Source organism: Varanus komodoensis, unplaced genomic scaffold, assembly GCF_004798865.1.
Source record: "Varanus komodoensis strain SLA01 unplaced genomic scaffold, ASM479886v1 scaffold20_1, whole genome shotgun sequence".
NCBI lineage: Eukaryota > Metazoa > Chordata > Lepidosauria > Squamata > Varanidae > Varanus > Varanus komodoensis.
The window spans coordinates 16,802,799-16,874,388 of record NW_025335587.1 but is presented as its reverse complement, the minus strand read 5'-3'; the positions used below and the strand labels follow the sequence as shown (position 1 = coordinate 16,874,388).

General features: G+C 44.0%; 2 protein-coding genes across 6 annotated transcripts in view; one reads left to right on the top strand and one right to left on the bottom strand.

Annotated features, from left to right (window-relative positions):
• The window catches only part of DYNLL2 (dynein light chain LC8-type 2), a 12,535-nt gene extending 9,465 nt beyond the window's left edge, over positions 1-3,070 (bottom strand). Inside the window, exon 1 of the mRNA XM_044430303.1 lies at positions 2,812-3,070. The gene's annotated coding sequence lies outside the window, so the exon portion shown is untranslated. The remainder of the gene's footprint in view (positions 1-2,811) is intronic.
• A 33,772-nt stretch (positions 3,071-36,842) lies between these two features.
• SRSF1 (serine and arginine rich splicing factor 1) lies at positions 36,843-67,794 on the top strand. Of its 5 annotated transcripts, XM_044429996.1 has the most exons (10): positions 36,844-37,271; positions 41,767-41,951; positions 42,527-42,699; positions 42,973-43,159; positions 43,567-43,686; positions 44,516-44,853; positions 51,237-51,632; positions 52,583-58,848; positions 60,668-61,358; positions 67,108-67,794. In XM_044429996.1, the coding sequence occupies exons 1-5, from the start codon at positions 37,078-37,080 to the stop codon at positions 43,587-43,589; spliced, it is 762 nt and encodes a 253-aa protein (XP_044285931.1). In that variant the 5' UTR covers positions 36,844-37,077; the 3' UTR covers positions 43,590-43,686; positions 44,516-44,853; positions 51,237-51,632; positions 52,583-58,848; positions 60,668-61,358; positions 67,108-67,794. The 5 variants fall into 5 exon arrangements, with proteins under 5 accessions (XP_044285934.1, XP_044285931.1, XP_044285929.1 ...); XM_044429994.1 differs by having other exon boundaries at positions 43,567-44,853; XM_044429998.1 differs by having other exon boundaries at positions 36,845-37,271; positions 42,973-43,180; positions 43,567-44,853.
• Positions 67,795-71,590: the final 3,796 nt, after the last annotated feature.

Sequence of the window (71,590 nt, the reverse complement as noted above, 5' to 3'; positions counted from 1 at the left end):
ACAATTCGGACCATCATTTGCATCAAAGGCTGCTACAGTTACGGGGAACCTGGGGGAGAGGAAAACCCTAGTCAGTTTGCAGCAAAACCCTTGGAAGCTACTCTGTCATTACTATTCTGAGACAAAACAAGTAAATTATTTGCCCTTCAATTCCACAGCTAGAAGGGGTACCTGCTGGAGAACCACGGTGGTTCGTGAGGGACAAGAGGCCTAGCTTCACAGCTTCAAGGCCTGGCTCCAAGACTTTTTGCCCGCGATTCAAAGATGGGCTCTGACCAGCAGTCACCCCTTGGTCTCTAACTGGTCCCATTTTGCAGGTGGTGCCAACAGAGGCGTTTCCCATGGGTGAAACACAACAACAGCTGCTGCAATATCCTACCACATTCTAGCACACAGAACAAACAAAATCCTGGACAGAGAAGGGCAGACCATTAGAAGACACCCTAATGGGGTATCTGGAGACATCTTTTTTCCCTTCCGTCAAAGTAGTGATGGCTTCTACTGCCTTACACAGACACATTAGTAGATTAGTAGTCAGGCTGTCTCTCTCTAGAGTTGCAGCAGGGGGCCAGCCCTACCAGATGAACCTAGGAAACAGGTATGCGAAGCACCGCGCCACGGACCTTGCCCTGAAAATTATTCTTGCCAAAAAGCAAGGGCTTCCAGAATGCAAACCAAGCCAGCAGAAGTCCCGGGGCCACACCCATCACTTTCCATCAGGGTTCGCCACTTTCGCTTGAAATTGACACCCTTGAGCTTAATCCTACCGCAACTATAAATGGAAGTCGGTGGGATTTATATGCTTTCTCGAGTGAGTTGTCAGTCCTTTATTTGGCCTTTGGGATACCAAAACAAAAAGCTCGTAACAGACACACGGCCATGACGTTTCAGCGGGGCACTCCACAGCCGCCCCACAGAGCCTTCCCTATGAGGGGCTTCAGCGTTAGCGCTTCCAACATGGGTCCCTTGTGCCAGTGAACATAAAGGGGGCTACCACAGGCCTAGTTCTGCAAGCCAGTGGGTTGGATGCACCATGTATTTGGCCAGGTAGTCTGACAGAGGCCTGGCCTCCAGGACAGGGCAGCCGCAAGCATGTGGTGGGGAAACTTCCAGCCATGCCCCTACCCTTCCTGACCTTGTAAGACACAACAGCCTCATCACACACAGCGCACTAAGAGACTGTGCTGGCATAAGCCAACAGCCGAGCTGCAAAGCAAGTGCTAATGGGGAAAAATCACTACCTGGAACAGGTATTTCTAAAAGGGGGGTTAACAATCCACAACCTTGTGCCCTCCCAGCATCCCCCAGCTGGCTGCAGCTGTGGTTCCTGAGCAAAGGGCGAGCTACCGCCTGCTGAACCAGCAACTAGGAAACCTGAACCGGTTTGTTTACAATCACTTTACCCCAGCCCATTTTACACTCCCAGGAAAAGGAGGTTCCCTTCCTCATTTAGACAAGATGCAACCCCCAGGCGGGCGAGGGCCGCCCCAGCACAAGGTTCCCTTCCCTTTCTTCTTCTTTTTAAGGGAGCCAGAAGTGCTCTGGGAGCTTCCCACTTGCACCTCTCCCCCAACACCACACTTGCTCTCTGATTCTTGGATCCTGCCCAAGAGCAGCTCCACCTGCAGGTCTAGGAGAGGCAACAACCTCTCACTTGCTCAAAAAGGCCTGGCGATGGCCAACCCAAGCCACCCTCCCCTCCCGCTCTCCTCTAGAAGGATCCACGCTGGATCCCATGTTACACTGGCTGGCAGGGACACGGCTGCCAGCGGATCACAAAGGATAGCGAAGGTGAAAGCGAGTCTGATCTGCCCTGCTGCAACCCCACGCTGCAACACAGAAAAGCTCAAGTCCCGCTCCACCCTTCGCCACACAATGAGGCAACCTCTGGGGGAGCTGTCCCCCCCCCCAAAATGTACACTGCTCTTTCAAAGAGGTCTGCAAGCAGAGGAGGAGGCAGGAAAGATGCTCCCTTTCTCCCAACTGTTTGAAATCAAAGGTGAGACAGGGCACCCTGGGAAGCACCCCAAAGGATCTCTAGCCTGGAGATTTCAGGATTGACCTTGTATCCAAGTGGTGATTGAGGGAGAGGAATAAAAGAAGCAAAGATTTCTCTGCATTTCTGCCAGGGCAAATAGAAGCAGGGGAAAGTTAACACCTACAATCCAGAAGGGAAAATTTAAGGATCTGCTGCATCTCGCCCCCTCCCATCCCAAAGCTACGATTGGTGCAGAGGTGAACAGGGAAGCCAAGGCAAGAAACGGGGCGGGGGGGGGGGGGGGCTAGACACTGTCCTCCTCTCCACCCCACCACGCAAGGGTGGTGGTGGGGAAAATAATAGTTGAGGTTCAGTGCAACCAAACTGGATTCAACACCCACTGGAAGGGCCCTTGGGGGCGTGGAGGGGGGGAGCGAACGTACTTCTACGCTACCATCCGATACACACTTGCCTGCGAGTAAACCCCATGAAACGCAATGGAGCTTACTTCCGAGTAGACGTGCATACGATCGCGGAGTGGGTGTGCGCGTTTTTTAAAAGTGCAAAAGGCAAGGGGCGTGGGCTAAGCCCGAACAAAAAACGGGGGGGAAAGGAGAGAAAGCGGGGCTGACCCACCTCCCCTTGGGACCCACTCCCCCACCGATCGTACCCGGTTCTCCCCCACCCCTGTGCAAGCCCACCTGCACACCAACCCCGTCTCGCCCAAAGGCGTTTTGCACGGCATGCAAACGCCACGCAACTGCAACGCAATTGCAACGCGATCGCCATCCATCGGCACCCGCCCCGCCCCGCCCCATCCACCCCGCACTTACCTTCAACACTTTTTTTAAAAAAATAAGAATTAAGGGTTCTCCCCCCTTCCTCCAACCAAAGCAAGGTTGCAAGGGCACCCCCAGCCCCAAAGCCCGGGCCTCTCGCCTACTGCCCGGTGCCAAAGGAAAAAGGAACGGCGAAAAATGGTGCTCGGTGCTGGCGATCAGCAAAGGGCGGCGGGAGCGTCGCACGCTTACTCAGCGTAGTCGCAGCGGCAGCAGCAGCGGCAGCCCCTCCGCTCTTTCCCCCCAGCGAGCCTTCTCTGGCGGGCTGCCCCGTCCCCCCCTGGGCTGAAATAGGCGCCCCTCCCCTTGCAGCAGCTCAGCCGCGCCGCGCCCCCATTGGCTGCCGCAGAGCCTCGGCCCACAGCGACGTAGCGTTCTCCTTTCGCTGTTCTCTACCTACATCTTGTTTCATCCCATAATGCCACGAGGAAATTGCAGAACCGATTTTTTTCTTGGCTCTTTTTTGGGGGGGTTTTTTGGAGGGGTGGGGGAAACTAGGGGTGGGGCAGGAGCGGAGCAAGAGTGACTTAGGTTGCTTGCCAAATTTATATATATATATTTCTATATATATATAGAAAAGAGATGAATATTTATTTTTTGCTACAAACATTCACTGGAAAGAGTATGTCACTCCTTCGCTCCCTCCTCCCTCGCTTTTTGGCAAGGATCTACTTAGTTCAGGAACAGCTGCATCACCAGGCAGAATTGCAACAGGTGTAGCTTTATTCTCCCCATCACTCCATTGTCTGCAAGCCTGGAAAAGGCTCACCTGTTGCATTGCAAAATGTAAAAATCTTTTTTAAATAGCAGTGAAAATAATAATAATAATAGCAGCAGCAGCAACAACCTTGTGTAAGCAGATCCTCAAAGGTGAGGTTACATTGGCTGCAATATTATATCCACATGTCTCTGAGTAAGGTCCTTGGAACTCAGTGGGGCTTACTTCTGAGTAAATTTCTATAGGCTTGCACGGACAGTCACTCTACAACTGGATGCATTTGGTAGCAAATAATGTCATGTGAGGCAGGGCCTGCCTGAAACGAAGAATAAATATAAAAAAACCAAGATACAATTTTAATGGCTCCCCCGGCCTATCTCTTGTATTTGCATGGCCCTTGATCCTGAAGAAAAAGGGCCCTTGTCCTTCTAAGATGAAAACATCAGCATAGGACATAGTAATAAACATGTATTTTTAAATTTAAGATGGGTTCATCAGAGTGGTTTTGTAGGGGTTTAATTTTTGTGAATGGCCCAGAGAGTGCTGGCTATTGGGCAGCACAGATAATAACAGAATTCTTTCCTTGGATATCTAACAGAGAGAAAGCCAGAAACAGAAAAGCAATATACCTTGTATACTTATTTAAAACGTTAGACATCTGATTCAGGTGGCCACTAACAACAGAATACAATAAACAACCATTTCAAACCCATCTTAATGGTATAACCCCTAAAACATTCAAACAGCTGTTCAAAATGGGAGAATAAAAAGAGGGATCCAATTTCAGAAGACAGATAAAACCCCACATTTAGTAGAGTGAATGTTCAGGGCCCAAATGCCTTTCTTAAAAGTAAGGGGTTTTTTTTAATGCCAACTTATAGAATAAAATTAGAAACAGATTTCCCTTGTGGGGGGGGGGGGACTCCAAAGACTGAAGAATCTAGAACTGTTAAAAGCCACATTGATCAGAATTAATTTTAAGCATTAGGCAGAATTTCTTATGTGGGTGTTACCAAAATCAGAGCCTGCACGCTCAGCTATTATTATACCAAAAAGTACAAGGGGGAATTTTATATGGTGCAGCTTCTCCCTCTAAACAGTTGAACTGTATGGGCAAGAAAAAGGGAGTTTAAAGTCTAGCAATGGAAGAATAAAGGGACTCAGCTTCCAGAGGTCCAAGGGGCTGAAGCAGTCCCCGATCCTTTTCAGCAGATTTAAGATCTGAGAAACTACTGTGGGCCCCACTGCAAAATATCTGAACAATGGATTACCACTTTGGCATCTATCTGCCACACTTATGGATCTTAGGCTGATCTGTGTCTCTCAGACAATCACAAGGTTTCTTTGATAAGTGTTTGAGTAGTCTGGGTAATTGTTGGCAGTCCAACTTAGCTAAGGTTTGTTTAAACATTTCAGCAATGTCCACCAGCTGCCCGCTAAAGGAGGTTATTACATGGATGATTTTTGTACTGGAACCGTCTTTAATAATCAGTGATGTGCATGGTCTTTTAAATTATTGACCTGCTTCATGGAAATTAACCAATGGAAGGGGAAGTAGATTTTCTGAGTCTTTCGACAGCTAAAAGAATGATAATACAACACTGGAAAGATAAACACTTTCAAGTTTTTGAAAAGGTGACCTATAACAACCAATTCAAACAGGGCTTTCTCAGTGGTTACACCTCAACGACGGAAGGGCCTGCTGTGAGAGACACATCACATATCCCAGAATGTAACTTTCAAGAGGAAGTAAAAGATGTATCTCTTCCGACAAGCCATCCCAAATTAGTTTTATTCAATAGGATTCTTTTTAGTTTAAATTCAAATTGTTGGTTTTAATTTCTTGTAAACCACCCAGAACCTACGAGAATGGGACGATATCTAAAAATCAAGATAAATAACTAGAAAATACTTATTTGGAACACTTTTGTCAAGGCATATATTTACCAGAAAGACGTATGCACTTCATATAAGTCCATGTGTGGATATTTTCAAAGGGGAGATTGTACAAACATTTTTTTTTTAATTTGGGGGACCTTCCTTGTGGACAGCATTGGAGGAGTACCACGATGGGGACCCCTGGGCTGGACCACGCAATTTCCTGTGCTAGTTCCAATGTTGTTATTCAAAGATACTCAAGAGAGCTAAACACAATATGGAAGGACAGATGCTAAATTGACAACACATTTCCACAAACATATATAAACAACACCTGAGTTTCACTAAATGAGGGTGCCAAAGGTACTTCCCCAACACAAAGGAAGCTAAAATTTGGTATACACAGAATTTAATTAATCTTAATTGCAAGAAAAAGTCTGAAGATAGAACAAATGTCAAGATGTGGAGCCTGATCTCCCTAACAGTACCTCCCTCCAGCACACAACAAGCTGCGACAAAGTTGGTCTGCAGAATCACATTCTTCATACACTTGAAAAAGTCTCGGATTTGGAGGTAGCTTAAGGGTTAGGGTTAGAACAGCAATTAACACTTCCTTAGTTTGGGACAAATCAAGCATGTGTGAGCCATATCCTGACACCTACTGAATGCGATCAGAGTGCAAATGCTCCTCTAAGATGGTGCTGGTCATCCACAACTTCAAAAATAACACATCCTTTTAAAAATTGGTACTGCCCAGCTTTTATGATGCAGTGCTAGGCAAGGTTAGGCAGAACGTGTCTGGAACTTGCTGGGAATTGTAGGCCTTTTTCCGTCTGATCTTGCATAGGATTGCAGCCCAAATTTCCTCTTTCCCTCTATTTCCAAGGCTGTCAGAACACAAAAACTCTAACCTGTCTTCCTTGGAGACAGGTGAGGTAGGAAGGTGCTTTAGTAAAGCAAACACTTTCATTTCTCAAAGCCAAAAGCAGTTCTTATCTAAGAAATATGCTTGGAGAAAGCAGCTACAAGGCACAGTAGTTTTCTTAATAAGCGGAATGCAATAAGGCCTTATCCAAGAAACTATCTTGGCTTTTGGACCTGGGAAAATTACAGTACCTTTTGAACCTTAATAACCTTCTCGCCATTTGTCCTGTAGCGTCCCTCTAATATAGTGTGTGAGTTGTCAGGGGACCATCCTCATGTCAGTAGCATTATAGAAAATTAAAATGGCAGTTCTTTGACTGGAGGATTTGTTGTTGCATAAAAGATTTCTTTTATGTTACAATTTCAAGGAGTGTTGGAAGACAGGCAACAGGACACATTTTGGGGCTGATTGTATAGGTTGGATCTGTATTGAATTCCCTTGGCAACTTTGTCTATTTCAGCTTGCTCTGTTTATTTTAGTTGTTTTGCTTTCAATAAAAAGCAATAAAATACATATATTTTTTAAACGGCAGTTCTTGGGCGGCAATGTCTCCTGTTTTACAAAGCGGAGTCCTCTGCTTCAAGGGCCTTCCTCTCCAGTTCCAGTTAATAGACAGCTATCAGTACTGTTGCCTTTATGAAGTTGCCTTGTTTCAGTAACCCACAGACAAGATTAACCACAGCCTAAGATTCAGATGCAATGCTAAATTGTAGCTTATTGGAAAGAAACACTTCTGACTTCCCCCTTACAGGCAGGCCCGACAAAAAGAAGAGGGTGGCTGTTTACCTTATACATGTACTATTTCTTATGTCCAAGCTGGGCAACTGAGTTTTGATCTTAAAACAAGAGACGGTTGTTGGAGAGAAGGCTGTGAGAATAATGTATCTTTTGTGTTAGTGATGAAATGTGACTTTAAAAGCTGGGGTGTGTGCGAGTGTTTGACATTGTGTGTGCTAGCTCTAGAGAGTGGAAGGAAGGCCAGTCATTTCTTGAAGCTCCCAGATTAGCAAAGCACTAGAACAGGCCTTCCCAGATGGGTGCCTTCCAGGTGTTGGACTGCAACTCCCATCTGCCCCAGCCAACATGGCTACTTGACGATAAAGATGCTTCTATTGATCTGGTGACAGAGTTAAAAATCAGCATGACACAACTTATTTCTAAAACAGGTTCTCCTAAAAACTAGCAAGCCATCTTCTCATTATGAAGAGGGCTCATAGCAACTCAGGCTGTAGGTCCACCTGTGTCAACAGAGCCTACTCCGATCTTTCCCAGATTTTCAGTAGGTACTAGGGGAAGTCTTGGGTTTGTATGGAAGGACAATAAAACAACACAACAACAGGGTCATAGCCAGTGCTGCAGTGAAGTTGGGGCACATGGGAATGCAGCACTGGCACCTTTTGGGGAACATGGATACTGACATCATCTTTAGACTTCCATGTTTCCTTTGAACGGAGCTGTGAGACTCACAGGGTTTAGGCAGCGTGATGACACGCGTTTAAAAATTGAATCATGGTTATCATGTTCTCTGAATCCAACTGAGAGAACAACCCACAGTTCATAACCCAACAACAAACCATGGGTTCTCTTCATGTGTTGTTCAAGGTTAACAAGCCAAACCTTCATTAACACAGTTGGGTTCAATTAACATGATAACCCATGCTCAATCCTGGGCCAAGCCAGTAGCTGGGGGAAAGTTTTCCAACAATCAGATGTTTTCATTATTGTAATGCAAAGACCTTATGGGGGCCTCTTGGTATTGAACAGACAATTCAAATGGATTTGGCTTATCAAAGGGCTGCTGCTGGGGGAGAAGCAAAATGCTAGTACTGGTGTGTTTATATGAATTAATGCAGTTGCCTGGGTTTTTGAACTCTCCTTGAGGGCACAACTAGAAGGACTGACAAGATGAGTGTCTGCACTCCAAAAATGGCCATTTCACCACTGGTCACAACTAGTTTTCTGTGCCAGAGAAATATCTGAACCTGAATCTTTTCTTTGGAGTATGACTTCTCTGGGAGGTCATCTAACCCTGCTCTCCATGAGCACTTGCTGAAAGGAAGGTACAGGGACTCTGAGCACTTCTCTTGTGCCTAATCCCCCTGGATGAGCTGGCTTTTTGCTTCCCCTCCTGCCGCTTCTGACACTTGAATCTTTTCTGAAGTCAAATTCCCTGCTCTCCTGTTTCCGTACATCCATTTTAACAAATAGAACAAATAGGGGCGTCCTAAGGAGACAGAATCCCTTAAAGACACATGAACTCTCTCTCATTCTCCCTTCCCTCTCTCTCTCTCACTCACACACACACACTTTAGATAATGTGTAAATTAGTATGTGCATAATTATGCATTTTTTCTATATTTTGCCTGAGCTCTGAATCTTCTGAGCACTGACCCTAAGAAAGCCCCTGAGCAAGCAGGGTGTTTGGCATCTACTGTTCCACCGCTATGTAACTGTTTCTTGGGCCGGAGCGAGAGACAGATGAATAAGGTTGTAAAAAAAGAGCAGTAATTCCAAAAGTCTCTCATCCATGACCTCCTGTTGGGGTTTGACCCCTACCAGGCACCCATTCATGCTGAGAGTGGGGAGGAGAGAAGTTCACCAGGGCTGGCCTGAGACAATTTGCTGCCTGAGCTGATGCAGAAAATGGTATTTCCACCCAGATCAAGCTGCAGAGCACCCAAGAGCAGCTAGGTCATTTTGGCACCTGAGCCACCAAATCCCTCCAATACTTTTTCTTTTGTCTGGCAGCAATAAATATGTGTAAGAAAAATAAATGGAATCACGCAGTTGTGCTCTTCACATGCCTCCCCCATCAGCTCTCTGAGGTGGCCACCTTAAACTGCCTGTTGGTAGGACCAGTCCTAGTAGATTCCTGCTTTATCCCAGGCACCAAAATTAATGTCAATGCTCAGGGATTTTACCTTAATGTTATAGAAATATGTATTAAAGGAAATGAATGAATGAACGAACGAACAAATGGTCTTGGGGTGGTCTTTGGTAGATCTTGCTGCTCAAACAATGCCCCAAATCCTTTAATACTCTTTCCCATCCTGCAGGATCAAATGGGCAGCCTAGAGAGTAAAGTCTGTCCCAGGCCCTCAGGTTGCCACTGATTTCTCTGCCATCCCTTTGAAGCATGCTAAGAACTGCGAAAACTCCTTGTCCTAGAGGCCAGAGTGGAATGATGAATCTACGCTATGGATGGGTGACAGATTGTAATGAGTTCACTGACTCTATATCCCGCCTTTCTTCCTCTTACAAGGAAGCTAAGGCAGTTCACAAAGTTATTGCTCTCTCCATTTTATCCTCATAGCAACAACCCTGTAAGGTTGTTGGGTTAGGTTGAGGTTGGTTAGACTGAGAGTCTGTGACTGCCCAAAGTCATCCCGTGAGCTCCATGGCTGAGTGGGGACTAGAACCTGCATCTTACAAGTTCCAAGCCAGCCATTCTAACCACTACTTAGCGAAATTGATTGGATTCACATTTCAGTTTACTTACTAATTTTGCACTGACCAAACTGGAACAGAGTATAGGGTTAAGTTTAGGGTGCACAGTTCCAAAGTTTATAACGCAGCTTGAAAGAACTGTTGCATGCAAAAACGCATGAGATTAAAAAATGCACACCAAATATGATGTGAGAAAGTGTATAAAATGTGTCATTCTTTGGGAAATCATTTTTAAGTGTATATGTCTGCAACAGTGAGCTGGACCGTGCGCACTAAAAAGAATACACAAAAATATGTAAACATTTTATACAGATGTGAAAAAATGAGAACAAGGGTGGGCTGTCCAATCTGGCTTTGAAGGCAATTTTCAAAGGAGCTGAATCCAAGTTCATAGGATTCAGCACCACTGAAAGCTCCTTCAAAGTTCAGATTCCAAACCCAGAGTGCATACCCTGTCCCACTTACATTGGAGCCTCCAAATCTCGACAGATTTTGCCCTGCCTAGCATGCATGCCACAACAGAAGATGCCTTTGCCAAATCACCACCACAGGCTTGCATCCACCACCACCAAACTCCTTTCAAAAGTGCATAATAACACCCATATCTTTTGTTTGCAACTCACTGTAATTAAATCACCACACTCATGAAGCTTTGTGCATCTGTATAGGAGCTGATGTTCAAGGACCCTACTGTGTAAAGCAGAAGAATGGAACTGTCTGTCAGTCTGTAGCCCTCCCAGGCACTGAAAAGGACACATCTGAATCCCAACTTCTGCTGCAGTCTTCGGTTTGCTATTTTCCCTTACAAAGGGAGAAACTCTTCCCTCAAGCATATCTGACTGAAGAACTCTCCATTCACGGCATTATTAAAGCAGCCATTTTCTACCTTTGCCAACCACCCTGTGGAGAAGGGTGGCTTTCTTGGCCCTTGCATTTCAAAAACTATCACAGATTAACAGTTCAGCAGGGAAGTCTTGTTTAGATGGCGTCCTGAGTTTCAGGAGTGAGTTGGCGCCAGTGAAGTCCCTGTATACAGATTGCCCATCAGTTAATTGGTCCTCTGGAAAGCATTTTGTGCAGAAGTGCTGAGAAACAGGCCATCCTTCACCTTCCTTTTATTTAATGCATTGCCAATATTATTCTTTGAATGTTGCATTTACCAGAGTGCCAGATCAACCAATATGCAGAGTATTCCATACAGCCGCATAACAAGTAGTTTGAAGCACCTACTATGGTTTAATTATCCAGGATTTTCAAATAGTGTCCTTATGAATCTTTTTAGGCAGGAATGAAGAACCAGTGGCCCTCACTCCCATCAGCCTAAGCCAATGGTTTGGGAATTATGGGCATTGTAGTTAAACAACATCTAAAAGGCTACTGCCTTCCCACTGTCTCTCAGGGTTTCTTGATGCGAGTAAAAATAACTATTTGGACATGCAAACAAAGAGTTTTCATGAAAAATACTGGCCTTTCCCTGAAATGTACACCTGCAGGTGGCCATGGCTTAGGGAGCAGGACAAGGGAGAAATTGCCCTGCAGAAATGTTTGGCTCTTGTGCTGCTTAAATAGAGGATATGAGCCAATATTTATTGGTTTATGTTAGCTTTACCTTGCCTTTATAAGGGAGCATACTGGCTATGAACATGTGGGTTGTACATTGACATCTTTCCCTCTATTTCCAAAGTTCCTTGGTGAGTGGTAATTACTGTGTAGGTAAAATTGAATTCCTACCTGCTAAGCACTAGCATGGGAAGGGTGATATACCTGTCAATTTACCATTCAGGCTCAAGAAACTGGTTGAATTCAGCAGTGGCAGAAACAACGGCCCCAAACAGTAAAACTCAAGGAGCTGTGGAGAGGGTAATAGCTTTCAGTCTCTACCTCACTTCATATCATGAGTTGCTTCATGTCTTATCCAAAGCTGGTTGCAAATCCCTAATGGTTAGAGTGCAAATGGAATGAGTTCACTTTGCTTCTTTCCTGACTTAAAAAATAAAGTCCCAAGCCACTCAGGGATAATCTTAACATTGTTTAAAGAAGATTTATCATGGCAGCAGGGGGGTGGGATCAGTTTTCCTTCTGAACTCTTTAGCTGTTTACATGGTAAAACTCAGATAATCCATTCTGGAGCAACTACTAACTACCTAGGGCTGGAGCTCAGGGTTTTGGAAATTAAATCAATGCTATGATGAAGGCATAGCTAAACAGTAGCTTTGCTGCCACAACAGTACTGAAGAATCTTTACACCCGTAGCAGCTTGCATTCCAACCCTCTACATAGAATTGCACCTTTGTTTCTCTATTTGTCAGGCCTTTTCTTTCTGTTATAAACACTGGACCAGCGATTCTCTACCTGCATCGATTCTGTGCCATCAAAAATCATACAAAAAATAAAAATCAGAGAGCATGGCCCTTATGGAAAATTAAACATTTCTTCCACAGACACGGATGGGAATGTTTGATGAAATGTAGCATTTATATAAGCAGTGATATCTGGGGCAGCGCTAGCTCTGTTTACAGTCACATTGGCATCTGGGAATTCAACGCCACAGCCTTCTAAACATGATCAAGAAAGAAACACTTCCCCTGGATTGTGGGTGTCCATAAAGGCAAGATCGTTAGCTGTAGAGAGCTTTTCCCCCTTAATAAAGGCATTTGAATGAAATACATGTGTTGGAAGGAAAGCCACAGTGAGAATGGAAACCCCACAGCAATCAGGTCTAGAAACTTTATGTGGTATCCAGCTGAAACCAAGTGCCTAAACCATGAACAAATCCAACAATCCTGTTGTAAGGTTGGCGAGCTTAAAGTCTGAAGGACCTGTGCCATTATTTTGATTTGCCTTTATTTCATTTAACTCATTATGGCCCACCAACAAGTCCCAGGTGCAAGCTTGCATATCAGGATGGTGGACATCAAGGTCAACATCCAACATCCATGTTGTTCTGAACTCTTAAGAATTGTGGTCATCTAATGGAGGGCAAGGACTGCAGGTGGCGCAGTGGTTGAAACTGCTGTGCTGCTGGGCTGGTTGATCGAAAGGTCGTCTGTTCAAATCTGCACAATGGGGTGAGTTCCAGTTGCTCTGTCCCAGCTCCTGCCAACCTTGCAGTTCGAAAGCATGCAAATGCAAGTAGATAAAAAGGTACCACTTTGGTGGGCAGGTTACAGCATTTCGTGCACTTCGGTGTTTAGTCATGCCGGCCACATGACCGCGGAAACTGTCTGTAGACAAATGCTGGTTCCCTCGGCTAGGAAACGGAGATGAGCACCGCCCCCTAGAGTCAGGCATGACTGGACTTAATGTCAAGGGGAAACCTTTACCTTTACCTTTTAATGGAGGGCGAGAGGAATGTGGAGGCAACGATCGCCTTTGTACTTCCCTTGCCCTCCAAAACGCTTTCATTGACAATTTTGTCCATCTAAATGTTTCCCCCCTGCTCACGAAGAAGAAGGGCTGAGGCATTGCTGGACTCCTTGCATCTTGATGGAGCCTTGCTCCTTCTCACCCCACATCTTCAACAGCAGCCCCCCTTGCATACTTGCAGCTTTGGGGTCACAAGCAGCAAAGAAAGAACCACACTAGCTGTGAAGCTGGAGAGAAGGCACTCTGAATTTGGAGCCCCACCTGTGACCTTAGGGTACTTTTCCAAGGTTGGAGCTGGGACTCCAGGTTTCCCTATGGTCATCTAGGCAAAATCAACTGGCCCACAGGACTGTGCTCCAAATAAAGAAATAGGGTACATCTAAGCATATATTCAGCCATGCAGTTTGTGGTCATTACCCAGATCAAACTCACTAGTCCACAAAAATACATTCCTGGTTTCTCCCCAAGTGTTCCCCATCAGCATTTTATTTTTGGAAGGTGGGGGGATAATGTTTTAGATGAAGTATTCTTGGATCACTGAGAATCTGAAACCATCGCTAATCTACTATAAATGGTGGGCCTGTTGGTGGTGACATGACAAAATGAACAAAAACTTGGCCATAATATGCTAAAAACCTGCTAAAACCCTTAGACTTAAGATGGGGTTCCTGATCAGTTCAGGATCAGTTCCATGTTACAGGTCCTGCTTCCCATGTCCCTGTCCTGAAAGGCCTGTCCTATGGGGCACACCTTAGACATGCTAAGGTTTACCTGTCCTGAAGGTTCTTCTCTTTTGTAGTCTGTTCAGCCCTATTGTTTTACCCTCCAGTGCCTCTAGCAAACTGCCTAAGTGATCCCCCTCCCTCTCCAAACTGTGTACGTAACTGATAGGTTATGAAAACATCTTGTACAGACTCCATCTTTGTTGTCCCTTTGGAAATACAATTGCTCTATGTATTTCCTATATGTCAGAATATACTATAAATGTTCTTTTGAACGTACACCTCCAGCTGACCCTCAAAGGGTGTTTTTTCAAAGGGTCAACATGAGAGTTCAATACCTGTTTAACTTTGGCTGCATTATGCACTCTTTAAAAACAAACAAACAAACCTGTTTCTGACAATATTCCAACTGGCCCCAATATTGCAAGGTTTTAAGAAGGCCCCGAATACTCTCTGGTCTTATCTTGCTTTCCCCTGGTTATGTTTAACTGGGCTGCAGATTTTATTAGTAGTATTTGGGCCAGATGTTTTATAGCTGATGTTTCTTGAGTGTTGATTATTTTTCCTGCTGCTTTCTCACTTCATGATTTTTGTAATATATGTGATTTCATTCTTCTAAGCTACTTTGGGAGAGCTTCTGTCCTAAATAAATGAAATTGATTTTAAATTGTATAGGAGACAAAGTAGCAATTTACCTAAATAACAACAAACCAAGAAAACTAAAGTCTGAGCATCTCTGCCTGCTGCATGTTGCCTTCCATTTTCACTACTGCTGTATGAGCCCAGTGTAGTTGAACACTGGTGACCAATCCAGCAACTTGCTTATTGAACAAGAAACCAGTAGACCTCTGAAATGACATGCTTTTTTTCTCATGAATTAAACAACAGTACCAATAGCCAACATGGGGAAACCTAGATTCTAGTCTGCACTCAGCCCTGATCTTTCTGGAAGACTTGGGGCCAGTCCTGGAATCTCAGCCTAACCTATGTCACAAGGTAACTTATGTGAGGGTAAATGAGGACAGTCCATACCACCTTGGGTGGTGTGTTGCACCGAGGTGCTACTCTCAGGTGTAGAAATGTTTTGGAACTGTGAGTGGTTGCAGTGGGTGCCTGGATCATTTCTCATCAAAATTCTGCACAGCTACAACCAAAACTTTCATTCAAAGTGAGATGGAGGCTTTGAACAGAGAACAGCAGATGACTTAGAAACTGTATCACAACCACCCAGAGGGGAAAGGGAGGCTGACAAAGCTAAAATCATATACACTTTCATTTTGGGCAACCATTCTTTTTACTGTGCTGGGTTGAAATTGCCATTTGTCTCCTTGCCTCCCAGCCATTCCAGCCTCACTCCTAGAATTATATGAAAAAGTAAAGGCGGGGAGATATGTGTGTACATTTGTGGGGGGAGGGGAATATCCTAAATGAAAGACTGCATTGAATATTGTTGTGTAGTATGATGTCCATATATCTTGTTCCAGATTCATAAGAGCTAGAACCATGTGGTTGTACAATGACAACCTATGCAACAACTTGCTTATGGAACAAGAAACCAGTATACTTCTAAGATGCCATGTGTTTTTTTCATGAATTAAACAATATTGAGAGCCAACATGCATTCTGACAGGCAGTAGCTACCCATGAATGTCTTTCCCATCACCTGCAAACAGATTCTTTTATCTGTAAATGTTAGAGTCAGACCAGGACTTTCTGCACACAAAGTAGAACTCTAGTGTGCCTGTTATGCCCGCAAACAAAGAGGATAAGTATACCTATCAAGGTTCAAAGCCCTGCAATGTACTTAAGAAACTACTCTGTTCAGAAAAATTGATGTTTTCACCCCTCCTGTGTCTGTATCAGTCTGGGGTGTCATTAAACATGTTTCCCTCCTTCCTCCTACAAGCATGTTGCATTTTTTGATATGTAGTGAAAAGCTGCTCCATTTTATCCTTGCAACAAGAGCCCTGTGAGGGAGGTTAGGCTGAAAGTGAGTGACTGGCCTAAAGTCACCCAGTGAGCTTAATGGCTGAATGGGGACTACAGCCTGGATCCACCAAGTCCCAAGTCCAACACTCTTTCACCACACCACAGTTCTTCCTAAACCCATTTCAACCACCCAGCTCTATGCTCAGATGAGGAAAGGGAATGAATGGCATCTTAAAGCTGTGCTTTATGGATGGAGTAGGAAGTTTTGAATGTGGGGACAAATCAGCCCACCGAAGGGCCAAATCTTCCACATTTCCCCTGATGGCCCCTTTCCCTTTCGTTGGCCCTGCTTCTTCCGCTGGTCCCCCCTGCTTCCCCCTAACGTCAACTGTTTAGTGGTTCCAGGCTTTGGTGCAGACTTTACTCCATTCTAAACAGGCTTAGGAGACATTCTCCTAAGGCTTAGTTACTATTAGTAGGAACTAAACTATTCCAGTATTTTTGGGACTACCCCTTCTGACTGTCAACCACCGGCGTGTGCCCCCCCAAGAGCTTCTCCAACATGGAATTTGGCCACCTGGCTGAAAGAGGTTTGACACCCTTGCTCTAATTTGTTGGTGACTGCCAGTTTAATTATGCAAAATACAAAAGGTGTCAGAGAGAACATCTCTATTTGCATTTCAACGCCATCAATTAGCTCCTTCTTAATTATCAGGCAAGATCTCAGTTGCAAAATTCCAAAGTGCTCAGAAATTCACTACAAGCTAACAAAAGCCCAGCAGTTTGCAATAGCCAAAACAGGAGCAGAGAACTCTGACACTCCAAGTGTAACAGCTCAGTCTCTTTCTAGTTTATGTCACTTTTGCATGTGTTCACAGCTCCTGCATCAATTTGAATTTTAGTCAAAATATGCATCAAATGATTTTTTTTGATAGAAAATGGTTTGAAATGTAATTAACTGAAAACTATTGTGGGGGTGGTAAAGAGCTGTTAAACAACTTTCTCCAAAAAATAAGACAAAGCGACTTACCATGAAATTGAATCATACAAACATTTAATACAATTTAAAACACCAAAAATGATCAACAGACTATCAGGACCTCAGAAAACAACTAAAGTTTCACTGACAATCATAACAATCTAGCTGGTGCATTAAACCACTCATTATAGCCACCAAATGCCCGCGAATAGAGGGAAATCGTAACATGAAGCCTAAAAGATGACAATATTGGTGCCACACAGAGCTCTCAGGGAAGATCATTCCACAATTGCGGGGCTACCACTAAAAAGGCCCTGTCCCATGTTTCCATCCTCTAGTTTTCCCACTGAAGCACTCTGAGGAAGGTAGTGAATGAGCAGGTAGGTATCAGAAAAGGTGCTCTGTCAAATACTGCCCCTTGAATTAGGCTTAGAAATGGAGAGCCCAGCAACAGATACTGGCCTGAGTCAGTGCTTTAGGCTAGGTCTGAGCACTCCATTTTCCACTCGAATTTCAATGGTATATTACTGATTGAAGTTATATATTATATATGGTACAATCCTAGGGTCTCCCAATATTGTTAGGGTTGGAAGAATATTTGCAGTCCCATGTCTGAGCTCCTGTGGCCTTAGAACCAAGGTTTTGAGGGCTGAGCCCTGCTGTGCTGCGCAAAAGCTGTATTGGCATCTCTCTGAAGGCACAACTGGGCCTTGGAGAGGCAGAAAAAGAGTGTGCTGGTATGATAGTATGCTAAATGTTGCCGTGTGGGTGTTCCTTCCTTTCTTGGCCCCAGGAAGAATCTGACAATGCAAGCTACTGTGTTGCTGGAGGAACAAAGTCGCTTGAAGGGGGTCGCGAATTATGTAATTGTTGCTGCATAGCCGCAAGCCCTGAGGTACTACTACATCCTTGCAACTCAGCCAACAAACTAGTGTGGGGCAGAGGTCCAACAGACAGTTCCTGCAGCATTTCCTAATGTCGTTTTCTATTTGTTCCTTGTTTCAAGGACCCTGGTTACTGCCCAGGCTGGCAGTGGGCTCCTAGTTGTCCAGTGGTGGCTGAGGGCTCCAACGCCGTATGGTGGAGTGACGTATCCACTCTGAATCTTAGTCTGAACCTTTGAGGTGTTATCCAAGGCATAGAACCCCTATCCTTAACATAGGTTCAGAAAGAAACTCGGAATGGCTATGTTGCTCAGCAGGCCAAAGCTCTACCAGCCTCAGGTGATCTTGCCAACTGATGTAATTCCAACTTGGTGGAAGGGCATATTAACACTTCCGGCTTTTGTTATTCAGTGGATAGTCACATGTCCGGTTCAAAGCAAAAGCGTCTGCTTTGTTCTTGTGCATATGTGTTCAAATGCCCCCCAGTGATCCAGAGAAAGCCTCTGCATTGGACTCATCTGAGAGAGTACATCCTGTACATACGAGTAAATGGGGAGCAGGAAATAATAGCAGGGTTGAGAGCAAAATGAAAGGCACTTAGCTCTGAAGAAGCGGCACCCCTTAAGGCTGCATCTGCACCAGTTTGCTGTGGGAAGTGAAAGATGGCAAGCGGCATGCAAGGGATAGACTACCGCGGCTAAATTGGGGAGACGGCACATAAGCCTCCAGTTGGACTATGAAGTTCCCTGTGTGATGCTGGACCAGTCGCTTTCTTCCAGGCTGATGTACCTGGCAGGGCAATTGTGGAGGTCAGAATGGAAGAACCCTCCATGTATGTCATGGATGTGGAACTGCAGCCCTGGGAGCCAAATCTTGCTTGCCTACAGGCCATCCTTCTGGACTTCTCCAACTGGTCCCACCCCCATTTCTCCAACCACTGTGCATCTTTTGGCTTTCAGGCTTTTGTGTAGTTCCCCACTTGAAATGCGGATTAGTTACTGGGAGTAAGAGCTTTAAGCCAAAGTTTGTTGGCATTCTGGTGCCACCCCATTGGGCTCCAGGCCCACCCACCACTTGAATGCAGCTCTTGAGTTTCACTTAAAAGGAATGTGGCCCTCAGGCTAAAAGGCTTTTTTTACCCCATTTTGTATGCCAAGCTAAGCTTCTTGCCAGAGAGTCTCATGAGACAGAAATGCAGGGCTGACCTTCCCAGAATGTGGGCTGAACCTTCCACCTTGGGCAGCAGAGTCTGGGGTGGGGCAAATTGTGCCAGGTGTGGCCACGGCCCCCTCCTCCTCTAGGCTGTTCTGGAGACTTTGCCAGACACTCCATCATAGCACTTGCCTTAACATGAAGCGGCTGTGGCCCGTAGAGCCACGTGGGCTCAGGAAGTGGCTGGCAGGATGTTTCGGAAAGCTAACTAGGCCCAAATATGAAGGGGGGCCACCAAATGAGGAGGGGCATTTTGGGAGGGGGGTCAAAGGAGATCGTCTGTAACCTGCTGCTATTTTGGTTGGGAAAGCAGCAGGTGGGGGTAAGGATTAACCCCAGCTCCCCAAACCATATGGTCTTCATCCTGCCCTTCTTCTGTCCCCAGCTCTCATTTTTAAAAGTTGACAGGCATATTATGGAAACACATATTATGGAAAACACAGGGATGTACTTCTGCATAAATAAGCATAGGATCACATGGAATTCTAGGTTGGGAAGATCAGCTCTCTTTGGTTCTGCCAACAAGGCTGTTATTATATAAGTATTCAGTAGAGCAGGCATTGTAGAACATTGTAGGAGGATCTGTTTTCAAAGGCTACCTTTCCTAGATTTTTTGTAGTCCCTCTGCAGTTTTTTTTTCCTCTTCTGCATACCAAATAAAAAATAAATAAAAATCCTCCAATATTAAATGACTCTTGGGCCTTATTAATATGTATCCAGGTCATATGCTTTGTATATATTTTTTATTTTATTTTTGCAATGACTTGTGTTATGCTCCCTTATGCAAGAGCCATAAATAAAAAGCATCCATCTCTGATCTGTCTGGAATGCAGGCATGCTCAGATCTGGTTGCAGAGGAGGAGGAGCTGGCACACTGCCACATCAGCAGGAAGGGCACTTGGGTTCTGACAAGATGTGGTGAATCGAGGGAAAATCAGGACCAACCTTCATATTGGGTAATCCATGCTAAGGGCGCCATCGAATTTTGCAGGGGGTTCAAGTGACTGGCTTTTCTGAATCATGTGTATCTGCAGGCTGGTTTCTTACCGTGGCGGCGGCAACAGGAGGACTAATACGCTAGTACTGCATTAGCCCATGTGTGCAAGTGCAAATTAGCACAAAAACAAAAATCTGGTTTTAAAAAATCTAATCCAGGCAACAAGCAGACAATGGAAGAAAAGACTCCTGACGATCTGTGAGGCACAGATGGAACACCACCTGTCCATCCCTAAGGATAACTACCTTTCTGCTAATTGCTTCCTCTTCCGCTTTGTGTATGTGAATGGGAGAGAGGAAGGGGACAAGGAAAGTTTAATTTGAGCCAAGGACTGCCAGTCGCTAACCCTCCTCTGCACACTGCTTGAAAGACTTTTCTGGAAATCCTGGGGCAGACAAGAAGTAAGAAAACAGATTAAGTAGAAGTCAGGTTCTGGAAAAGTGGGGAATGGGAGAGATGCAGCCCAAGGGAAACCTCTGAGAGGTACTAAGCTATTTGAGATCAACCTAGCTTCTGTACAGCGTAAAAACCTTGGTACTTGGCGACTGGTAAACAAATTGGAAGGTGTCAGAAGAGGTATCCAGGTGGTTTCTAAGCCAGCTGACCTGTCTTGTGGGTGGAAATGTATCAGGATCAGATTATATTTCAATCCACTGACTAGATAGGCCAATTAAATAGTTTCCTCCTGGCTTCCCTGGTTGGGTGAAGCCTTGGCACTTATGCACGTATTCGAGGGTTACCAAAGGAGGGCTGTGAGCTGGTGCTGAGGAAGAAGGGGAGAATTTTGGGGTGTGGGTATAGAATTCCCCTGAGCTGCATGCAGTGGCCCTGAGTTGGACTGGGGTCCTCTGCGCTTACATGGTTGGTAACCAAATGGTGAGGATCCACTGCACACCAAGTATGTGAAGTAGCATGACGATTACCCCCTCAGTGGGACTTCCTTCTGAGTAGATACATACTGGATTGTCCTGTCAATTCTTCTTCCTCCAGAGCTTGCACTAGAACTGAATTTCAGTTGTGGCGGTGTGGCAGGGTGGGGGTGTGGACATGCAGGCATGTCAGAAGAACGAATTAAGGGATGGAACAATTCCAGCAGAACAATTACAGCAACCCTTATTAACTCTGCAGGAGTTGTCCCTCAGAACCTTGGTGGTAATTTATGACAATGAAACCCTTTTGCAAGTATTTGAAGAAAACGGTGTGAGAAAAACATTATACTGGCTGTATTTTTGCGGGAACAGCCTCCAAAATTTTCACAACCATTCTTTTCCTTTGGAAAAAAAAAACACAGAAGCTGTGCATGCATTTGCACAAGAATTGGCTTCCCACTAACGCAAGAGGTTTGGGACAACTGGAAGGCAATATACTGGCAAATTCAGATGCTTCCTCACTTAAAATCCATTCAACAAAATAGTGCAGAACCTCAGCCCTGAAGCTAGTCCCTTGGTTCTCCTTTCTCCTGACCTCCTGGCTTTTGTTCAGTCTCTACCCCGTTCTGAAAGGTTGAAATGACTCTACAGAGGTATAGTTACTAGTGGCAAGAACTTTTGGCCAAAATTGTCGATACTTTGGCCACATCCCCTTTGCTGCTAGTCACAATCCCTTTGCCTTCGGTCAACTAACCCCTGGAATGCAACCTCCCAAAAGTTTACCCAAAATGGAATTTGGCCCTTGGGCTTATTTTAGAGATGGGTGTCCCCCAGATGAGCTGGACTGCAACTCCCAACAAGTCCAGCCAACAAAATGCGCATAGGATGCTGGTTACTTTGGCCCAACATGGCTGCAGGGCTACAGGCTGGAGAAACTACCATCGGTCTTTTTCCCAAGACCGTGGGAGGTGCCAGCTCCAGGTTCCTGAGGGCCCTTGAGCAAGACAAACTCAGTGAGCTCCTTCCTCAATGTGCGAGTCATCATGACTACTATTTGCTTATTTGACAGGCAGAAAGCCACGCAGCATGTAAGTCCATGGCATCTCCTGCTCCTCCTCCTCACCACCTCCATTGTCTGGGCCACAATGAAAGGGAGGTGAATAGGCAAGCTGCCAAGGTGAAGAGGTGGAGCAACGCCAGGTGCTCTTGTCTGTGGGCCCCTGCTGGGATGAGGGTCTTCAGCAGGGGCCTAACCTTGATGTTAACCCTTCCATATGATAGGAATACATGAAGTACTTTCAAATGTACCTTCAAGGACTAGAAAAGCTTCTCCCCACCCCCGTGTTATAAATGTGGCAAGTGAAAAAAAGGCAGAATGAAAACTTCCCCATTCTTCCTTTGCAGAGAAACTGTGAACTGGGGAAAGGTCTGTTTTACTTCTGCTCCACCTCCAGAAAATTTCATATCAGAGTGAGGTAGAGACACAGCTTGGGAACAGCCAGGTTAGGCAAGTACAGGCATTCCCAGCTGGGAAAACAGGCAGGGCCAGTAGGTGAGTGATAGGGAAGCACCGTCAAAACTGTCCGTTGATACCATTGAGCAACCGGGTTTCTGTGCCATGCTAGGCTACTCCCTGCAAATGCTGTGGGCAAAGAGCTGCATTATGATCAATGCACAGTCTCATGAATAGATAAAGAGAATTCTCGTTCGTCTCTGAGCAAACATTTCTTAAGGAAGGGGTAACAGCACCAGAGACCTCTTGCCACACCTCACAAAGTAGATGGATCTCATCTGAGTCTGCTCAGCAGAAAGGGAGTCTAGGCGGTGGTCCAGATAGGCGTTTCCGTTGTTGCTGTTACCTTACATTCGTTATCCATCTTTTTCCCCTCTTGCAAGGCATTCAAAGTTGCTTTCACAGATCGCCTCCTCTCCGTTTTACTCACACAAAAAACAGCATAAGACTAGCCAGCATGTGAGTGGGCCAGGAAGCTTCATGGCTGAGTAGGGGCTAGAACCTGGATCTCCCAACAGACACATGGCGCCGTGGCCACTGATAATGGGCATAAATGATCATCGCAGTGGTAGAACACATGCTTTTCATGCAGAGGTGGCCCCTTCCGATGTCCCAGGGGCAGGTCTTTGAGTCATACTTGCAAAATGGTGAGCATGAGACACACAAAATATGTACAATTAAATACAATAGTGCCCCGATTATGGAACCCGTTCCTCAGAGAGCTGTGTCCGGTACCAATGCTTTATTTATTCCACTGCCAGACCAAAACCTTTATTTCTAATCAATAATGTATTTTAATTAGTTGTAGCTGGTCTTGGCACTAAGGCGTTTTTTTAACTATTTTACGGTCAGAATATGGTTTTAATATATATTTATATTTTGGGGTTTTTATGTAAACCATCTTGAGATTTTATAATAATCAGATGGCATATAAGAAATTTAAAAGAAATAAATAATACGATTGGAACCTTGAGGACAATTTTGCCCCACAAAGTTATTTGGCTGTACAATTAACTTCTTCTTCAAGTTCCACCAGGTTGCTGACGGGGACGGGGCGTTATGTTCACATGACTCCAGTCCTCCGACAGCTTCACTGGCTTCCCATTGAAGTCCGGGCCCAATTCAAGGTGTCGGTGATGACCTATAAAGCCCTAAACGGCTTGGGTCCTGGTTACCTGAAGGAGCGCTTACATCCATATATGCCCAGCCGCCCCCTGAGATCGACGGGAGAGGCCCTTCTCCGGGAACCCTCCGTGAAAGAAATTAGGAGGGTAGGTACTCGGAGGAGGGCTTTCTCTGCGGTGGCGCCCAATCTATGGAATGCGCTCCCCAGAGAGGTCCGCCTGGCGCCGACGTTATTTGTTTTTCGGTGCCAGGTGAAGACCTTTTTATTTAAACGTCATTTTAATTGTTAACAATATTTACTTATTTATCTGGCCAGGGCGACTTCTTTTCTTTTCTTTTATAACTTTTCTAACTCCTTTTATATCGTTTATATTTTTTATTTATTTTATATTATTAATTTTAATTTTATATTGTCATTTTTGTATTGTATTGTATTGTATTATGTTGTGTTGTAAGCCGCCCCGAGGCTTCGGCAAGGGGCGGCATAGAAATGTTCTAATAATAATAATAATAATAATAAGTATGCAACGATGGACAAGCTGCAGGTTTTCCTGTGCCCACTAGATTACAAGTCATAGAAAATGTTCAGGACATCATGCACATTCTGAGGATGCACTTGGGGAAGTGGTATTACTGTTTCCTCATCTGACAACTACCAAACACACTGTAGTATTGCCGGCCTGCTTTGCTCCCTGCTCCAGGCCGTGAAGGGAATTGCCATTGGACACCAGGGGAGAGAGAGAGAGAGATCTCCATCGCTGAAATGTGCATGGAACATAATGTCAAGCTCTTCAAAGAACTGCATTGAGTTTCTTGGTATAAGGGCACTCCAGGAGGACTCAGCATAAACATTACAAACAAGAGCCTCCACATTGTACTTGATCTTTAAACTGGCATGCCCGGCAGCATTGCAATGCACATGAAAATAACAATTGGCCTTGACGAGAAAGTGCGTGTGTGTTTTCAGAAGCTGGAATACAAACTTCTTTGCCCCATAATTTATAGTGGCATTATTTGCTGTACAAGGGATGATGTTTTCAAGAGCTCACTGTTCTAACCATATAGGCCTGGTCCAGCCAAGGAACTTTACTTCAGGTGTGAGGACACTTAGGAAAATATGGACCAAGCTGTGTCAAGGATGATATACAATTTATTGAATACAATAACTGGATGGGGGTGCAGAATACAAACAATTTCAGGAAAAAACCTCGGGCAGAAAGATTTGGGGGTTGGGGCAACAGGAGATGAAGCACGTGTGGGCCAAAAAACAGCTAATCCAGGGACGTTAGATGCAACAGCGATCTTCAGGCCCCCGTGATTTGGACAAGTGGCCACAAAGAGCAGGGTGGTGGGGCAGATGGACTCCCAGAGATTCAGGGTGCAAAATGGGAGCCCTAGTGGGCTCCCCCTAACAGCACCTATGACACCAGCGCTGTATGTATACAGGCTGCTCTTCTCCTGCATTTCTATGTTCTCCATCTTCAGCACTTGACTTTGATGTACCTCATACATATACCTGAGTGAACAGCCTATCCCTGCCAATCCCCACTGATGACAGACTTATCTTTTTCCAGCCTCTGCAGAGAAGGGTGAGCCTCCTTCTTTTGCAAGCAAGACGGCCCAACCTGTTTAGCACAATTTCTCTCCCTTCTTTGATTTGCAGGTTTGAACAGCTGGGAATAACTTGATGGGAATGTTTCTGGTTGATTTGCTGATAGGTTTTCGCCTTGGTTACTGAGTTTGTGGAAGATTCAGGGAGAATCTTGCTCGAATCCTACCCCGAATACATAACCTGGTCAGAGTTACTGTTTTTTCTGGATTGATTTTAAATACACCTTTATTGATATCTGGAATAATTTTATTATAATTTTTAAAGACTAATGCTGAAAACTCTAACTGGCAGTAATGCTACATGGTCTCAGGCTGATTATTTAAAGGCAAGGGGACAAAAACTATGATCCAGAGGAAATATTTAGGGTGGTCCACCAGTCCTCTTCCCCCCTTCTGCTGAGAGACTGAAGATAAAGGAGTGGTTTCCTTGCCAGTGCTAATAAGACATGTATGTATGTCCCTGCATTTTTGTGAGTATGTACATGTACAGCCCCTGGTACTGCCCAAGGTGGCCCTCAGAGCCAAAACAGCTGAACAGTCCTGTCTGAAAGGGAAATGTTGGAAGCTGAATGGGGGACTTCTGCTTGCAAAGTGGGCGCTCAGTTCCTTTTTCCTAGAATCACAGCAGCAGCACTTACGAATGAACATGAGATCGCATTGTTTGATTCTTGTTTCCAGCAGAGTGCGAATAGCTACAAGGCCTGTCTGGTTATGCCAAGCTCAGAATGACTTTGCCACCAAACGGCACTGGGTGTTCGCAGCACAGAGGGGAAGTTCTGTGGATTTGTTCTGTGAATACAAGACAAACCCCAAACCTTTGCTAAATGATAGAAGATGATTTATGGTCTCAGCAAGATAAACAGTTGGTTTACATGACTCTGTACGGTGAAGAGGGGTAAACCTACTAGCATCTTGGCATAGCAGTAGCCAGTGATGTGAAAACCTCACTGTGACTAAAGCAGCTCAGGCCATCAACAGGAATAAAGGCCCAATATGCTACATGGCTCTACCCAAGCTGGCCTTTGGGCCCTCGATGACAAGAAAACGTATAAAAAGGCTTCCTGCTGGAATTAGGCTGTACCCGAGCAACAAGGTTTTTCTAGCACTAGTGCTGAGACTTTTCCAGCATGTCCATCGCCCTATTTCTTCTCCCAAGCTTTTTGTACAAGGACCCTTCCAACACTCCTGACTAGCTGTGCCACACAATAGCTATTTTTGTGGCTGACTATTCCTTCATGGTAGTGATTTTACAATGCCGCACAAAACTCTTCCTCAGAATTAAAAGCTGGCAATCCCTGCAGACACCAACCCCTGAAAAACTCCCCATAGCTCAGAAAAGCAGAGGTGATGACAATAATAGGGCAGGTCACTGGCCTATAGGGAAACAGAGAGCCAGTGTGGTGTAGTTGTTAAGATCATGGGACTGGGACTCAGGAGATTCGGGTTCTAGTTCCCACTCGGCCATGGAGCCAACTGGGTGACTTTGGGCCAGCCGCAGCCTGTCAGTCCAACCTACCTCACAGGGTTGTTGTTGTGGGGATAAGATCGAGAGCAGGAGGAGGATGTAGGCCACTTTACATTCTTTAGAAAATCAAAAGGCAGGATATAAAGCCAACAAAATAAATAAGTAAAAATATACTGCATGGTTTTGGAAATGTCCCTCAGGTACATCTTCAGGATCTTAGAATCCTTCCCATGCTTTGCTTGATATGACAGGCACAGGAGAGGAATGGAATTTGTCTGCATTTGTACTCTCCTGAGTCTGCAGTACTGGGTTGACGATGGATGTGTATACTGATGTTCAAATGCACGTCCCTTCTCCCGCTAAATGTGCACCTGCAGCTGGTTAATCCTCCTCTTCCTGCTCTGTCATTCATAGATCCGCTTTGTTGCCATTCCTAATTTCTTTACATGTCTTTACTGCAGCTACTAACAACACCTCGCAGGGGAGGAAATCTGCAGTTAGATATCCATTTTACAGGTTGGTTTGCACCAGCAATGGAGAAGCCTGAAATTGGAGTTTGTTGCAGCAAGGGAACAAAAAAGGGGAAGGTCTGAAGCAAGATGGATTGCCTGTGATTTCATGGACAAAGTGGGTGGCTGAACTTTTGGCTCAAGATGGTACTGTTTGAGGCTTTTCATGGCAGCTCTTGGCAGGAAAAAAAAATAGGTCTTGGGAGCAACAGCAACTTGGAATTACTGCTTCGATAGCTGAGTGACTTTAACTTGCATATTAACAACTTTGCTTCCCCTTACAGAACCTTTTTAATAGTCTGGAAAAAACTAAAATGCCACCTCAGCTCCTCCACAAGGAGGGTTGGTGTGGTCCCACTGGAAGATCAAGCACTGGCTTTGGACGGAGGAATCCTGACTGCTACACTAATTTTCCGAGCATGGCAACAATGCAGTGTAGCTTTCCAGGCCATGAATTTTGCTGATGCCCTGTGCTGTAGCCTGGGTTGCAAGGATATGCTATGGATCAAGTTTTTCAGGTAAGCAAGAAAGAGCAAGATAAGCCCCACAGAAAGGGTTGTCTTTCCAGCTATTTAAGCCAGGGTATTGTGAATAACCTAAGTTTGCACTAGTTAACACCAGAGTTAATTGTCTTGATGTTCCGTCCCCTAATTGCATTCCTTACACAAGAGCTGTTTTTACTGTGAGAAACCAAATGCTTGCTTTGGAGTTTTGCTTCCCCACTAGCCATGGTTGGAAGTTGTAGATTTTTCTTCTGTCTATACTGGCATACGATTGTGTATTTAGTGCAGAATTTTGGATAGTCCGTTGTTAGAAGGGCTTTTAAAAATGTTTTGAGCATGCTTGTGCATGAACTTACAACATGTGTGCCTAAGGGTTTGCTTAATTAGCGATATAAAACATGGGAAGATACAAGAAAGTTAAGGTACCACCCAAAACACAAGTTTTACCCAATACTCATTCGGCTGCAGTTCCCATGTGGACTATTGCTGTTAAGTCTACTGAATCAGCTTCCCAGGCACTCAAAAATCCCTACCCTTCCAATCTGGAGGCATCTCTACTCAGCAATATAGAATTGTCTTGTGAGCTTAAAGGGAATCTAGGGTGTGTTGTACTGGAGCGTCACCTGGAAGAGGCTGTAGGACCATATTGCTGCAGCTGCCAAGCTTGGTGAACAGACCGAGAAGGCTTAAGAGGCCTTCTTTATACTGAATGAAAAAAGGCAGACAGGGAGGGAAGGCCACAATAATACACACACACACCCCAACCTGAAGTGGGATAATTAGCAGAACGGCCCTAGGTACTGCACATGTCTATGCAGGCATTCAGTCTGAACATGAAAGCAAAAAGAATGAACGTGACTGGGAAAGGCACGTAAAGAAGTTCCAGGCACAGAGACAAGAAATGCCACACCTCCCAAGTTAATTCCTTCCTTCCTACTTAAATTGGCCGTAGGATCTAGGCAGAAAAAAGCTGGGTGCTGTGGTGAGAATGCTGGACTTGGGAGATCCAGGTTCTACTCCCAACTTGGCCATAAAATTCACTAAGTGATCTTGGCCCAATCCCTGACTGTGAGCTTAACCTATATTAGCAGGTTAATGTAATATAATAAAGTGAAGGCTAGTGTAGAAAACTTTAGGTTCCTTGCAAGTAGAGAAAGGTGAGGTATAAATGTAAACATAATAATTAAAAGAGTTCATACTAGTGGTAGCTGTACGTGGTGGGACAGAGCCAAACATCACATGTTGATCAACTTCATGTGTGGCTGCATATGTAAGACAAAGATTTGATGGAACACTGCCTGGCTTTATTTAAATGTGTGGAGTGAGATTGCTGGATACTGCTCCCAGACTGACAAACTTGTCCACCCTTAAAGTAAATCCCTTCCAATTATTCCAAGAACATACAGTTTTTGTTATCTTTGTATTCCATTATATGTGTCTGATGGACAATCTGCATGCGAGGCGTATATCCCCGCACGAACACACAAAATTCATAGGTATGATCTGATTACATTCATTCACACACATACTAGATGCCGGAAACGAGCACTCATCAACAAAACGCTGGTTAGAATGCCATTTCAGTGGTGACACAACCCAATCAGCCCCACGGCACCTAAGACTTCAAACTCGGATGCTCATGAACCTCCAGTCCGAAGAGTAATTTCTGCCACTAACATGCCTCATGTCTTGCATAATGGCTGCGTAGACAAAAGGACAGCGAGGCGGAGGAGGGGAGGAGACCGGACAGGAACCAGTGCATGCCTCCTGCCCTCCCTGCAGTACACCTCCCCCCACCCCCCAGGTCCAGTTGTGACTTTGGGTGGGCAGACAGCCAGCAGTTCCTTCGATGCCAGCTGAAAGGGGGTGGGGCAGAGCAGAGCCTTGGCCTCAGAGATGATGTTTGACAACCATCAGCTTGCCAAACATCACGCTGTCGTTGGGTTTGGCCTGATCTCCTGCTGCAGAATTGCAGTATCTGGCTTTTTTTAAAATAGCACATGAACTAATCTGAGCAAAACTGATTTATTAAAAGTTGGCTGGAATTTTTCAGCCTCTTCCCACATAAACACAGAGGCTCTATTCAGCTGATGCTGTAATTGAATGCCATATGCTGCTGCTATTGTCAGCAGGCTGTCTATTTATGTTATCTAGAGTTTTCACTGAAAATACTGTGATAGTAGTTAGGCAAAAAGACTGGGCTGGCTTTAACGAAACGCAGTAGCTCAATTTTTCGGACACCAACCTCCATCTCTCTTTCTTATATGCTCTGTGTGGGAGGGGGGATGAGTATGTCTTGGAAAGTGAGGTGGTGTTACTGTACTACAAAAAGACATGCATTTCTAACCGAGGCTATTCTGTGGCAGTGGTCATAGAGTCCATTCCTAGAGCGTGTGGGGAGTGTGAGGAGAGGTTTTAACAGTTTGAAGCTCTTGCTGCAAGAACAAGATGTCTTGCTGCGACGGTAAGTGCAGCTCCTGCTGCTGCTGGTGGTTTAAACCCAGATCTAGTGGTGAGGGCTATGTGTATAAATTGACTCCTGGAAGCGGGGCGGGGCAGGGGGGGGGGGCAACTGCCTGGCACGCAGGTGTTTGTGTGAGAGAGAACTGTATGTGTACATGGGGGCCTGCCGGCCTAGCAGGCATCATACGTGGCATTTGGGAACAACGAGACAGGGCACTGGGCTAGCTGGGACCTTTGGACTAGGTTCTTCTGAAGGGGAATGACATACAGGAATAGCTTGCAAACTTTCTGCTTTCAGCGACTCCACTTCCCATTAATTCAAATCACATGACACATCTACCCTGGGACTCTGGCATGTCACAAAGGGTTCTGGGGCATACTACAGAGTTCCAGTTTGAGGGGGCTCAGATGAACTGCCCTCTGGTGGGCTCCTCCCCAGCAGAGGGTGCTTCTTGCAGGTCCACCTAGTGGTTGCAGCAGCAGGCAGCTGTGGGCTTGAGCTCTGGATCATTTTGCTACTTGCCATTTATGAAAACCGAATAACAGACCCTTGTCCTAGATGGCAGCCAGTGTCAGAAGACTGACCCTCAGGAACGAGAGCATTTCGTTGATGCTGTGTATTTTCATTTCTGAAATGTATAAACCCCTTTTCATCTACAAGGGATTCCAAGGCAGCAGACACAACATAAAAACAACACATTTCTTAGGGGCATTTGCCTGATATTCTGATATAATCCGGGTGAGAGTTACCATTTCCTCTTGCTGACAATCAAGCCACCTGCATTTTCTGAGAATACATTGCAGTCCTGTTAGACTTGCTATTTCAGATTGCAGAATTATAATTCACCGATGGAAAGCTCTTCCCTAGATGGAGGCTGCATAGCCAACCTGTGGGTGAGTCTTAAATTCTGCTGCCCTCTAGATGGAATTTATGTGCAACTCAGCTCTAAGAACAAGGAGCATGGTGCAAACAAAGATCAGATTACATGTGATCCAAAATCGAAAGGCTTGGAAGGGCTCCAAGCGTATGTGAGCCTCTGGGCAAGAGATGTGCTCCCAAAGAGAAGTGATTTAAATAAAGGAGCTGTAGCTCAGTTGATGGTCCCTTGTTTTGCACAAATATGATCTCATGTCTTGATCAGATAATGTCAAATACAGATTGCTGCTTCAGGTCAGCAGTCAGCTGCTGTTCATTACTAATAGTTCCAAAGATGGACAATGCAATCATCCTCAATCTAATAATAAATATAAAATATCTGCCAATTATTTGCAATTCTTAAGGGTATTCAGAGAATTTGCACCATCCAAACTCTAAACAGATTTTTTGGTCTTGTTCAGAACAAACTTTTTCTAGCTCAGCCTTGGTGGGTGGAAAAATAGGATTATCAGAAGTAAAACTAAAAAGGAGGAGGTAAGATCTGATTAAGACAAGTGACAAATGAACTGCTCTCAGATGGACAATACATTTACACCCTACTTTTCTTCATTTTGCAAAGAAGTTGAGAACCATACATGCCTTATTTTCTGCCCTTCTCTAGTCCCTATAAGCTCCATTCTTCAGCATGCCAATTCACATTGGGCTCAGATCTGTATTCTCTGCTTCAGGGCTTTTGGTGTTTAATTTCAGAAAGGCTCTCAGGAGCTGGATGACAAAGGCAGATGTGGCCAAAATGACCCCAAATACCAGCACAAGCCTTTCACAGCTAGTTATTAAACTCTAGGAGAAGCACCTCAGTCTCATCTTATGAGACAAAAATGAGCAAAAGCCCTGCATGATGAGTGGCCAGAGGATCAGGGAAAGGAAAGGTGACAGTTTGGAAAACCACAGAAGGCTGGATTTGCTCTTTGGGCCAGAGATACAGCTCAGAGAGCCATAACATGGTGAAAAGGGGACTCCAGTTGCACCATTCCACTTCTCCTATGCCTTCTCCTTGATAGCCAACTTTATTTCAGCAGCTTTCCAGAAAGATAGAGCTAGTACGAAATGAAGCAACTTGGCTATTATCAGCAGCACGTAAAATTTTGCTGAAGGAACTGCATTGTCTGTTCATTACCAGGCCAGGTTCGAAGTTTTGTTACTAGTGCAGAGAGCCCTAAAAACTTGGAACCAGGAGATGAGAGTACCTTCTCCATTATCAAGCTGCATAGCCACTAAGATCACTAGATGACATGTTCCTATGGCCCGACAAGACTATGCACAGAGAATTGTATACAGATACTATATTTGGGGTTTTAATGTCTGTAATCCACCCAGAGAGTCCTCTGGGATATTGGGGTGGTATATAAATGCAATCAATCAATCAATCTTGCCTTTGGTGTGCTGGTTCCCCTTCTTGCTCCTTGCCTCTGGAGATCAGGTAGGCACCAACATTGTTTTGTTTCTGGCTTCTCCAGGTTTCAGGAGGCTGCTATTATTATTATTATTATTATTATTATTATTATTATTGGAATTGTTTCTAAAATTGTATTAAATTTGATTTCAATATTCAAAGTATAGATATAATGTTAATATGTAAACCACTTGGGAATGTCCTTCCATTTAGAGTTATATAAAGGCTACGAATAAACAACATTTTACTTACTTCAAAATGCTGCAGACCAGATGTGCTATATTTGGGAGCCTTCCTGCTCATCATACTGAATGGGGTCTTGGTCATCTGCCCCATACTCCTCCTTTATGCCACCACTGCAAATCTGTTGTTAAATGACCTCAGAGTATAGGATTATGAAAGGAAACAGACAGGTATCTTTCTATTTTTTCCATACTGTATAGTTTTATAAACTTATCTCATGTACCCCATTCCTTTAAGTTGGTTTTCTCCCTTTCCAAACTAAAACGTACCAAATGCTTTACTTCGCCCTTGTAGGGATGCTGCTGCAACCATTACTAATAAATTTGGTTGCCTTTTTTCAACCACTGCTAAGTACATTACTTAACACTGCTAAATAAAAGGATGTCCAAACTTGACTTTGATTTCATTAATAAATATAAAGGATGTAACAGCAGGATATAGTTATGGTCATTTCTGCCACCACGTGTGTGGAATTTGATATCACAAATACCACCACCTCTGGGGCATGCATTCTCCCATTCTCAAGAATTTTGGATAATTGCTCTCGAGAAAGGAGGTCAAAGGATCACTCAGGTAGTCCTGACAGAACCTGGTTAATTATCAGGGGCACAGATTTACACCTGCCAGCTTGCTTTGAATTCTTCACACTGTTCACTTGTAGGATTCAGAAAACACAGATGGCTCAATGCCATCTCAATTGGAAGCATTTCAAGGAATTTTAAATACTGCCTTGCAGCCTCATTTCTTCACAGAGAATTCCTGGGAGACGGGGCTGCTCCACGGGAGTGACCTAGGAAGAATCAGAAGGCATGGAGAAAGGCAGGAAGGCATAATCGAAGGACAAATCCGGAAGCAAGATCAAGCGGCAAGGGAAAAGCCAGGGTCAAAGACAATTCCAGGACCAAAACACAAACCAGGAGGCAGGATTAAGATACAAACCAGTGCAGAAGAGAAGCCAGGAGACCAATCTGCAGGCCCAGAAGTCAAGACTCAAGGACAAACCAGGAAGCAAGACTGAGGAACAAGCCAGGATAAAAAGGCAAACAGGAAGCAGGACTGAGGAGAAAGCCAAGAGGATGAAAGATACAGAAACATGCCAGAACATGGGAAGACCTTGTTGTCCAAGCAAGTTTTAAGTGGAAGAGGAATTCTTAAATTTCTTCCTGTTCAGGAGGACCCATTGGCCAGCCTGGGTGGGCAAAGTTAGTCCTGGTCTAAGGATATAGTGGGCAGAATCCAACAGGATGCTGATGCCGAAGCAGATTTCCTTCTGCGAGTGGTAGGGTTCATTAATTCTATTGCATGTGGAATATTTAAGGGAGATTTGGTACTGCCTAGGGGAAGCCTCAAAAATATTAGAAATGCTCTTTTCTGGATAGACAAAGCTCCTTTATATGCACTTTACTGATGACCCTCCTTCCAGAAACAAGCATTTCTATTTGTTTTGGGTTGCCGCTGAAATGCTAAATCATTGTTGCGAAAACAATGGGATTTACATGGGCAATGGATTTGGTGGGGAATAAAAGAATCAACGGGTGTATGCAACCCACTAGATTCTGACTTAAGTTGCCTAAGCAAATACTGTCCCACTGTTCAGTGGTTTACCACATGGTACCTGTGCATAAACTCATAGGCTCTCAGTTCAGGCTTAGCAGCTCCCAACTGTTATGTTATTTGCGAAGTTGTGCCCAACCCATCGCAACCCCATGAACAACATTCCTCCAGGCTCTCCTATCCTTCACCATCCCCCAGAGCCCACCTAAGCTCACGCCAACTGCTTCAGTGACTCCACCTAGCCACCTCATCCTCTGCCATCCTCTTGCTGACTATTGTTCCCAGCATTAGACTCTTCTCCAGTGAGTCCTTCCTTCTCATTAGGTGGCCAAAGTATTTGAGTTTCATCTTCAGTGCGGAAACTATCATTTCTGGGGAAATATAAAGAAAGGGCTACAGCCTTGGTGCAATTATGGCGATTTGATTCATCATACAAGATAGTTGATTATTGTATTTGTAGGTATATAAAAAGCAGTATTTCTGAAGCAAAAAGCCTTGTTTTAGCTTTCTCTGGCACAGTGGCTGCAGTAGTTTTTTGCCAGCCTCTCCACTGTTTTGTACACCATGGTGCAATATGTCACCGTGCATCACTGTGTGGTAAAGGTTAGCCTGTTGGACTGTGACTCAGGAGATTCAGATTCTAGACTCCGCACACCCACAAAGCCCACTGGGTAACTTGGGCCAATCACTGTACAGCCTAACCTACCTCACAGGTATGCTGTAAGGATAAAATGGAGAGGCATTATAAGTAAGCAACCTGGAGATCCTTACTGGAGAAAAGGAAGGTTATAAATATAAATGAGAATAAGATGGTTTAATAGAATAAGCAACACAGACTATATAGTTATGATACTCTCACAACACATTGTCAGGAACTCTAACCATGACTGGACTAAAGATTTGTTTGTTTAACTGCAAGAGACAACAAACCAGCAGCAAGATTTTAAAAAAACTAATGCTCTTTATCGATCACATGCTTCGTAAGAGACCAGCATCAGCCACTGACCACGCAAATATTAATGTTAACGACTTTAAAGCGCAAACTCAGTCATTGGTCATTTTAGCCTTTCCATTGATCCCACCTTCTGTGCATTGTTAGCTGGAGAAAGTAGGCCACATTCCATATTTATCTTAACAGTGCACAGTTAAGCCAGAAGTAAGATGCCAACAACTGTCTTTTCAGCATTATCACAACAAAAATGCTGTTCAGCTGAACAATTTTGTTACACTAGTGTTACATTCACACACACACACAAATTGAATTTCTGTATGACTTTGGGTCGTCGAAGCCTCAGTAATGTTACAGAGTTCAAGCACAGGAAATCAGAAATTTATATCAATATTATATGACAGCAAGACTCAAGGGAGAAAACAGCAAGGCCAGGGAACATTGGCAACAGAAGAGTAAAACCAGTTATGATATGATTCCATAAAAGAAGCCAGAGTCTTGAATTTACAAAAACTGAGCAGTGGTGTAAGGATAGGTCATTTTGGAGGGCTTTCATTAATAGGGTTGCCATTAAGTTGGAGAAAGCTTGACAGTACATTACAAATTCTTATAGGCCACCAAGCTAACCTAGTTATATTTTTGGGCCATTCCACTCCATAAATTAAGTGCTAGCAAACTTGGTTTGCTCATGGATGCCCTCCAGTACTAGGGAGCCGCAGCCGTCTTTTTAACAATGAGTGCCACTAAGAGGACCTGTGTATCCAACAGCTGAGTACACCACTTGCTGGGGAACATGGGCAGGAGGGTGCTGCTGCCCTCACATCCTGCTTGTGGGACTCCCACTGGGGCAACTAGCTGGCCACGATGTGAACGAAGGGTGCTAGATGGCCTTTGGTTCGATTCTGATTCTTCTGATGTTCTCTCATATACACATTACATTTTATTATTTATTAGATGTGCATCCTGCTTTTTTCCCTTACAAACGCAAAGCAGCTTTCATCATTTTCCACCCCGCTTTCAATCTGATCCCAACAACAACCCTGCGAGGTAGGTTGGACTCAGTGTCTGCGACTGGTCCAAAGGCACTCAATAGGCTCCAAGGCTGAGTGGGGACTACAATCCAGATTATCTGAGTCCCAGTCCCACACTCTTTACACCACAATATTCTAGATAGGCAGTTTAAAAATCCAGTTGCAGACAGCTTTAAAAAACGAGATCTCAATACTCCATGCCTCGAGTCGTTTTAAAGGGAAGATTTTTTCAACATATTATTTTCTTCAATTTTACCTCTGATTACTGTACTGAGGCGGGTTTTTTGTTTGGTCTCCAAACTTCTCCTGCTCTAAAGCTTATTGGCCAAACGCTTTACCCGCTATGCATTGTGGGAATATGCCTCTCTTTGGCGCCAAAGAGCTTGTCTGCCCGATGCATTGTGGGTCAACACTCTCCCACGATACGCTTCAGCCGGATCTTTTTCACGTAAACTTTTAACGGCTTCCCGCCGCTTGTAGCTAACGGAAGTGGTTCCTCACACGCGAACAATAGATAATTTTTTTTCTATGTGCGTACATTAAAACTTCGCATTGAAACATCCGTCTACTCGGTTGCATCACTTTCATCGCTCCCAGTAGAAGCAAAACACCCTGACCAGCTGGGACTACTTTTTTGTTACCAGGGGGCGGAGCATGCGAGATTGGACGGCAGGCGGATGTGGCGGAGAGCGAGCGGTGAAAGTCCCGTGCGTAGCTACGTATGACGCGTACGCGTGCCTACCCTCTCGACCCCGCTGTGTGACGTCACGCAGCGCGGGAGGATCCCTGCGCAGGGAAGGTAGGGCCGCGTGAGGTGGGCGCCATTTTGTGGCGGCGGAGAGCAGAAGCGAGAAGAAGGACGGCCGCGCCTCACCCGCCTTTTAGCCCTTCCCCCCTCTGCTCCGTTATTTTTTAAAAACCTTTTAATCCTCTTTTCTTTGCCCTTCTCCCTTTTGGGCTTTTTCCCGCCCCCCTTCTTCCCCCTTTTCTCTCCTCACACTCGCCGACCGACCAACCGCAGCCATTGCCGACCTCGCCATGTCTGGTGGCGGCGTGATCCGCGGCCCCGCCGGGAACAACGACTGCCGCATCTACGTGGGCAACCTGCCGCCGGACATTCGTACCAAGGACATCGAGGACGTCTTCTACAAGTACGGCGCCATCCGGGATATCGATCTCAAGAACCGCCGCGGTGGGCCGCCGTTCGCCTTCGTTGAGTTCGAGGACCCCAGGTGAGAAAGGCGGAGGGCAGGGCAGGGTGGCTTGGCGTGACGGCAATGTTTTGCTCCTGAGGCGAAAGAAAATGCAAAGGGACGGCGGGAAGAGGAAAAAACAGTGAAAGGCATTGCAGAAGTAGTCTCAAGTCTGTTGTGATTAGATAGGGAGTCACTTGGTCAAATAATTAGATTAATTATTAGATAAAGTAAGCGAATGATCAGGTTATCTTTTAGGCAGATAAATAGGTTAATTAACTTAAGTTTTAGATACGTTGGATAAATGGAACTAGAGTTAATAAATGAGCTATTTCACAGTTGTTGTGAAATCTTTTCTCCTGCACATGCACATAAAATGTCTGCATGCTAACTTAGATGTTCAGGCACAAATTTATTATATTTATGTCTTGCCTATGGAATCCAAAGCATCTTATACTTTGTCATCTTCATAATAATCTTGTGAAGTAGGTTAGGCTGCTAGTGTGTTTCATGGCCAAGTGGGGACAAGAACCCACTTTTTCTGAATCGTAGTCCAACATACCCCTGTGCTACACTGGTTTTCTGCTTTACTGACTGTTAGATAATTAGACACTGGTTAAATACAGAAATAATACCCAGCATTGAAGTAGTATTAACCATGGGGTAGTGCCTAGAGTAGTCCTTCCCTGCAGCATGGCACTGTCCAGAAGTGTTGGACTGCAAGTCCCATCACTTGCACTGTGTGAGATTCACGGGGGTTGTGGTATTCTGTTTATGGTATGCCTGAGGAAGCCAAAGGTTCCTACCTCCTGCTCAGTTCTGAAGCATTCTTTTTCTGGATGGCATCATACCTACTTGTTGCTGCCTCTTGCCTTGGTCCAGTTTGGGGCTTTGTTCAGAGAATAAAAGGGGGAATAAAAGTTCTGTGGGGGTACTGCCTAGCCTACATTGCAACGTTTATTGTGTTCATTTTATTTATATCCTGTCTCTTTTCCCTGTGCAAGGAATTGCAAAATCTTCCTCTCCTTTTGATCCTCCCAGCAACCCTGTCAGGTGGGTTAGGCTTCCAGTCAGTGAGTGGCCCACAATCCTAATGCTAACAACCACACTATAGTAGTTTTCATTGGAAGCTTAGAATGAGGGAATGGGAAAGGATCGGCTATGCTGCCATGCAAGATGGAATTAAAATGTAATTTAAAAAGAGCCCTTATATGTTGTTCATTTTATGAACAGATTTTACTTGACTTTTAATTGCAGTGTGTGCAGAGCCAAAGCTGACAATGTGCTACCTCCTTTACCTTTGTCTACATACATCAGTGGCTGAAGAGCTTGGGCCAGGAGGAGGTCTTGCCCCCATCCTGCATGAGGGATCCTGTTGGCAGCTGATTTGCCACCGTATGTGTGGAGTGCTAGACCAGATTGACCTTTGGTCTGATCCAGCATGGCTTTTCTAATGTTCTTATATGTTAAAATTTCATCCTGCCCCCCACCACACATAAACACTGGAAGGTAGATTATCGATATTAAATAGTAAATAGACCTTTGAATGCTTCCTTGAAAATGTGTACTCCATAGCCAATTTGTACCTTTCTGTCTCAGGAGTCAAATGATGCATTTTACTTTGTGTCTTTTTTTCCTTTACTTGTAGTATTTTTATAGTTCTTTTACTTGCTGCAAAAACTCAAATGCAAGCACACTGATTCTTAACCTTGCTAGTTTCTTTGAAAGTTTATACGAAGTTGGGATACCTAGTTGTAAAATCAGATAAGTGGATTACAGTTTGCAGTGCATCACCTACTTTTTAAACTACTTGCAGAGAGGGAAGGACTCCTGTACTGAAAGTGGCTGAGTAGAGAAGGGCTTTTGGCTGAGAAGGTGTGCATATGGAAATTTCCACTTCAACTTTTAAAGGGGTTGCAGGGCAGTTCCTCCTTGCCTTTGGTCTTTTTCCTCCTCATGCTTTATTTTGTCTCTGCTTCTGCTGTAATCATGTATTCGGGTTAGGCTTGGGTGTGACCAAAATTGTTCCAATCCATAAGTGAAGTGAAAGTGCATTCTCAGTGGTATTAAACAAAAGTAAAACTAATACAAATGTAATATCGCTCTTACTTCTCTATGTGCTTCTAAAGTATTAGAATAATGAAAGATAACTATTTAATTCTTAATAGCCACTTGAATAAAATATTGCATATTTTTCATTGCATGCCTACAATTAAAAGGCTAGGTAATTGGAATAACATTTTGGAGAAGGAATCCAGTCCCTGAGGGAGAAACAAAAGTCCCCATGGCTCATGACCCTGACATTTTAATAATTCCCACCTCTTGAGTACTCAGAGATATACGTACAGTTTTTGCCTCTGTGTAGTCTCCATTCCTAGGTATTCATACAAAAAACAACCTTATAGCATGATCCTATATTAGTTACTTCAAAGAAAATCCAAGTGAGAGATGCAAATTGAGGTGAAAGAATTCTGTAATGTACCAGGTCTAGATATAAGTTGTTTATCTAGATATAAGTTGTTTACTGTATAGAACTTCCTTGCATAAGTTCTATATAGTAAATACAGTGAAAGACGGGTTTAGAGTTTTTCCCCCTCAGGTGCTACTTTATAGAGTGAAGGTTTTGCATGCACTGCACACCCATTATAATAGCCTTTAGAGGGCTATAAATTTGAAAATAAATTATTCAGTCCAAGTGAAATCCCTTTAGATGTTTTAATGCTTTATGCAGAAAGGTTCAGAGTTTAGTTTCCTTGTAATTGTGCATAAGCAGACTTTTTGTGCTTTTTCGTTGTTTAGACTTATTAAGAACAAGCTTATGAAAATAATTTATTCATAGAGGAAGTATTTCTAAGCATAAATGTACCAAAGCATAAATACTGACTATCATTTGTCTAGTCTCAGTTAGCTATACCACTTTTTCTTTTTATTTCAGCATTGCATTTGAAATACAGGTTTTGAGTTACTTGGTAGAGTTTTGACTGTTAGTGGCAAGTGTGACAGACTGAAGCTCTCAGAAGCTGTCTTTTCTTTTCCCTGCCCCCAGTGGAAGTAGTCATAATCTGTGATGAACAGTAAATGGAGAACAATGTTCATACTATTTAGGTTTCTACATTGTCTAGTTTTTTTTTCTTCAGTAGAAAATGATTTCTAGAATTTACATCGACAGAGAATGTTAGAAGGAAGGACACTATCTCATTCAGAAAGTATTTGTACTCTGTCCTTAAATTTCTACTCACCATGGGGTTATACTAACATTTTCCTTTCATGCAGAAGCAACTGTTCTGGTGAGAGTCGCATGCTTTTATCATACACAATATATACAAAAGATATTTGAGTGCCAGAGTAAATATTTGAGTGCCATCTCAGCAGGCAGCTCAGAATGGCAGCAAAGGGAAGGACCTTATCTGTGCTGGCCCCTCATCTTTGGAACAGCCTACCTACTGTGGCCTGCCTGACCTTAAACTTGCCATCTTTTTGGCACCAGGCTAAGACAGCACTTTATGCAGAGGCCTTTAAAGATTGCGTGGTTAGCCCAAGGGGATTACTGAGGTGATTCTTCTCCTTTGCAGGGTCTTATTTTTAATTATAAATTTGTGTTAATGTTTTTACGATATTTGCATTGCTTTGTTTTATGCACTGTTGTAAACCACCCAGAGAGCGTCAGTTATTGGATGGTATAGAAATTAAACAATGATAGTAAAGACTAGCAATGCACAAACATGAGTGTTTCCTTTATTTTTTTCCCACTCAGTCTTCCTAATAACTTTTGAATACAGTATTGGGTATTTGATCACAAATCCCTTATATAAGTTAGTTGTCCTTTCCACTTGAATTTCTCTCTTACCAAACAAATAAGTTGCATTGCTTATTTCCCTGGCCTGTAGAGCGAAGGCTAGATAAACTCAATAGTAGCATTTAGGTTCAGATGAGAGGGACTATATCATAAAAAGAACCAGGGTTGTTTTCCCTTGGTGCTTGATTCTCTATACTCAACACTCTTTCGAAGCTTTGCCCCCCACCAATTCATTTAACGTTCTTTATTACATTATTCTGACTTTTCATTATTTGTTTTCAATGAAACAAGATACCAAGAAAATGACATATTACTAAATCATTAAAATTAATCTGGCATCTAGTAAAATAATCAGAAAGAAAAATTGAATAACAAATTAACTAAAATTTGCTTCAGCTGCAAATCAGTTTAGATACCAAAGAGTACCTGAATTGAAAATATATTTGCCAGCTAGCAGAGATAAAACTGATGTGTCCTCCTGTGGCACTTTGGCACTTCCTAGCCTTCCTGAACCGGGGGTGGGGGGGAATAATGACCAAGAGGGAGAATACTTGTATTTTTAGTGCCACTGAGGTAGATTCCTGCTTGCCTTGCTTTCAAAGATATCAAAGACCAGGCAGTGAGAAAGGCCTCCTTGGACAAAAAAAGCAGGATGTGTTCCTGCAGGGGTATAATTCAGCCAGTGTCCTGCATTTTTTGATCTAGCTTCAGGGTGGTTTTTTTCTTACATTCTTACAGGGATGCAGAGGATGCAGTATATGGACGTGATGGATATGATTATGATGGGTACCGTCTGCGTGTGGAGTTCCCCCGAAGTGGCCGGGGCACTGGCAGGGGAGGAGGTGGTGGTGGAGGTGGTGGAGCCCCAAGGGGCAGATATGGGCCCCCATCAAGGCGCTCAGAGTACAGAGTGATAGTATCAGGTAAGTTGATAATCCTCTTGCGATAAACACTTTTCTTCATTTTCAGATTTGAAAATGATAGTTTGTCTAGCTAGCACGGGTGCAGAATGATTGATGGCACATGCAAATTAGCTGAATCAAATGTTCTCAAACCTGCATTTGTAATCTGGGGAAGCATAATTTGTGAGTAGTGCAGAAGTTGGCATTTTGCAAGACTTACCTTTCTATTTTAAAAGGCTTGATTGGTCTTGATGAAAACATAAAAGGCCTGTTGGCAGTGGCCCAGTGGCGCTTCAGTGTCTTATGGAATTTCTGCTCTGAAGGAGCTTTTACTGTCATTCTTGCAAAGATAAACCTTTGCTATTATAGTCCTTCTAAAGTTTAAAATCTTATGAATGCAGAATGAATGTAAATACGTGCTGACATATTTTTAAATAATTAATTGTGAACATCTGTTTTGCCATTTATTGCAAAATAAAGATTCCTACTTGAGGTTTATATACACACCACTGTTGGGCAGATGAAGTTCTGGAAGGCGTCCATATTACCTTGCTAGGATTTTACTGGAAATAACTTGAAACCTGTCTCTTGTTCAGGACTGCCTCCCAGTGGAAGCTGGCAGGATTTAAAGGATCACATGCGTGAAGCAGGTGATGTATGTTATGCTGATGTTTTCCGAGATGGAACTGGTGTCGTGGAGTTTGTACGGAAAGAAGATATGACCTACGCAGTGCGAAAACTGGATAACACTAAGTTTAGATCTCATGAGGTAGGTTTTCCACTTAAAAGTTTTGACCAGAATTGGATGCGCAGGGTTGCATTGGATACAGTAGGATTGAAGGTAAGGAGGTGCAATCTCTGCTCGCAGCACTAACAAATACAGAAAGTTAGTTGGGTTTATCCCACGTTTTAAGATGTTGTACAGGGAGATGTGATGCGACTCTTCTTGGTTCTTGTAAAAAGATCTTCATTCTGTCAGCATGCCTGCAAAGACAGCTCAAAAGCCTAGACCTTTCAATCGAAAGTTGTGTCTATTTGATAGGGAGAAACTGCCTACATCCGTGTTAAAGTTGATGGCCCAAGAAGTCCAAGTTATGGAAGATCTCGTTCTCGCAGCCGTAGTCGTAGCAGAAGCCGTAGCCGAAGCAACAGCAGAAGTCGCAGTTATTCCCCGAGAAGAAGCAGAGGATCTCCACGCTACTCTCCCCGTCACAGCAGATCACGTTCCCGTACATAAATGATCTTTAATGGTGCTCCTTTTTGTAGAACCCCTCCATGTTGTATGCAGTTTTCTTTTACTCCATACAGTCTTTCTTTAAAAAAATAATTCAAGCTGTTTTACTCAAAATTGGCTAAAGTGTTGAAATGCATTCTTGTATAATATCCCTAGTGAGTATTTGTTCCTTAACATCAACATTCCCTCACGTCTTTCATAAATTGTATTTTAACATGTCCTAGGCAGGGTTCTCTAGTTAGTTGCTGCCCACATTCTTCCAACTGTGGTATTGCTGTATAAAATGTCTTTGTTTGGCTATAGTTTCTACAAGCTGGGGATGTTGGGGATGTTTGGAATTTAACTTGTCTCTTCTGAGGGAGCTTACATTTTTATCTTGCCTTTTCATGTGTCTTTCTGTAGACATATCTGAAGAGATGGATTAAGAATGCTTTGGATTAAAGGATTGTGGAGCACATGTCAATCATTTTAGGATTGTCAAAAGGAGGATTGAGGAGGATCAGATCAATAATGGAGGCAATGGTATGACTCCAAGTGCTATTGTCACAGATTATATTGGCAGTATTGACCTTATACTGAGCAATGAACTTAATATACACACCTACTCTGTATTGGTTTAGGTATGTTTTAGATAGCTTTAGTCTTGAACCACCAGGATCGCAATTGTGGCTGGATATACTTATGTGACTCTTCCAGCCTTGGAGGGTGGGGGTATACTAAGTGGCTGCAGTGCATCAGTTGATTACAGGTGCTACCCAAACTGGCAGGTTGTTTCAAACCTGTGGGTATAATCTCAATACTGCTAAAATCTGCATGTCCTCTGTGTGACTGATATAGCATTGCTGTTTCACCTTCTTAAAAGTAATGGAATGAAAGCAGTTATAGTAGCATGGGGGGAGGGTACCTTGGGGATTCCTTTTTAAGTCCGCCCCTTTCCCTTTCAAGTTAAGTCAGAGGTGACTCGCTGATACTTCAGTTAACTTTGTTACCTTCCAGACTGAGTCCAATTAGCTTTTAGTTTAGACATGCATAGGTAGATAGCTTTAGCAGCAAGTTTTTGCTACTTCATAAAACTTTTTTGGAACCACAAAACCTGTAATTTGCCGTATAGGAATTGGTATATTGGCATTATCGGTTACCCTGTGTAAATACTAGAATGTTTCCTCCGAATTATTAACAATGCTAAAATCTGAGCTTCACAACTCAAAAGCTTGTTTTGGGGAATTGATAGTTATGAATGGCCATTTTAATTACCTAGTGGCTGACATAACTGATCATTCTCCAGAATCCTATTTTTCATTACGGTATCTAACTTTTTGCCTCCTCTTTTTTGGTTTTGCTGGTTATAAAGGTTTGGATTGGAGAGGGCTCACTGGATCCCAATCCTTGGAGCTGGATCATTGGATTCAAATCATAATGTGGATAGGATAGGGAGGATCAATTGCAAGGATTCATGGAGCGGGATCAAATTACCAGGAACATAGGAGTGGATTCCTGCCCCAACCAAACCGCACTCGTGTGGATTTTTATTCAACTCAATTGGCTATTCCAAAGATTTTTCCTATTTTTGACGATTGGAGCCCTTAAGATGCACGATGGAGTTGTCATTTTTTGGTAAAAGGAGCAAAGCAAGGACCTGGAGAGGTACGCTGGAGCATTCTTCTTGGAAGGATTCAGCACGAGTAGATGGTAAATGTTAAAGGGGAAAGGGGGGGTTTTGTTTAAAAACGTTAAACCAATAAGTCATTTATCTAAATTTAAAGACACATCAATTGGAGTCTTAAGATTAAGTAGGTTTTCAATTGGCTATTGCCTTTTTTCTTTTGACAAATAAAATTTTATAAAAAAGTGCATGGTCGTTCTGTTGTATTAAATAATGCCCTCTTACATTGTCTTGTACCATGATGAATTAAGTTTTTAAACTTCGGTCCTTGGCCTGGGAACTAAAGTAAGACTGACTGGGCCCAAATCAGTACTCCATGGCTTATTTGCTTGATTTGGATCACTGACAGTAGGCCTATGATGGGAATAGTCTTGTAAGCCATAAAGAAGTCTGAGAGTGGCCCATCTTGAAGTTGAGCACCCTAAATCCGACATCATTACGCAGCTAATGTTGCAGCAACCCCCCCTTCTCTAGTGTGATATAAAGCAGTGTTCAAAGGCTCACATGACCATTGGTGAGTGCAGGTGTTGGATCATAAGGTAAGAGTTTCAGACTTACGTATGGAGCAACACTAGTTCACCAAGCAGATGCTTTAGTTTCACATAAAATAAGTGTTTGGAAAATGTAGATGGCCTATGGATTATTGTAAATTCCATTTCATAACATTTCTGCCTCCAAACATCCTTAAAATCTGAAAGCATGTGCTTTTAGATAAAAATGTCAGTTAGAAGTCTCTTGAAAGATTGCTGTAGCACTTGTCCAAGGCATCCCCATGAACTCTGGTCTCCCAGGTTCAGTGCACATAGATACTTGAATTCAGCACTCATTCCATTTTGCTCCTGAAGGAACAAGCTAATTGATCTTGCTGTTTTATTTGCGTACCTTTCAAAAGGGGCTGAGCCACACGATCTGGCCTAGACTTGGATATTAAGCCAGCCTGGTGCCAGATCATGATTATAGGGAGCTCTACCCATTTTCCATGAAAAACAATACATCTCCAATACATAGCCAAGGAAGGTGGTGAGGCTGATCCCATCAGGCATACACCTCTAGGGCATTGCAGCTCAGCAGCTGTAGCTGTTTGCAGTTAGCTGGCATGAGCTTTCGATGTGTTTCTCATGGGGTGGGGAGGAGGAAAATGAACAGTCAGTGCTCCAGGGATCACCTAGTTGGGGAATAGCATTAGGGTGGGGTTAAAACTGCATTTTAATGGTAAAAAGTGATGAAAGCCAACAGTACCACTGCAGCACCAGGTCGCATGTTTCAGAAATTGTGCATGAATAAACCTTTGTTTTAGTGCACTACATGTGCCCAATTTGTATAAATAGCTTGGAAACGCCTCATTTATAGGTTAATGTGATGTCTCAACATGGACATTGGCTTTATGGGTTGAATAGCCCATCATAGATTAATTCTGGGGACTCTTTAACCCATAAAACAGCAATGCCCCTTTCAGCTATTACACATATCCTACAAATGGAATTGGCGGATGGTTTATGCTGCAGTGATGTACAAACCAGTTCCTTGGGACTAAAGGGCCATAGATGGAGAATAAAAGCCAAATTCTGTGGCTAGGGATCATAGACAAGTTTTTAGGACTGTTTATTAAAAAGTAAGTTTGGGGCCTTCAGGGGAACACTGAATCCTTGGTGTAGTCCTTCAGATTGCTTTCTTTATGTGATCCACTGAAAAGAAATGGGTAGAAGTCCTCTCAGGAATCCTACAGGGTTTTGGGTTGTCAATCTCAAACTTGTTTTGCAGGGTTGTTGCCATAAAATTGGAAAGGGGGGAGTGTGTTTACTTCATATAGTTAATGTAGTGTTTGTATCTTGCTTAGAAAGCCCTGATACATTGACTTACTAATTATTTGAAACAACTGCAGCAACACCTTTTCTGAATTGCTGGCCTTTTAAAAATGTCTAAGCACCCTTCTAGAATTTTGATACTCATTCAGAGCATTGAGCATCTCCTAGATGTAGATTGAAAATGGGCTCTTGGATAAACTGCTGCCTGATGAGACCGTATCACTTTATCAAGGCCAATAAAATGCCTATGAGAGATTTTTTGCTGCTTTAGTAACAACTAAAATTATACAGGAAAAAATAAACTCTTAGATGTGGTAAGGGAAGCCTAATATTCATGCTAGGGAGTCAGTATCGGGCCTATAATTATGTTATAATTTGCTTTTGTATAAAACACCTGGGTCCTTTGCTTGAGGCTAAGGGTTCTCTCACCCTTTAAAAGTTTTACTCATGAGATTCAGCACCCTAGAGTACAGTACTTGGTGCTTAATAATGGAAATTACAGCCTTCAATAATTGGCCTATGAGCAAGCTGCTTAGTAGAAAATAAAATGATTTGACTAGTCAGATGTTTTTGACTATGCATGGGTATGGGGAAGAAACCTTCCTGGGTTTCTTAACTCTAAAGCTGCTTGTCATCCTCCTGTTAGATGTTTTAGATGGCAACTCCTAGCACTTAAGATCTTTGGCTATGCTGAATGGGATTGATGGGAGTTGAAAGCCAAACCAAAGCACCAGATTGGCAGAGTCTGCCCTCAATCCTCCCCGCACCCCAAAAATTGTTACCATAGAAATAATGCTTCTGAATCTGCTTTTGAAATTGGGATCAGCAAGTGCAACTAGAGATGTCAGAGAAATCAGAAACGCACAAAATAAGACTGTCCTAGAGTTTCCTCAGTGGACCAATTTTTCCTGACTTGCATGGATTTTGTGGACTCCCCTGCCCACTGCTTTCTGCTGTTTTTTTGCAAAGTTAATCATAAGAGTAATAAATACTAACCAAGAATGCATTTTCTCTACAGTTTAAAGTGTAAGAAATACTCACTTTGTGTATGTTGGGGTATTTGCATCTTTGGGGATGTGATTTGGTACAAATACAGATGAGTATTTGTGCAAAACCAGATTTTTCAGCAAGCAGATGACAGAATGATGACAGTCTTCAAAATGTAGATGGAAGAGATTTTACAATGCCCATGCATCCCTGCTGAAATCCAAATAGGTCTTCTAAATTGATGTAGGACATTTATGTTCTTCCAAATACTGAAAAGGAATTTCCATCAGTCTTAGCCAATATTGAAGGAACATGGGAGTAACATTTTAGCAATATCTGAAGTTACCTAGTCCTGTTTCAAGGGCTGCTGGCTATAGGTGTTAACCCAAAGGAGAGAGTGTGTGGTATATGGGTTCCACCTATTGGAATTGCTTAGGATAACCTTCAACCTAGAACTGTCAGTATGTGTTGGATTTCCGTTCCCATCAACCCCAGTCATGGCCACAGAGGGCTTTTGCTGGGGATAGTGGGAATTGTAGCACATATGTGGGAGTTAGCAGGTTGAAGAAAGCTTTAGGAAAGTCAAGTGATCTGAAATTGATTAATAAATGCGTGCACTTAGAAATGAAGCTGCTCTTGTACTAGGTGGGTATGTTCTCTGGTGTTGCTGCTTCCCTCCTATGTTGAATAGCTCATTAGTAGAACTGCATATTTTGCATGGAGAACATCCCAGTTATCATTCCCCATCACTGCCCCATGAAAGGACCAGGTGGCAGGTGATCGAAAGGGTGATTTTGTGGCCCTGGAAAGCTACTGACAGTCAGAATATACTGAACTTTTAACCAGTGCTCTGACTTGGAAGACAATTTTTCAAGTTGAATTCTTGCCCAAGTTCCATTCCACTCCACAAAATTGGCTTGTGAAAACCAGTGTGTCCTTGTCTTGAAGACCGTTGAAGTGGTATTTGTTGTTACTGAACAAAGCAGTAAAGCAGGGGGTGCTTTAAAAGGAGATCAGATAGGTGATCTATTGAGTGATGAACAGGATTGCATTAGGGCAGAAGAAATATTTCAGACCTGGCACCCTGACTTCCGGGGTTTCTCAAACAGTCCTTTCTCCTTTTCCTCAACCACTGTTTATTTAGTGGTTCCCCAACTTTGTGCACTTCTGTTCCTCAGTTTTAAAAGACTGAAATGCTTTTCAAGTCTTAATATCTCACAGTAAGAACTTCAAACTAAAATACATTGTATTTTGGCCCTTTAACTTTTGTCTGCAGCTTCACCAAAATGTGACCTCAGAAAGTCTGGGATTTGGCTCTTGAGATATGTTGCCGACTTGACATAGAGGCAGGATCACAGTATCAGAATCAAGTGCTCATAATAGTGCATCTAACCTTTTGATGTTCCCTGCACTCACTTAACAGAATCATGACTTTTAACATGTTTGTATCCCAATTTAATTTTAACCTGACTACTTTTTGAAAAGAAAACACTGATGATTATTCCCATGTTTAAAATCATTTTTATCTGCCCTGACCTTTCACTTCAGATTAGCCCCCCTGTAAAATTAATTTGATCAGAGATTTAAAGCAAACTCCTGCCTAACATGCTTGATTTCTTTAATCATGTACCTAATTAAATAAAGCCTAATTGTTAAATAGTGTTCTCGTATCTGAAAGGACAAGGCCTTATTTAATAGTCCAATTTGCTTGGCCAAACAATTTTTGTTCCCCTCTTGTTCAGTAATTAGCAACAGATCCACATATTTTAAAAAGCTGCAAACAAGTCGATGCAGCAGAACCGGGTGAGAACCCTCCGCAAGGCAGTAGCCATTTCAAGTAGGAAGAAGCAACTGTTTGGTCTTGAATTCCTGTTGGTGGAAAGACTAGAAGCAAATTCAGTTTTGCATTCATACACATCAATGCACAAGCTTGGAAGGTTTTTTTTAACCATATTAGTTTTGACTCAGGGCAGGCAGTGAAGTCTTCCACTTGCTAAAATTTAGGGAAAAGCCGAAGCTTTTCTGTGGTCCAGTGGTAAATAAGAAGGCAACAGCCATTACTGTATGTTTAAAAGGTAATACTGTTTATAATATCTCTGCCATGTTGACAAATCTGCGCTTCCTTTACAAAGAAAAAAACACACCCAGTACTGTGTTAATGCAAAGGCAGCTTCCACATTTCAGGATGGTGGTGGCCTGTGGACCACTCCTTTTGTGCTTAAACCTAAAACCAAGTTTCAACGATAAATCCTCTTTCCTTTCTGTGATTTTCTTAAGGAAAAAACTAAAAGTTTGGGGGAGGGGGACTCTTCCTCATTCTTCATCTTAGGATAGTAAGAATTGTTGCTTTAAACATTTTTTATGCTGGCCGTACTGATGTTTTCCTTGAAAACCTCTTTCTTTTCCCACTCTGTCCCTTCCACACAAGCTACCTTTTCATTTCTCCTGTCCCCATCCCCTTCCTTCTATTTTATGTTGCAATGCAGTTGCTGTGAAAGGCCCACCTTCCTTGCCCCTTAGTTCCTTACACATTAGTCCTCATGGTCTGTACCTGCACTATGATAACAAATTGCAGGGTTCCGTATGAAGCAGTGGAGTTCATAATCCTGTACTGATACTCTACAGTCTGTCTGTGCGCGTCATTTTACAAAGTTACATGGATTAGAGCAGTCCCTGCCCCCAACCTAAGTTTACAAGAAATAACTGGGAGGGAATGGTCAGGCAGAGGGGGGAATGTATGCAAATTCCTTTTGGTAATTTTGAGTGGTGGTTTCTTTCTAGGCTCATCCCTATGCTGGAATAACTTTTCCTCCTTGTCAAACATCTTTCCAGCTTCCACTTTGACCAAAATATTTCTGAGAAGACTTTCCAGTCAATTTGCTCCTCCACTGTCATGAATCTCCTCCCTTGGCCCTCTGCTTGCTCAAAAAACTAAGTTCTTGTCCTGCTGCTGTGACTACTGAAAATACATATGCATTTGTTTCATGTCTGTTATTTCACTTAAAAAGTTGTGCTTGATAAATAACATGTTTTGGGATTACGGGATATAGCAGTTAAACGTTGAAAGCATTAGCCTGGATCTAAATGTTTTGCATTTGTCCAGGGGAATTCTTGGCTCTATTTCCTATCACAAATGTATCTTCCAAAATCCTTTCAGTTCAAAGTTTTGTTGACTCTGTCAAAGAACTTATGGTGGTTTGGATCCTGGCTAATGCAGTACACAGCATATTTGAAGCTTAACCATATAAGCCATTGCAGTATCTTGTCGTAAAAATATTGCAATATGTATCTGTACATCTGACAAAGATTTGAATAGTACTAGTAGCAGCAGCCAATGTCATGTATTTGGGGCTGGAGGGGGATGGGTTAGAAATGGTCCTTGTAAGCAACTTTAGTTGGGGGGGGGGCAAAATATTACAGTGGAAAAGTTTTCCCAGTCTTGTAAAGAAAACTATTAAACTATAGTGTGTCTGGTTGTTGTTTTCCCTATTCAGAAGTTGAAAGATACATGAGCTAGATTCAAATGGACTCCTGGACTGCATTCTTTTGAGCATATTGCTTACTATTGTTAATCTGTTTAACTTGCTGTTTTTTTCCCTCCCTGTGTTACTGTTCAGAAAACTTTGAAAATAAACCAGGAAAACCAGGAAATGAAATGTGAACTCTCTGGCTGCAGTTAGTTGGCCATATCATTTCTGTTAACAGATGACTGAGGCATGGAGACTTGGAGCCCTGCTGGTGGATGAGTTTGAACTTGGAGCCAGGAGAGGATTGCTTGAGGCTTTTCTATCCAAAGACAGCCCTTCTCCAACCTCTTTATGCCCTTGCAGAACAGTTCACCAGCACAAAGGAGAGGAGGAGACCAGTCTTTGTTTGCTGGATCACGGCCTGGGAAGCTTTAGTATAGAATCTCTTCACCGCCACTACCAGAGCATTTTCAAGAGTCCTTGTCCACCAAAGGGGAGGGCGGCTAGGGACTACAGCCCTCAAGAACTTGGCTGCTGCTGAATAGGGTGGGTGCATTGGCTTTGTTCTACTCTGCAATGATACACCTCCAGTGCAGCTAGCCTTAAAACCTTTGAGACCTCGTGTCGGCGACTGCTGCTACTTGCTGCACAAGAGGGGTTTCGGTTGGTTTAGTGCCGGGGCTAGCTCTGCCCTCTGGAGAGGACCCAGTCAAAACGGGTGAATCCGAAGCTTGATTTCTTTCAGGTTTTCATTTTTTTTCAGTGCTAAGTTAATTCTTCCCCATTCCATACTGGATTGTGAATTTTTCCAACCTGCATGAAAATATGTATACCTCTTGTACCACCTTTTTAAAAACCACATTTTGCATGCTTCCCCCCCCCCACCCAAATGTGTGCCATCTTGGGTGTATGTAAGTGTATGCATTTCTCAACCAAGTCTAAGGTCCTGAGAGCAAATGTAACATATAGCCCCCAATCCCTGAGTGCACAAGCGTTGTGTACAGAGCCCAACATGCACAAGCCTGTAATTGTACCAGTGCATCATCCTCTCAAGCCACTAACTTCACATGCATTAAGCATACTACAGGCATACTTCCCATGGTGCAGGAGTTGTAGGATATTGCCCTTTCTTAATTTTGCTGTCCCATTCAAGTGCCTGAAAAGGGGAGCCAGGTGTGCCACTGTTTCTTCCAAATGTGCAATGAATCCATGGTAGATGATGGACTTGAACCAGGACATCAAAATCCCAAATGAGCTCTCTGTACTAAATGCACAATTCTCAAATGGTGTACTTTGTCAATCAATTTTGGGTTTGTTTCTATTACATCTCTAGTTGTGACTCTCTGTTTACCATTGTAGGCCATGAGATCTAGAAACATACAAATAAACGTTGCTACTTTTAACATTCGAATCACTTTAGTACAGTGCAGCAGTATTTCTCTAAGGCGTTGCTTTGACTTGCTAAGAAACCACCTTCACCTCTGTTTTTTTTATAGATTGCGGAATGAGCCTATTGAAAACTGCTGGTGCTTGGCATAAAAGTATGCTTAAAGAAATTGGGTACGGTTCTCAAACCATATATTTTTTGAATAGCTACAGAACTTGGAAAAACGGGTTCTAAGGGGGAAAGGTGTTTGTAACTAGTAAAATCAACCCACATTCTAATTTTGGGTGTGCAGCACATAGGTCAAATGTGTTCCCCCTTTTTGTGCAGTTCATGAGTTGGTTCTGATTGTACATTGACACTTGCCTTTTTGAGTTTCATTCTATAGGTTAAGAGTTGGCAAAAAGCTGATAATTGATTTGATTCCTAGAGGGCCTTGAGCATATTGAATGGCTCAAAATGTTCCCTTGTTTTCCTTCCTGAACTTTTGCTTTATATAGGCCATTTTAGGGTGTGATCCTATATACGTTAAGGAAGAAAACACTTCAAAATCTAGTGTTCCCCAGTCAGCCATGTGCTGAGAGCTATAAGATTTTTTTTTTTTTTTTGCTAAAACAGAATACAAAATTTTGGGCCCATACTAGCTGATGGGGTAAAACAGAACCTGTAGCAGAGGGAATAGTGGATTTTAAATTCAGAAAAGTTTGTGATGTACTTGTGGTAATGAAGTACTTGAATCTGAATCTAAATTGTGCTACCAAAGCCCAATGAGCAACCAGTTCCTTGAGCCCCTAGGAGAGTTATTTCTCACGGCATCCATGCTGCATGTCAGACCACTTCTGAAGCTGAACGGCAGCTTGGCATGGTAGAGGAGAGGATGTATCAAGAATTTTAAAAGATTTGCACAAAGGCATGCACAAACGGCACTCCGAAATGTTTTATGGGAAGCCTTTAGATCTTCCATACCAAAAGAAAAGAAAGAAGGGCTACCTCTGGCATTAATGTCTTTCTCACCAACTGGCCCTCAGTCCTCTGGACTACCCAGTGAACAAATTTAGTTTCTGGTTGGTGTCAGTTTTGCACATGCTTGCTCATTCTGTGACATGTTGGTAATTCTGAATGCATTACCACAAGACAGTGCATTTCAGGTGCATTTTGAGCTGTAATTTCTGCTGTGGACTTGTGCTCACAAAATTGGGAGATGTGAGAATTGAAGGGAAATCTAGGGTTGGGTGGCATGAGTGGGCTCAATTTGTGCCAGTATTTGCGAAGTTCAAATTCTTCCGGCATCCTTGGCCTACATTTACCAGGATCACTTGGTAGACTAGGACTGTGCCACTTACAAGGTGCCACTTAGAAGGTTATAAATGTAGAATCACATTTTTGAGTTTTCCCACACATTTCAAAACAAAAATAGCTTTGCAGGTGGAGACCTTCCACAACAGTGAGTAGGCGTAGCTAGAATATTTCTCCTTGTAGAATACTTCTCCTTGTGCTATCTTTTTACTTGCAGAGAGGTTTTAGGGGAGGGAAAATATTAGAGCATCAGCGGTCCTACTGCATGTGTAGATCTGGCCTCCTGCTCTGCTCAGTTCCTCTGAAAAGTAGCTGAAGCGTTTTGCTGACTAGAAAGGACTAGATGACTGCAGGTTGACATAGAGTTACTGCTGCTGTGCGCTGGCGTCATGAACATCAGCTGGAAGGTAAGAGCTTGGAATAGGACTGTACCACTCACTACCCCCTTCTACACATGCCTGCCATCAACCTGGTGTATTTAAAGCACCAAGTAGCTGGGGGGGGGTTGGTGGGGGAGCTGCCTGGAAGCAATCTTCAGTTTTCCCTAAATCCCCCGATTTATCACCATGGAGTGCTGAGAGATTCTCTGATGGAGGGAGGTCCCTGCCTGTGTTTGCCCATGGGAATGTATCCCTAATTCTTCTGTACCTATGTGTGCATTTCAGTGCTAAATTGCTTTGGGATCTTAATCTGGCTGAAGAGCAGGACGTAAATAAAATGCAGCTAACGTGAATGCGTTTGCTCATACTCTCATATTTGCCTTTTCTCTTTGCTGTTGAGTTTTACAAAGTAATCTTGACAGGGAAGACTTTGCCTGCGTTGTTTTACATTCAGTGGAGCCATAAATCTCAGTAGTGCTATGAATCACAAGATAGAATCAAAAGAACTATTATGTTTTTAAACTGGCTGATTCCAACCATTCCCTCACCCAGCCCACATTCACACCCTCAATTGTCCTTCCAAGAAGTCATTCAGCTCTCAAACCTCTGGAGTGACTGTGACTCTTTATGCATGGATGTACAGAAAAATTGTTAAAAAAAATTCCAAAGGGCATGCCAGAGTGATTTTCTTGGCCTTCCCTCAGCACTGCTTCCTGGGCACTGCCAAAAGCCCCAACAGGATGAGTGTCGTGGGGCCTCGTCTGACAATTTGTTCGAATTGTGAAGCCTTCCATCAACCTGCCACATTTCGCTGGATCAGTTCACAAGTGCTTTTGCCCCTCTCCAGTAACAAAAGATTTTTGAAAGACACGTAACTTGGAATTCTGCAGCTGTTTCCACTTGGCAATATGATAGTGTAGTACTTCCAACCTCAGAGTGAGAACATACTAATCACTCTGGAATGAATTGCTCCTAGGGAACAAGAAATGAATATTAGACACCTCCAAACAAGCTTTCACAGAGGTGGACAATGGGTCGTGCTGCATGGCATCATTCACCCAATAAAGCAGATAAGAATAGTCTGGGAGTAGGTTTCACGCTTAGACTAGAGGCTTGATTGTCTGTCGAGTCCAGAATCATTTGTGCTAACTGGTAGGTATTTTGTCTTGGGGCCTTGGCGGCATCTGCCACCCAATTCTAACTCTGGAGCTTGAATCTTGGTGATTCCATATGCAAAACATTCCTGAACATGCTCCCCATCCACCTGCTACGTTTGGGAGGGAGGCCAAACCAATGACTTAAGTCCCACCAGTGAGATGTTTCTAGGTCATACAGAGGGCGCTTATGCCAAAAAATAATACTTCCTCGGAGAAGGAAGATTTTCTGTTGGTTGTGAGTGAACACTGCAAGAACAATACTGACACTTCTAATTCAAAAGGGGAAGATCTTCAGCTTCTGGAAGTTGCTTTTCTAAGAAGAAATTACTTGGATTCCAGTTGATATTCTTCCCTCTGGAAGATCACCAAATCACCTCTCCAGCACAATGCAGTAGCAAAGTAAATCCCTGATAACCTCCATTTGGTGACAACGCACATATTCAGTGCCTTCCACCTCCAAGATAAAGCGGATAGAAAAGAGTCAAGAGAGCTACCACAGCAGTAGGCAAAACTGGTCTGGATGTATGTGTCATTCAGCCTTGTCCCAGACATAGGTCAACTGCGTGGCAAATTATGGTGGGTGCCGTCATGGGATGCTTCTAGATTTATTAGATTTTTATCCCACATTTTTATTTTATTTTTTAAAGAACTCAACATGTCTTACATCATTTTCCTCCTCTGGCACTCAGTCTTATTCCCACAACAACCACCCTGTGAGGTTGGCTGGGCTGAGAGTCTGACTGACCCAAAGTCACCTATATGGCTCCGCAGCAGGGCAGGGCCAAGAGCCTAGGCTGAGTCCCAGACCCCACGGGCTCTGTAAAAACAGAAGAGGATTTTATTGTGCAAACACAGGCTTTTTCATGGGATTTTAGGGCCCAAATGGCATCCCCTTTTTATGATGCCTCTTCTGTTTTCCCACTTTTTTGTCCCCTCCTCTCCTCTTCTTTGGTCCTTACTGAAAAGGGTCTATGCAGGAGAAAACAATATTGCATCAGCAGTCTTTCTAAACTCGGGCTTCCTCAGCTCCCAAGCTATAAAAATTGATTCGCAAAACCATGGCTTTCTACAGCCATCTAGTGGGAAGAATTGAAAATGCCGCTCATTCAATTTTTGCATTTCTGCATTCCTACTAGCCAGAGTGCTTTGGGCAGTGTACATAAAATCAGAACCCTAAAATAGGATTTCATAAGACAATAGAAAGCCTTCGAATGTAGAGAAATTTAAAACTGCTTAAAATAGCCCCAACAATAAAAATAACATAAGATGATAACTTTTGTATTCTTGAAAAAAAATCAGTTTTCTGAATTCTGCAAACAACTTGCGTTCAGAAGTCCCATTACAAGGTGCCGAATGACCGAATGTAGGGGAAAGTCAGCGTAACTCGGCACTGAAAAGCTGGCAGTGTCGGCAACGGGTAGACCCCTTTGGGGAGAGAATGGGGGGGGGGTTTCGTCTGAAAAGGCCCACTTCTCTTGCATACTTCTCCATACTCCCCTCAACAGAGGCCTTAGCGGGGAACCCCCAGAAGTTCCATGGTATTTGGGGAAGGTCATATCGGCAGAGCCGTGGCACTGGGCTCAGAGACATGCAGGCAGCCGGTGCAACGCTGGTCAGATTCGGTGTTCGATGCTCAGACCTTCTGGTCTCCTCTTGAAGCTGACCACCACAGCTCATCTAAACTGGCTTCCAACAGTCCAAGGCTAACCTGCATCGATTGCATTGCAGTAATTAACTTGGGAAGTCTCCAGAGTATGGACTCCTGAAGCCCAAACCTGTGTCTAGTTCAGGGCATTGCTAGTAGAAGGCGTTCTCTGCCACTGGGCACAAGACAGCTGAGGGCTTCACTGTAGGCTTTGAACCTGCTCCTTTGCAGGAGGGACAAGCCTGCCAAGAGCAACACAAACACCCTCTACCCAGTCAGAAGAACTGCTCACGCACAGCTCTTTAGGTCCACATGCATGGAAAACTATTTCCATGACTATTCTAAGGCATGGGTGTCCTACCTCTTCCAGCCTGAGGACTGAATGCCACTCCAGAGAAGCTCTTGGGGACCAAAGGCAAAAGGGGTGGGACTAAAACACCAGCAATTTTTTTTAAAAGCCCTTTACTGCTAAGAACTAGACCTTTTCATCTTTCAGAATGGGACTAAAAATTGCCAAAAGCTGCAGTCACCCAATGGCAAAGAGGCATGTAAGAGAAAGTAGCATTACTGCAGAGGGCTGGACCGGGTTTGAGGTCTTGCATCCCTTTACCGTAAAGCATGATCTATAACAAAGTGCAGCACCACACATGTGTAGGTAAGTGTTACCTTTCTGCTATCGCACTTCTCAATATGCATCGATACCTGTATTTGGCTTGTGCGAATGTTATGCAAATCAATATCCTAATTTGGGGCGATTCGTAAGAGGCCGTTGTCATGCATGTGCTAGCAACCTTGCGTGGGAAATGCGGGCTTTAAATGCCAGTAATAAATGTACATGTGCACAGAGACAGGCTCCTGAAATACTGGCTTGGGCGTTTTGCTTGCCCTTGGATAAGACAGGAAAGGTCTCACAGGATGGAGTCAGTGGTTGACTGTAAGACTAGAGCCTGTAAAATATTTCGTTGCCCCAAAAGTGTTTTGTGCGCTCCAAGATGGCCTGTTCGTCTGTGCCTAATGAGAAAGGCTGTTTTGTAGCTCGACCTGAGAGATGTTCATACCCCCTCTTTCCAAGGGACAAGTAGCTGCCCAGCTATTTCCCGTTGTGTAGCAGTAACTCCACTCTGCCCCACTGGCAGCCGCTGTGAGGACGGTTTCTTGTTTCCAGTGGAATTCTAGCCATCTGCACTAATCTTCCCATTGCCTTTGATGTACCCGTGAATCTCCGCCTTTGTGCTCTTCCACTCCAGGGGCCTCCTTTTCTCCAGAAATTTTTCTTCGCCATCCCTCCTCTTTACTTCAGGAGATCCCGTTTTGCTGAGAGGCCCAAACTGGGCACCCTGTTTGCTATTGTCCATTCTTATTTATTTGCACACAGGCATGAATATGCAGAGAGAGGAGTGCAAGCTCTGCCTTGCTATCATGAAATAGACCAAAGGATTCAGATTCTGAGTGCCTGTAAGGGGAAAACATCACAAGATCCATCCCAAGAGAGAGACAGACCTGACCCAGGAGCTGGACTTGCCGGAATGTAGGCCCCACAGATAACCAAACCAAGGGAAAGCAAGGAAGAATCCCCTTCCCCATCTTAATGAGTAGGGAAAAGATGTAAGCTGGATTATAGTGTCTTTAGATACTCCTGGACACGCATAATGTATTAATGTACTCTGTATCAGACCAGATAATTTATTTTTTATCTGTATATCCTGCTTTTTTTTTTTTTCTTTTCGGAGAACTCAGGGCACCTTTCTCATTTCTCCTCTTCCTCTCTGTCCCAAGGTAGCTGATGTCAAAGCTTCTGCAGCACTCAGAAAATATCCAGACTTTGAGAACCATTCCACTGGGAACTTGTTTGTTTTATTATATTCATATCCTGCCTTTTTTCCTTTTCAAGGAACTCAAGGTAGCTTACATATTTATTTATTTAATGAAAGCATTTCAACCCTGTCCATCACTAGCATCTCGGGACAGCTTACAATAAGAAACAAATGGAATAAATAAACACAGCATCCAGCAGGTCAATATAAAAACCCCAGTTAAAACCAACTGAACATTAAAATAGTGGAAAAATAAGAAAGTTTTTGCTTGACACTGAAAAGAATAAAGCGTCAGCGCCAGGCAAACCTCGGGGTGCCACTGCAGACAAGGCCCTCTGGGTAGCCACCTTCCTGATCTGGGGGCTGGGAGTAGGAGGCACTGCTTGGCAGTGGTTCCGCTCCTACCTTGACAGCCGATTCCAGAAGGTGGTGCTGGGGGACTTCACCTCTGCTCCATGGCAGCTATGCCATGGAGTACCGCAGGGGTCTATTCTGTCCCTCTTGCTATTTAACATCTACATGAAACCGCTGGGAGAGGTCATCAGGAGGTGTGGGCTGCGGAATCACCTGTACGCTGATGATACCCAGCTCTACCTCTCGTTTTCTACCAATCCAGGTGAGGCAGTGGCTGTGCTGAACCGGTGCCTGGCCGAGGTAATGGGCTGGATGAGGGCCAATAAACTGAAGCTCAATTCAGACAAGACAGAGGTCCTGCTGGTGGGTGGTTCAAGCCCTTGGGAAGGTGACTTGGATCTTGTCCTGAATGGGGTTGCACTCCCTCCAAAGGACAGGGTCCGCAGCTTGGGAGTGCTTCTCAACCTGGAGCTGTTTTTGGAAGCTCAAGTGACAGTGGTGGCGAGGAGCGCTTTCCTTCAGCTTCGGCTAATCCATCAGCTGTGTCCCTACCTGGAGGACGACTGCCTGGCGACAGTGAAACACGCGTTGATAACTTCCCGATTAGACTTCTGTAACGCGCTCTACGTGGGGCTGCCCTTGAAGACGGTCTGAATACTTCAGATGGTGCAAAATAGAGCAGCCAGGTTGCTGATGGGGACTGGGCATTATTCTCATATAACCCCAGTCCTCTACCAGCTTCACTGGCTTCTCATCGAAGTCCAGGTTCAATTCAAGGTGTTGGTAATCACCTATAAAGCCCTTAACGGCTTGGAACCTGGATACCTAAAGGGACGCCTGCTTCCATATTTGCCCTCCCGCCCCTTGAGATCGGCAGCAGAGGCCCTCCTCCGGGAGAGACATCAGGAAGAGTACCTGGAGGAGGGCCTTCTCTGTAGTGCCGCCCCGACTATGGAATGTGCTCCCCAGAGAGGTCCGCCTGGCGCCGCCGTCATTTGTTTTTTGGCGTCAGGCTAAGACCTTTTTATTCAAACAATATTTTAACAATGTTTAATATTTATAGGTTTTAATTGTGCAGCGGGGTGTTTCTGGGTTTTTACTGTATTTGTATTTATTAATTTGCGTGAGCCGTCCCGAGGCTATAAAGCAAGGGGATGGCATACAAAAACTTTAAATAGATAAATAATACCTCAAATGAATCTTTTTTTCATTCAAAGTGGTTTGAATTTCCCTGCTAAAAGGCAGAGAAACATCCAGAGTGCTCCCTAGGACTACATGTGCATGCGCAGGCAAGTTGTGGGGCAGCAGTAAGAATGTATCGTGTGGGACAGAAGCCTTTTTGGTACGGCAAAGGCAGGTAGTCCTCAGGACCCCGAGGGTGTGGAATGGGCTTCCACGAGAGGTGGTTGAGGCCCCATCGGTGCAGGTGTTCAAGGATAGGCTGGACGTGCACATGGTGGGCATGTCGTGAGTGGAGCCGGCTGGTGCCGGAGGTCAGACTGGATGGCCCGGGAGGCCACTTCTGACTCGCTCTGTTTCTATGTTTCTAAGGAGCCAGCTTAGGGCAGTGAATATCCAGAGACTGGGACGCGACCAAGCTCATCTCTGTTGGCATAGCAGGATTTGCAAACCAGCACGGTGGGTTTAAATGGTTCTTGGAATGCAACCAAGTGAAAGATGGAAAGAGGAATGGTGTGCATTGGCTAATTAAGATGGTGTCTTGGGAACATGATGCACAAAACAGGAGTGCGGCTCAAGCATGCATGCAGTGATACAAAGACAGAGGCAGCAGGAATTTCCGAAGTCCAACAGTGAAAACCCTATGCCTTCCCATTAGGATTTCATATTAGGCAGTGCACCTGCGCTTACCTATTTTGTGTTTTGGACCAAGAGCCAGGAGCAGGGCCTTCAATGTGGTGGCCCCATTTCTATGGAATTCGCTGCCCCTGGAGACCAGGTAGGCAGCAACACTCTATATGTCTTGTCATCTTTGTTCCAGGAAGTTTTAATGTTACCTTATTTTTACTGCATTGTTTTCATTCTCTGTTTTAGCCTTTTTGCAGCTCTAGAATCTGTTGAGATGTGGAGCAGTATGCAAATACTGTGAATACATAACTAATAAAGTAAAGAAACCTGCAGGATGTTTTGAAATGAAAGCAAAGAGCAAAACTAAACAAGATGTCCTCCATGTCCTGGGTTGCCCCCCAGTTCCCTGTGGTAGGACCCTGATCCAGATTGCCAGGTACTTACTTTTAGAAAGCCATATTATGCTATTGCTAAGTCATAAGCAGTGTCTTAACCCCCCACACGAGGGTTTGCAGGGGAAAGCGGCAAACGAAACCTAGCTCCAATAAGCATTGTTCCATTTGCTAGCAAAGTGCGATATCCCTTTGTCGTTAAGTGGTAACGACGTGGCATATGACCGCGGAGCTTTCTGCTGAGTCATCCTCGTAGAAGGAACAACCTCATGTTCTCGGGGAATCCTCAGCACTGAATCAGAAATCTTGCAAACGCCTCATTCTGGTCTCACACTTCTACGTCAGCGTATGCATTCTTCCACTCGCCCAGTTTGCCAGTCAGTTCTGCGTCGTGTTTCCATGGTCTTAGGAGATGCATTGGCAGTGCTGCTGCTCAGGGCAAAGGCTGCATTCGGTTTAGTGCCCAAGCTGAGGTTTGCCTCCTTTTTCTTGGGTGGTGACAGGACAACTGAGAAGCAGATCTTTTTCTGGCCGAGTCTTCGGTGAACCTGTCTAGGTGTTCGAGGTGAGCTGCAGGGATACGGTCCCTGCTTGGCATGCAGAATGGCCCAGGTTTGATTCTGGGCAGCTTCATAGAGGGCCAAGAAAATCTGACTCAGTGTTTGGGCAGCTCTCTGCATTCCACACGCTTACAAGTCTGTCTTTGTATCCACAAGGCTAGAAACTATTCTCCTTGAAATGAAAAACTGGAGTGTCCACAGTAGGGGATCAGCCAAGTTCTGTGATAGGGCACAGGCCTCATGTTCAGGGTTCCTGGTTGGATCCCAAGCATCTCTAGGCACAACAGGGAGACTGGCCCAAAAGGGAGGAGGAGCTAGTTCTGGCAAATGTTGCATGTTCACGTCACTGAAATACAAAAGAAGCCCCTGTCCTTCTTGGGCTAGAGTTATAGACCCACTGCAAGCGGTAGAGAACCTCTCTCAGCCTGAGGACCAAACTCCATTTCAGATAATCTTTCCGAAGGTGCATTCCAGTGGTGGATGAAAGCAAAAGTTCTGCTTGGGACTTTTGGGTATGTCCCGAATTTATAATTACTGAGTATGTCCCAAATTTATAATTATATACATTTAATTAATAAAAGGGGGCAGGGTAAGAAAAGCAGTGCATTTTAACTTCAAGTTCTTAGTGCCCACAGCTAAGCCTTAGAATGGGTGGAGAACCTGCAGAAATGCAGGAACTGTCAAATAGTTTGTGGCCAGGTTAAAGGGTGTAGAGCCAGGGAAAGAGGGCTTGGGCATAGGGATAGCCCAGGTGGGTCAGGGTTGGTACTCAGCCCTGACATTTGGTGATCCTGGTGCAGCAGGTCACTTTGCCTACAGGCTGGTGGACAGCTTCCCCTGTTGAATTTCTGCTCAAAGGTACAAGAAGCATGCAATTGCTCACACCTGGCTACTGGTCTTGAGTCCTTGGTTGTTTCTGTGCATAACATTAAAGGGGCCCTAAACTGTGTTCTTAAGTGCGCTGTCTGATTTATCTCACATAACAAACCCACTGAGTTTCTCTAGCAGAAGCACTAGGCACAAGTATTTAGCTGCCATTAAGTAGCACCAATACAGCTGTGTGCATTGCCAAGGTATCCCTTCTAAAATGCCTCTTGATGAAGACTTTTCTGCACATTTAGTGGCAGCCTAAAAAACTGACCTTTTGCTGGCATGGAGATAAGATGCAAGAAAAGGCTAAGTGGCTAAAGACGAAAATCTATGTCTGTTTTTAGGCAAAAAAAAATCCTACAATTCCCAGAATTTCTCAACTGCTGCCACCAGCTGGAGAAATGCTATGAGTTCTTGGACTTTTTCTGTCTAAACGGGTATAGGAGTGTGCCCAACAGTTCTGCATGTTTTGGCCAGTTGTTAAAGGGAACAGCAGCAGGGTCATTAGAAAAGGATTACTCTTAAACAAGATGGTAATGCTTTTTTAGTACTCTAACTATACACGATATTACTGGTGGTGTATTTGCAATGCACCCATATATATTCTATTACAAGTATTATAGGATGCAATAAAATGAAGAAGCAAGTAGCTGCAGGCCTGCCTTTGGCAGCTTTTGCCTTAGTAAACGTTGCTGGCTTTTTATGACTAACTGTATATACAAAACATTCATTTAAGATCCCCATGCTGATTTAAGCCAACAGTGGAAATGCTCTGTATCGGTTGATCGCCATGACAGACTGCTGTTTCATTTTGTGAATAAATGGTGGCTTCCAACATGCTGACATTTTAGGTTTTGTCTTTGCAAATCAGGAGTGTGGAATCTCAGAGCCAGTGTTGCTCTCTCCAAAGGTCCCCCATGCCCTGCCCCCTTTCCCTAAACTTCTGCTCATTTGGTGGCCCCTTGTCTTTTCAGAGTTCCCCACCACCGCTCCATTTCTGTTGGGGTTCAAGCCAGGTTTTGTCATGGAAAGAGGTCTGGCTGCCTTAGAACATGACCTGTGCCAGGAGAACAGACATGGGGATGTGACCCTGTCGATACTCCTGGACCTTTGGGTGGCTTGAGACCATCAACCATGACTTCTTCGTGAGCTGATTGAACTGGGAATGGAGGGAATGATGTTGCGGTGATTCCACTCTTCCTTGGGGTACTTCGAGTAGCGCTTGGCCCCAGGGGGGTCCTCATTGAGCGAATGAGCGGGGTCCTTGGGGTTTGAGTGTATGCTGATGACTCGTAGCTGTCTTTCTGCACAGGTGAGGCTGTAGAAGTGCTAAACGGGGGCCTGGCTGTGGAAACGGACTAGATGGGTGCTAAAAAAATGAAACTCAATTCAAACAAGATGGAGATGCTTTTAATGTATTATCTGGTTGGAGGCTGAAACAAGCAACTTGTTTCAGTTCTCGAAGAGCAAGTTTGTCGCTTGAGGTATCCCTTCGATCCGCCCTTGTCAGTTGAGGCTCAGGTGGCCACAGTGACCCAGAATGGCTTCTGCCAGCTCTGGCTGGTCACCCAGGTGCAGCCCTATCTGGACGGGTGGTCTGGTTTCAGTAATCTACCTTCTAATGAACTTCAAATTAGATTGTTGCAATGTGCACTATGCCCTACATGGCGCTGCCCATCAAGAACATTCAGAAGCTGCAACTGGTACAAAATGTGGCAGCCAAATTAAATAACCGGAACCCAGTATTTGGTCCTCAGGTCTGAATAGATAGACCAGTTTGGGCCTGCTTGTATTTGCTGCTTCTGTGCTTCCAAGCTGAAGTCAAGGTTCTTGTTTTAACCTATCAAGCCTTACATTGTTTTGGGGTTGTGGTACTTGGAAAAGCACACACCTCAGTCTAAGCAGACACTACACTCAGCATCTGGGGCCTTCCTCGTAGAGCCAAAAAAGAGCTTCTGAGAAAGGCTTTGAAAGCAGCAATGGGGGGGTGGGTCAACATTCCCTCCCATCTGTGGAATGACCTCCCCATCAAGGCCTAGCTAGCACCAGTATTGTCCTCTTTTTGGTGCCAGGTTAAGATACTCATTTATGCTGAGACCTTAAGAAATATACACGGATATTTAAGGGCTTGTGGGGATTAGTCATCCAAGGTGTTTTTACAGGGCTATACATCATATGGGGACTGCAGGTGGCGCAGTGGTTTAAGCCGCTGTGCTGTTGGGCTGGTTGATCGAAAGGTCGCCGGTTCGAATCTGTGCAACAGGGTGAGTTTCTCTTGCTCCATCCCAGCTCCTGCCAACCTTGCAGTTCAAAAGCATGCAAATGCAAATAGATAAAAAGGTACCACCTCGGTGGGCAGGTAACAGTGGTGTTTAGTCATGCCGGCCACATGACCACGGAGACTGTCTGCAGACAAACACTGACTCCCTTGGCTAGGAAATGGAGATGAGCACCGCCCCCTAGAGTCAGGCATGACTGGACTTAATGTCAAGGGGAAACCTTTACCTTTTCATACATCATATGTATTATCTGTTTTGAATTTTGGTTTGTGTGTACGTGTGTGCATGCTTTGGAAAGAGTCTATGGTATTTTACTGCATTGTTTTTATGACCTGTGTTGTGAACCGCCCAGAGAGTTTCAGCTACTGTGGACAATTTACAAATGAAATAAGACTAAGACTAATAGCTTGAAATGCCTCTCCTAAGGCTTAATTACTGGAAGTCAGCGCTTTAAAGCTTAAACAAATGCTGTCTTCTTTGGGCCTCTTCTCCTTAGAAATATATTTGGTCCTCAGACTGAAAGTGACTCGGCACCCTTGATGCCACCATCTCCAGGACCTGGTTCCCTGCAGCCTCAGGTGCCCCGCTCCCAGCTTCCACACAGCAGCAGCAAGAGAACTGACGGTTCGCTGCTGAGATTTAGTGGCAAGCCATGAGAGAGATGAGTTAACTTAAGCTAGCTTGGCTTCCAGAAAAATATGTCCCCTAAGAGACTCTGTAGTGGTTGGCCTTTGTATTTCAGTGGCAGACCTGTGTCACGGTTTTCTTTTCTTTTGGCAGTGTGGCTACCACAGCAGAAGTGCAGCTCCTAAGAGATCTGGGAGCTGGAAATTGGTCCCAGGACCATGCAAAGCTGCCCACCCCTGACTCAGCAGCCATAACCGCTTTGTTTTCCCATCCATTCTAAGGTGACACAGGTTCCTTGCCTCCTATGAGAGTCACTGCCTGCACTGATCCCAAGGGATAGGGAAATGAATGCAGATTTTCTGCAGTCTGAAAAAAGAGCACAGGGAAAGCATCGGAGGAGAGCAAAGTTATGACGACTTTGTATGGCTGCCTTGTATAAAAATGTATGAAAGGGAAACAAAATTTAGTGATTCCAGCTGAAATTGCAATCCTGGCAGAGCCTACATTGAAGAGGGGCTGAGGCTAAATCTCCAAGGTTTCTCGCAACACTGTGGTTCTAAAAACTTGGTGTGAAGGCACCCTCATGTTGGTAATTCTCAGCAGAACATGCAGGCTCCTCGTGCAGGACCACCGAGAAGTGCAAATGTGCAAGAGGCAGAAATAGCTGTCCAAAAGATTTCCCTGCCCCACAATACCCACATGGAGTCTTTCCTTTCTCTTTTTTCCACTGGGAAGAGGAAAGCATAAACCCATTTTTAAATTTCCTCTTTAGAGCAGGCTTGAATGGCTGTGTCTAATAAACTGCCTCAGGTTCCCCCTCCTCTGCCCTCCCCATATTGCTTCTGTGGCTTTAATGCCTCTCAATTTCTGAATTTTATCCAGGTGGTGTCACGGACTGTTGCGGCTGGCCTCCTTTTTCTCGCCTGCATTTCCTGGAGGGTTGTTTTTAATTACTAGCCAAGAAGCGAGCAAGGAAACTCTAGGAGAGGCTCAAGAATGCCCACCCATCCCAAGCAGGCACCAAATATCAGCCGGGAAGGTGAATTGAGCAGTGAAATGGAGGATGAAGCCGAGAAAGCCTTTGTGGGGGATCAATAGCTTGTCATCCCACCCTTTGGCCTTCTTTGAGCTGTATTGTGCAAGCTTCGGTGTCAGCTCATCATAGCTGCAGTCTATTCCCCCCCTTCCCTTTTCAATGAAAGTAGCACATCCCTTGTGGATTGCAGGCAGCCAGTAGCCGTTTAATGGGGCATCTCCTTGTCAAAGCAGCTGCATCAGCATTTTCCACCTTCTCTTATTTTTTTTTTTTTTCTGGGATAAGGCTGTGTGTGTGTGTGTGTGTGTATAGGAAGACACCTTCTAATCAGCAAACGAGTGTAAAAACAGGAATGGCCCAGCTCTGCAGCAGTACAATGCGCACAAACAATTTAATACCTTTTTATTTGTATTCTAAAAAGGGATATTTCTCCTTGCCCTTCCCAAGAGGTGAGGCTGGTATGCTGCAGTCGTGGGAAATACGCCACTGGAACATAGAGATTTGGCTCAGTGGAGACAGGCAATCTTCTTCTTGCTGAAATGCATCCAAGATATGCAGCGGAAAGAAGAGACAAGGACTTTGCAGATGTGTCACTTGCTCTAGCCTGTTTCTTTTTGAAAAGGAGAGAACAAGGAAGGGGTCCTGGAGGGGAAGTGGGATGGTTTTGACAAATTGGCTTCAGTTACCAACTGGTTTATTGTCCTTGGGCTCTTGTGTCTTTACCAGTAAACTGACCTGCAGAAATGTAACGGGCAAAGTTGTCCTACCATAAGCATCTAGTATGAAAAACTTCATCTGCTTATCTCTGCAGCACAAGTTGCTATTAAAGACTTAGGAGCAGGGCGAAAAAGAAGAGAAATAATTGCTTTGCAATATTCAGGAGGTCTATAGAGGTTAAAATCTCTCTCTCCCCCCACCCCATTAGCACTGGGCCACTTACCCATCTTAGCTCCAATATCCAAACTGTACCATGGAACATGTGAAGAACTGAGGTTGCCACCTTTGTTCTGGTCCCACTCCTACACATTCTACAAAAGTCAGACTATTACATCACAGAAAGTTACTCCCTTCTAATCTTAACAGAATCAAAATAAATATTCTAGTATACTGCAAATGAGTCAGTTTTTCCTCCTCTTCTGGATCCTTCTGTGTGGCCTCCCTCTAAGCTGACCCACTTCTTGCCATTTCCAACACTTTGTAATCACGCAGTGGTGATTTCCAGAGCAGAGGAACTGATACAATTTTAGCAGCCACTGAAATCATGTTTAAAAATAATCTACAAGCTTGCTAATGTCCCTTCTCAAGATAATTGAGAGCTGGTATAGCTAGAAGTACTGCAAAGAGGAGCATTTATCTCTCAGCTGGTTATTAGTTCGCCCACTCCAGGTGACTGCTACTTTTGATTTTTAGCACAACATTGGAGCCTGGTGTACATGCCTGTCTTACAGGGCCAGAGAGAGAAACACAATTTTCAGGTTGCAAGTCAATCACATTTCTGCAGGAGCAAGTCTGTTTGAAATTGGGGGATTGGGCTATAAGTTTGGCCTGGAATATTGTTGCTCAGTTCTTCCTGCTGGGAGGGCTCATCTACCATTAACAGTTTCCAGACTGATGAAACAGCCAACATAAGTTGCACATGCGTGTGGAGAGGAGTGTTTAGCTGCCCTCCCAAGTGTCCAACACAGCAGGTTGCCAACTGACCTGCAGAAAGTCGATCTGCTCCTGCACCTTGAACAGAGATTGCATATGCAGGGTGGGGGGAGCAGAAAAAACCTTTCAGGGCAGGCAGTTTTTCAGTTGATAATTACTGTTGATTAAACTGCAATTAAGGGGGAGGCTACAATTCAGAGGCTAACAACCATAGGTTAGGAGAGGGTGCTTTGTATCCTGCTGCAGAAGTTTTAAAGACCTGTCATCAGTCCAAGCCAGCCTAGCCAAAGAGATTTGGGATTCCAGCACTGCTGTGCTCAGGGCACATGAGCCCCACCAGGGGGAAAAACTGGCCGTCTTACAGCAAACGCATCTGACATCACTGAGAATCAGTTGTATGCACATCTGTGCTGTACCAGGGCTGATCTTAATTTTCCGGTTCTTTGCCAAATTAGCCCACCTAGTTCTCCTCTTCCTCTAGGTGTGTTGGGCTGTAGCTCCCAGCATCCCCCAGTTTCCACTAGAAAGTACCAGATAAAAGTTGTACAGACAAGACTCAACAGTCAGAATGTTGCTTAGTCTACCACACTAACATGTTATGCGACCCCCGAGCTAGGAGAGTAAGTACCCGGAGGAGGGCTTTCTCTGCGGTGGCGCCCAACCTATGGAATTCACTCCCCAAAGAGGTCCGCCTGGCACCGTCGTTACTGGTTTTTCGGCGCCAGGTAAAGACCTTTTTATTTAAACATCATTTCAATTGTTAAAACATATGATCTGGCCAGGGCAACTTCTTCTTCCTTCTCTTTCTCCTCCTATATTTTTATTTTATACTGATAATTTTAATTTTATATTTGTAAATCAATGTATTTTTTGTATTTTTGTATTTAATGGTAATTTATTATGTACTGTTGTATTTCAATGTATTTTATCATGTTGTAAGCCGCCCCGAGGTTTCGGCAAGGGGCGGCATAGAAATGTTATAATAATAATAATAATCATAATCATAATCATAATCATAATAATAGGTCTGGGGTGGGTGGCAGGCACCTGATTCCTGCCTTTTCCAGGTGCAGGTATAACACCAGCCCGTCCTATCAGCACCTGTTGATATAGTGCAATGGTGCAGAATTTCTTTCAGTCTGAGGGCTGATTGTGGAGGTATTCTAGGGCCGAGAGGAAAAAGATGGTGGTGCCGAAAATAGAGATTTTAGCTCTTCCATGTCAAAGCCTTCAGAGAAGCATTTTAGTCATTTTCAATTCAGAGGGAACTGTATGAAACCCAGGAGGCCATCAACTGAGAGAGGTTCCTTGCCAAGGGAAAGAAGGTGGGGTATACATAATCAACTGACTTGCCAACCCCAGAAGCTGAACTGAGTTTCCAGGAGGGTAGAATCTGCCCGTAGCCTGATGTTCCCCAGCTCAGTATAATGTTTGTGCAATCCTTGCACACAGAGGAGGTAGTTGGTATCCTACCGTCTTGTTCCGTAGAGGTGAGTGTAAAGTTTGGGGGGGGGGGAGCTGCCCTAATCTGGCACAAAATGAAAGGACTCTGATCTGCAGAAACCACATAGGGCTCTTAAATATAAGAGACCAGCCAACTGTCAGCTATAATTGAATAGATCCTTTACATTCAGTGATAGTTTACCTGGAATCTGGTTTTCCTTAGGTTGCTTTAGACCACATCCCAGGTTTACTGGTTTTTGGCCCTGCTAATGGGAATTGTAGTCCAAAACATGGAGGTTGGAGAAGGTTACCTCCAAGTCTAGACATCTACAGTGTCATCCTGAATGAGCATTGAATCTAACCTGTGGGTTTTGATCCTGCGGGATGTTGCTGTTGTTGTAAGCCGCCCCGAGGCTTCGGCAAGGGGCGGCATAGAAATGTTTTAAGTAATAAATAAATAAATAAAATATACTTGCTCGGTGTGTGCTAGCGTAGCACGTTCTTCGTGCTGTGGCTGCCACTGTGTGAGCAGAAGGTCAGGCCAGAGGGACCTTTAAAGGTCTCATCTGGCATGGCTGCTCTTTGGTTGTTCAACCAGCTAGCTATTGTTCCTCCGAGCTACTGTTCTGGTACTTTTGTGTGGTTGTTAGTTTTGTTAATAACTTTGCAAAACCCCAATCTGCTACAACTTGTCTTTTTAAGTACTAAAGAGCATACATAGGTTTGTATTTTGTAATTAATGCCAAGTCTCTGTGTTTGCAAGCTTTAACAGTGAACCATGTTAAGGTGACTTTCCATTGGGGGAATCATGCATACTTTGGAGTACTCTTAGTGCCAGGTAAACAAGTTTATCCATACAGCTCATCTTTGGGGGCTGAATCTGGTGTTTTGAGGCTTGTAATTTGGTAACTGAGAACCCCTCTTACTTATCCAAGGGAATCTTAAAATGGCTGGCTTTTTCGGGTTGCCAATAATTAATATAATTTGGGTGGGGAGAAACAAAAGCTAGTGATTTTTAATGAGTGAGTAACTTTGGACTGATTTCACAAAGGCTGGGCTTGCTATTTCAACATATGGTGTGAACCAAGCCCAAGTTGATCCACTTTAGGTGAGGGGAATCTTTCTGGATTGGACCATGTTCTTGACTGGTATTTGGTGCCCATTCTACTGATATTTCTCATGTACCTGGTAGTACATGTTGGACAAACTATTTAAAAACAGATATCCTGAAATGTAACTCTCTACAACCCATGCATGAAGTTAGTTAACTTTAAACGTTACTGAGATCTAACCTTAATTTAAAGGAAAAAGATTTACAATTGAGACAAGCTTTCTCTTCTCGCCATGGACAAAATTGGAAAAACTAGGTTCCCCTTAAACTATAAACAACATACAATTGTAAGTAAATGCAAGATGACTCTATTTTACAGACCTGGTTTTAAATACTAAGAAATTGTATTTAATCCAATGCTTAATTGATCTGTTGGCTAAAAAGTTTTTGATCCATTAAAGAATTATTCTGATTCACTGAGCAGGAGTTAAAATCCTGTTCATTGCTCACTCGGACAGTGAAGTTGGGTGGTGAATGCTGGCAGAATTGCGAAAATGCTTAAATTTAAGAAACAGGAAGACATCGACATGTTTAGGGGAAGCCATGGACCCCTAAGGGGGCAAAAAGCAGCCCAGTGGACACCTGGCATGCTTGACAGCTCTGGCAGTTAAAGACAGCAGAACAGAAAAATGATACATGGGAACTGAGGAATAGTTGACAGAATTTCCCGCATCTCTCGTTTGATTTAATTTAAGTACTT

Bases quoted from the DNA above. Each gene is read 5' to 3' on its own strand.
- SRSF1 (XM_044429996.1), top strand. From the start codon at position 37,078: ATGTCTGGTGGCGGCGTGATCCGCGGCCCCGCCGGGAACAACGACTGC. The intron at 41,952-42,526 runs GTAAGTTGATAA...TCTCTTGTTCAG, and splicing joins GTACAGAGTGATAGTATCAG to GACTGCCTCCCAGTGGAAGC. The intron at 42,700-42,972 runs GTAGGTTTTCCA...TCTATTTGATAG, and splicing joins CTAAGTTTAGATCTCATGAG to GGAGAAACTGCCTACATCCG.